This window comes from Delphinus delphis, chromosome 7 (genome assembly GCF_949987515.2).
Source record: "Delphinus delphis chromosome 7, mDelDel1.2, whole genome shotgun sequence".
NCBI classification, from domain to species: domain Eukaryota; kingdom Metazoa; phylum Chordata; class Mammalia; order Artiodactyla; family Delphinidae; genus Delphinus; species Delphinus delphis.
Genome location: NC_082689.1, coordinates 50,405,231 through 50,477,319, shown reverse-complemented (window position 1 = coordinate 50,477,319; position 72,089 = coordinate 50,405,231). Strand labels below are relative to the sequence as shown.

Genomic DNA, 72,089 nt, shown 5'->3' with positions numbered 1-72,089 from the left:
AATAAATGAAATTAAAAATACTCTAGATGGGATCAATAGCAGACTGACTGAGGCAGAAAAACAGATAAGTGACCTGGAAGATAAAATAGTGGAAATAACTACTGCAGAGCAGAACAAAGAAAAAAGAATGAAAAGAACTGAGGACTGTCTCAGAGACCTCTGGGACAACATTAAATGCACCAACATTCGAATTATAGGGGTCCCAGAAAAGAGAAAAAGAAAGGGACTGAGAAAATATTTGAAGAGATTATAGTTGAAAACTTCCCTAATATGGGAAAGGAAATAGTTAATCAAGTCCAGGAAGCACAGAGAGTCCCATACAGGATAAATCTAAGGAGAAACACACCAAGACACATATTAATCAAACTATCAAAAATTAAATACAAGGAAAAATATTAAAAGCAGCAAGGGAAAAACAACAAATAAAACACAGGGGAATCCCCATAAAGTTAACAGCTGATCTTTCAGCAGAAACTCTGCAAGCCAGAAGGGGGTAGCAGGACATATTTAAAGTGATGAAGGAGAAAAACCTACAACCAAGATTACTCTACCCAGCAAGGATCTCATTCAGATTTGATGGAGAAATTAAAACCTTTACAGACAAGCAAAAGCTAAGAGAATTTAGCACCACCAAAGCAGCTTTACAAAAACTGCTAAAGGAACTTCTCTAGGCAGGAAACACAAGAGGAGGAAAAGACCTACAATAACAAACCCAAAACAATTAAGAAAATGGGAATAGGAACATACATATCGATAATTACCTTAAATGTAAATGGATTAAATGCTCCAACCAAAAGACATAGACTGGCTGAATGGATACAAAGACAAGACCCGTATATATGCTGTCTACAAGAGACCCACTTCAGACCTAGGGACACATACAGATTGAAAGTGAGGGGATGGAAAAAGATATTCCATGCAAATGGAAATCAAAAGAAAGCTGGAGTAGCAATTCTCATATCAGACAAAATAGACTTTAAAATAAAGACTATTAGAAGAGACAAAGAAGGACACTACATAATGATCAAGGGAACAACCCAAGAAGAAGATATAACAATTGTAAATATTTATGCACCCAACATAGGAGCACCTCAATACATAAGGCAAATACTAACAGCCATAAAAGGGGAAATCGACAGTAACACAATCATCGTAGAGGACTTTAACACCCCACTTTCACCAATGGACAGATCATCCAAAATGAAAATAAATAAGGAAACACAAGCTTTAAATGATACATTAAACAAGATGGACTTAATTGATATTTATAGGACATTCCATCCAAAAACAACAGAATACACATTCTTCTCAAGTGCTCATGGAACATTCTCCAGGATAGATCATATCTTGAGTCACAAATCAAGCCTTGGTAAATTTAAGAAAATAGAAATCGTATCAAGTATCTTTTCCAACCACAATGCTATGAGACTAGATATCAATTACAGGAAAATAATCTGTAAAAACTACAAGCACATGGAGGCTAAACAATACACTACTTAATAACCAAGAGATCACTGAAGAAATCAAAGAGGAGATCAAAAAATACCTAGACACAAATGACAGTGGAGACACAATGACCCAAAACCTATGGGATGCAGCAAAAACAGTTCTAAGAGGGAAGTTTATAGCAATACAATCCTACCTTAAGAAACAAGAAACATCTCAAATAAACAAGCTACCCTTACACCTAAAGCAATTAGAGAAAGAAGAACAAAAAACCCTCAAAGGTAGCAGAATGAAAGAAAACATAAAGAAAAATGAAAAAAAAAACATAAAGATAAATGAAAAAGAAATGAAGGAAACGATAGCAAAGATCAATAAAACTAAAAGCTGGTTCTTTGAGAAGATAAAGAAAATTGCTAAACCATTAGCCAGACTCATCAAGAAAAAAAGGGAGAAAACTCAAATCAATAGAATTAGAAATGAAAAACAAGTAACAACTGACACTGCAGAAATACAAAGGATCATGAGAGATTACTACAAACAACTCTATGCCAATAAAATGGACAACCTGGAAGAAATGGACAAATTCTTAGAAATGCACAACCTTCCGAGACTGAACCAGGAAGATATAGAAAATATGAACAGACCAAACACAAGCACTGAAATTGAAACTGTGATTAAAAATCTTCCAACAAACAAAAGTACAGGACCAGATGGCTTCACAGGCGAATTCTATCAAACATTTAGAGAAGAGCTAACACGTATCCTTCTCAAACTCTTCCAAAATATAGCAGAGGGAGGAACACTCCCAAACTCATTCTATGAGGCCACCATCACCCCGATACCAAAACCAGACAAAGATGTCACAAAGAAAGAAAACTACAGGCCAATATCACTGATGAACATAAATGCAAAAATCCTCAACAAAATACTAGCAAACAGAATCCAACAGCACATTAAACGGATCATACACCATGATCAAGTGGGCTTTATCCCAGGAATGCAAGGATTATTCAATATACACAAATCAATCAATGTGATACACCATATTAACAAATTGAAGGAGAAAAACCATATGATCATCTCAATCGATGCAGGGAAAGCTTTTGACAAAATTCAACACCCATTTATGATAAAAACCCTGCAGAAAGTTAGGCATAGAGGGAACTTTCCTCAACATAATAAAGGCCATATATGACAAACCCACAGCCAACATCGTCCTCAGTGGTGAAAAACTGAAACCATTTCCACTAAGATCAGGAACAAGACAAGGTTGCCCACTCTCACCACTATTATTCAACATAGTTTTGGAAGTTATAGCCACAGCAATCAGAGAAGAAAAAGAAATAAAAGGAATCCAAATCAGAAAAGAAGTAAAGCTGTCACTGTTTGCAGATGACATGATACTATACATAGAGAATCCTAAAGATGGTACCAGAAAACTACTAGAGATAATCAGTGAATTTGGTAAAGTAGCAGGATACAAAATTAATGCACAGAAATCTCTAGCATTCCTATACACTAGTGATGAAAAATCTGAGAGTGAAATTAAGAAAACACTCCCATTTACCATTGCCACAAAAAGAATAAAATATCTAGGAATAAACCTACCTAAGGAGACAAAAGACATGTATGCAGAAAATTATATGACACTTATGAAAGAAATTAAAGATGATACACATAGATGGAGAGATATACCATGTTCTTGGATTGGAAGAATCAACATTGTGAAAATGACTACTACCCAAAGCAATCTACAGATTCAATGCAATCCCTATCAAACTACCAATGGCATTTTTCACAGAACTAGAACAAAAAATTTCACAATTTTTATGGAAACACAAAAGACCCTGAATAGCCAAAGCAATCTTGAGAAAGAAAAACGGAGCTGGAGGAATCAGGCTCCCTGACTTCAGACTGTACTACAAAGCTACAGTAATCAAGATAGTATGGTACTGGCACAAAAACAGAAATATAAATCAATAGAACAGGATAGAAAGCCCAGAGATAAACCCATGCACATATGGTCACCTTATCTTTGATAAAGAAGGCAAGAATATAGAGTGGAGAAAAGATAGCCTCTTCAATAAGTGGTGCTGGGAAAACTGGACAGCTACATGTAAAAGTATGAAATTAGGACACTCCCTAACACTATACACAAAAATAAACTCAAAATGGATTAAAGAACTAAATGTAAGGCCAGACACTATCAAATTCTTAGAGGAAACCATAGGCAGAACACCTTATGACATAAATCACAGCAAGATCCTTTTTGACCCACCTCCTAGAGAAATGGAAATAAAAACAAAAATAAACAAATGGGACCTAATGAAACTTCAAAGCTTTTGCACAGAAAAGGAAACCATAAACAAGACCAAAAGACAACTCTCAGAATAGGAGAAAATATTTACAAACAAAGCAACTGACAAAGGATTAATCTCCAAAATTTACAAGCAGCTCATGCAGCTCAATATCAAAAAAACAAACAGCCCAATCCATCAATGGGCAGAAGACCTAAATAGACATTTCCCCAAAGAAGATATACAGATTGCCAACAAACACATGAAAGAATGCTCAACATTATTAATCATTAGAGAAATGCAAATCAAAACTACAATGAGTATCATCTCACACCGGTCAGAATGGCCATCATCAAAAAATCTAGAAACAATAAATGCTGGAGAGGGTGTGGAGAAAAGGGAACCCTCTTGCACTGTTGGTGGGAATGTAAATTGATACAGCCACTATGGAGAACAGTATGGGGGTTCCTTAAAAAACTAAAAATAGAACTACCATACGACCCAGCAATCCCACTACTGGGCATATACCCTGAGAAAACCATAATTCAAAAAGAGTCATGTACCACAATGTTCATTGCAGCTCCTTTTACAATAGCCAGGACATGGAAGCAACCTAACTGTCCATTGACTGATGAATGGATAAAGATGATGTGGCACATATATACAATGGAATATTACTCAGCCATAAAAAGAAACGAAATTGAGTTATTTGTAGTGAGGGGGATGGACCTAGAGTCTGTCATACAGAGTAAAGTAAGTCAGAAAGAGAAAAACAAATACCGTATGCTAGCACATATCTATGGAATCTATGAAAAAAAAAAGTCATGAAGAATCTAGTGGCAAGACGGGAATAAAGACACAGACCTACTAGAGAATGGACTTGAGGATATGAGGAGGGGGAAGGGTAAGCTGTGACAAAGTGAGAGAGTGGCATGGACATATATACACCACCAAACGTAAAATAGATACCTAGTGGGAAGCAGGCGCGTAGCACAGGGAGATCAGCTCGGTGCTTTGTGACCACTTAGAGCAGTGAGATAGGGAGGGTGGGAGGGAGGGAGATGCAAGAGGGAAGGGATATGGGGACATATGTATATGTATAACTGATTCACTTTGTTATAAAGCAGAAACTAACACACCATTGTAAAGCAATTATACTCCAATAAAGATATTAAATTTTAAAAAATGATTGTAAATTACTTACTTTCCATTTTAAATGTAGTGGTTAAAACGTCTTTTAATGAGGAACAATTTTTAAACTGTTCTATTTATAGCAGCTTTCAAGGTTTTACTTTCAGTATTTTCAAAATCTTACCTTTGAGAAAATGTTGACTGGCATTTTAAAATATGCCTCCAGATCCTATGAGCCATTTTTTCATGGTCTCTCCTGGGTTATCCAGGTTAATAGGTAACCCTCGCTGTTACACACAGTACACCATCAGGGAACAACTTTAGGGGTAAAATAAGTCTCATAGGAATTTTTTTCCGGGATTATTTCAATAACATCTCAAACCGAGATGTTTTAGGAGTTTAGAACAGTTTATAAATAACTTTAAGTAATAAAATATATGCCAAATTGTAACCTATTAGTAACAAGAGAATGACTTCACACAATTTTAAAAACCGGTAACTTCAGTTTATGTTACCATGCCACATCTACTTGCCAGCAAATGCAAACTGTATTTTATTAATTTATTTTTTACCTCAGCCTATAAGCCTGCAGTTCCGGCTTCCACGGGTGTCAAATGGAGCTGTTGTGTTCGTACAGTGTCTTTTGTACCATCACGTGTGGGAATTTAGTAACCTTTTAGTAACCTTAGAAATAACAAAGACGTAAGTATTCATTCAGTATAAATTCTGAGCATTAGCAGCTGGCCCAGGACTGGTAAAGTTATTAGAGTGTTTCATATCTGGTTCACTGTGTTTCCCCCTTGGTGAACTATGCGTTGAGGTAGGGTTCTCATGCTTGAGGCTAGGCAGCAGTTTATAGGGCAAAAGACAACAGCACAATTTAACTTTTAGTTAAGTGTTTTTCCATAAATTGGGCCACACATTCTTACAAGCACCATTGCACACAGTTTGGTTCTGAGAAGATTTGCAAGCGTTTTGTGTGTCTTTTGTTAGTTCTGACATACAGTTTATCCTTGATTTAGCAGACTACAGTTACACAAGACTTTTCTTAATTGCTTTTCATGCACAGTTGGGAGAAACAGCAGGCAGCCTCTAAGTGAAGGTTTTGTGGCCCCGAAATGGTAGCTTGAAGGGCCTCCTTTCCTGTGTTTATTATTGACAATTCAATTAGCATGCCAAAGCAGCTGTGGGCTGCAGAAGGCGGGGTCAACGGAGTTGCACAACAACTAATTTTATTAATATGCAAAGCAGAGGGGCAAAATTGGCTGCGATGTATTTATGTCCTGTACTTACTGAAGAACACAACAGACAGGGGAAAGTCTAGCCAGTTTTCCGAGATTTAGATTAATCTTATGAAAAGGCACAAATTTAAGCTTATTTTCCCCCCCATTAGTGGCTGATGAAAGTTATCCATTGTCTCACTCTTCAAGCTTTAACAAAAACCATACTTGGCAACAATGAGATAAAAGACCTCATACTCATTCAGGGTGTTCTTTTAATAAAAAGTGATTTTTTTTTAACTAAAGGCAGGCCAACAAGATAAGTTTCATATAAGGGTATTTCATGGACAATGCATTCAACAATGATATTCAGGTAGCCATAAGCATACTGAATTGTTTAGTTGCTCATAGTAGTTGCAGTATAACTGGTGAGACAACCCAAACAGTGCCAACAGCTACATGTAGGTAGGTAAGCTGAGGGGACTCCAGGGGCAGAATGGGGGAAGCTCCTGAGGTGGAATCTGGCTCTGTAAGTGGATCTGGGGGCAGTTTCCAGACAGATGCTCCACGTTCTGCTGGTGCAGCCGCTCTCTGGAAGCCACGTGGCACTGGTTCCCCGGGGTGCCTGGTGAGCTCGGAGGTGACGGCTGCATCTCCAGGAATTTGGCATTGAGATTGGCTACAGCAGCAGGGTTGACCATCAGACCCTTGGCATGTCACAGCCAGAAGGAGGGAAGGGTCACTTTTCAGAGTTCACAATTGGTGGCATTGGCGTCCCAGATGCTAACACTTTTTTTTTTAATAAGCTGAAACTTTTTATCCTTTATTTTATTTTTTGGCCACAGTACGTAGCTTGCAGGATCTTAGTTCCCCGACCAAGGATCGAACCCATGCCCCCTGCGATGGAAGTGCGGAGTCCTAACCACTGGACTGCCACGGTATTCTCATTAACACTTACTTCTAATGCCTTAGTTTGACTTTGGACATCACTCTTGGCTGATGGCTACAGAGAGTCTGAGCTGGAGGCAGAGACCTCACAAGGAAACAGCTTAGGGTGACTGTTCTTCCTGCTGTTTGATTTATATACCAAAAATTCTGCAATGGGCAGAATTTGAAACTGCATTACTTTTCTTTCCGGCACTATCAGCAAGGTCTCCTGAATCATTCCATTCTAATCCTGTCATAGTTTAGCCTCTTTTCCTACCTTTCTCTAAAATGTTTTTATCATGCCATTTCTTTGTACTTCTTTAGGCTTAACACCCTAATGTAAGCAACCCCAAAAGTATTAATTTCACCCCAAATGTTCTTATGTTGGCTTTCCTGTGGTGTTAGTCATCTTCTGCTACATTCCCCATGCCTACCTTTTTTTCCCCTGAGATTAGACTTCTCATCAAATACTACTAGGCTTCAAAATAAGTATTTCTCAAATTGTGTGTGTGTGAGGGTAGTAGAGGGCAGAAGTCCCACAAAGATAAGATATAAAAACTCCTAGATCGCCAACTCTCATCAAAAAACAGAGAAGAATCTGAAGAAAGGGGTTCTGAAATAAGATGGAAACTCATTCATATAAAATCCACTCTTGGAAGATTTCGTATAGAGTTGAATGCTGAGTTGACTGACATTCTTCACATTGCACAATTAGAGATGTCAGTCCCTAAGAACCTTACTTTGCAGCCTAATGATCTCCTTCTTGCATTCCATGTTTATTTCAGTGCCTGTGTATTTTCTAAAAGCCTAATGAATGAATGTAATTGTTTAAGAATAATATAACTTTTATTGCTTTTGCAACTACTGATTATGTTTACTGGTCTATATTCCCTAAGGAAAAGGTAAGAATTTTTTGTAAGACCAGCATAGCAGTTACTTTCTCCTTCCAGTATCCTCACTTATAGTTCTTTGAAATTGTCTCTAATGCTACAGACACCATCACACACAAATATGGATTTGCCAGGACCCTAAACGCTCAGATTGTGTTTAATTATAGTTGACACTTTAGAACTTTCAGTTACACTTGGAAGAAATTAGAGAACCAGATTAGCCAATGCTTCTCTTCCCTGCTTATTTGCAAAAATGTGTCTTTAACTCTAGGAAAACATCTCCTAACTGAAACGTCCTAAAGTCAAGGTCTTAATTCACAGGCAAACACAATGTTGGCTACATTTCATGTATGCTTTCAAAGCCTGATCTGTTCATTGATTGGAATGATTCAGTGGCAGTCATATAATTGTTTCCCACAGGCTACTAAGAAATGTAAACTAACTCAGATAACAAGGTTAAAGTCTGATTTATGAAGATGGTACACATGCTTCACATACCTAATTCATTCCTGCACACTCAAGTGGGATTAAATAATGCAGAATCATGTCTAACTCCGTAATCCTGCTCTTACATCACCTTCAAAGAAATGTCAGCGTTGACATATTCACACATATAAAGCCCTATCCATTATATTAATAAATGCCTTCCTAGATATTCCTAATACAACTTGTTGTGATGATTGCAACCTTTTGGCAGTAATTCTTCCCACCTCCAATATCTTTTTTATTAGGTCATCTTTGACTTTTTTTTTTTTTTTTTTGGCTGCGTTGGTTCTTCGTTGCTGTGTGCAGGCTTTCTCTACTCGTGGCGAGCGGGGACTACTCTTCGCTGCGGTGCACAGGCTTCTCATTGTGGTGACTTCTCTTGTTGCGGAGCATGGGCTCTAGAGCACAGGCTCAGTAGTTGTGGCGCACGGGCTTATGGCTCCGCGGCATGTGGGATCTTCCCGGACCAGGGCTCGAACCCGTGTCCCCTGCATTGGCAGGCGGATTCTTAACCACTGCACCACCAGGGAAGCCCCATCTTTGACTCTTTTCTCTTCCCAGCTCCCTATATCCAACTCATCAGCTAAGATTTCAAAATCTAACATGTATCTTAAATCTGTCCAGTTCCCTCCATAACCACTACAACCACTGCTCTAATCCCAGCACCATCTCTCGCCTGGAATATTGCCACAGTCTCCTTTCTCTAATCATGCTCCCAACCTCATATCAATTCTTATCGTCTGAGCAATCTTAAAAAACATAAATCTGATCATGTCATTTGCCTGCTTAGAATACTCCAATGGTTTTCCATATCACTTTGACACAAACCAAACTCCTTCATATGGCCACCATGGCCCTCTATGTTTGCCCCTGCTACCTTCCGCAACGTTCCCTCCTATCCTCTCTCTCTATTCCCCATTCTACTCCCAAGTAGGCTGGGCAATTTCCAGCTTTGGGATTTTCAAATGGCCCTTCAACCCAACTGGACTCCTCCCCCCGCATCAAGCATGGCAGGCTCCTTCCTATCCTATTGGAATCAACTAAAATGTCTCTTCTTCAGAGAAACCTTCCCTAATCACTAAGAATGAATTCAGACTTTGTGAGCCCTGAAGCTTACACAATTTGGGAGAAACTTTTTTAATGGGAAAATTTTAAATCTTAAATTTGTAAATCTTATAAAAACACACCATCATGGGACCCCTGTGGCTGGGACAAGTGAAGGGCCCTAAAGCTTAGCATCATAACCTTCACAGAGACTCTCACTCCGTGACTACCATTGTCAAGCAGGTCCTTGCCATCCCCACCCCCACCTCCACCCCATGGCCTCTATCAGTGCATCCCCTTTACCCTTCTTAGCACTTCTCACAATTTGTCACTTGTCTCGTCTGCCCCCTGCATCAGACCATACCTTCCAGCAGGGCAGGTACCGTGCAAAAACACCCACCACCAAACATCACATCAAAGTGCCACTGAATGAGTGGGTGACAAAGTGTCCTTTGAGATGAACAATGCTAGATAAATGTAAACAACTATTTTACGATTTAAATTTGCATGTCATTAAAGCAGGCTGGTTTTCTGTCCCTCTGTCCCATGAGAAGAACCTGGCAGTCCAGCGGTTAGGACTCCGCACTTCCACTGCAGGGGGCACAGGTTTGATCCCTGGTTGGGGAACTAAGATCCCACATGCTGTATGGTGTAGCCAAAAAAAAAAGAACCTTACAGTATGACATAATGCCTGGTATGGAGGAAACACTTGCTATGTCCTCTCTATCTACTCCAAGCCTCGGGAATTTTTAAGCCCACCTAATTTCCAGAGACAAAAAATCAGTTGTCCAAGAGATTGGGCCTGGTTTGGGTCAGGATCACCATCCTCTGTGTTTTGGGGGTAGAGTTCTGCATCAACATGACTCTGGCTGTGGTGACACTAGTCAGGGGCCAGGTGCCAGCATCCTCTGGCATCCTCTTCCCAGGCTCAGGCCTTTCCTCTTTGGATATGTTTGTGTACCCGTTGCCTCGTTACATTCACATTTTTGTGTGTTGGCCTGTCCTCATCACCGCAAGACGTTTCCCCAGTCTCCAGGCTGTGGCTCTGAGAAGGGCATCATGGAAAGGGGCTGGAGTTTGTCTCCAAGGAGGGCTAACACCTGAACCCAGGTGTAGTTGGAGCTCACACACTCCTTCCTGAATTTGAGGGAGAAAAGTAGAACTTGAAATTTTTCTGACTTACTAAGATGATAGTCAACAAGTCTGAAATACTTTCCAATTTGGCTATTTAGTGTAAAGTATTAAACAAGTACTTGAAAAAAAAAAGCATAGTTTTTATAATTGTAGCTAAATATTTCAGGTATCTTGACATTTTCTTGCACTAAAACCTGCAATGTAACCTGCCAATAGCAGGAAAAATTATTAAACCTTAGAATTATCTACCAATAGAAATCATTAAATGACTTCCAGCATACTCTTTTTGAATATTAAACCTTAGAATTATCTACCAATAGAAATCATTAAATGACTTCCAGCATACTCTTTTTGAATGGGAGAGATATAAATAAATCAATTTCTTAAATGGTTTAAATTTGGTTTTACCTAGACTAGACAAGGGTGAGTAGGGTTGCTCTCAGGTTTAGAATGCTACAAAAATCTTGTCTGCCTTCCACTAAAAATCCCTCAAAGTCCTCAAAAAAGAATAAGCTGCACAAATCCAGAAATGACCTTGAGGTTCTTCTGTATTTATATGAACAACCTGCATTTCATTTGTTGAGTGACTCAGGATCTATGCTATTCATTTCTTTGTGGCAGGTTAAACAGTCAGCTGGAGTGTATATTTTATGGTTAAATTAACCTGAACTAGGTTAATTATGGTGGCAATTGAATCTCAGTCCTATACCTTGCAGACTGGACCTTGGTGAGACCATATTCCACTCTAAGCTACAGTGTATCAAACACAAACTTCTGACTGGAAGCAGTTTCAGAATCAATTTACATTCAAATAAAAAGGCACTCCAGTGAGAGGCACATCAAGATGTTTAAATTATGGGGCATGTGGGGTTCATCAAGCAAGGAGAGCCGCTGTAAATCAAGCTTATGGTGAATGGGTTAAACATACAAGGGGGTTTTAGTGCATGAGCAACACTTCCTAGTATCTTTTTCTAGTTTTAGCAACTTAAATGGAAATGTTAAGGAAATAGCAAGGAGTAAGTAAGGTTTTTACAAATGACAACTACCAACCATATTTATAGTTTTCCACTGGTCCTGTCATGCCAGCTTTAAAACTAAGGAATAACTAGCAGTAGGAACACATTTCAATATATACCAAACTAGAATGAATAGGAGGGAGGGCAAGAGAGAAATGAGGCCAGCAGTGTGAAGGGCTTTTAAAAAGAATTACCCTTTGTTCTTGCTTCTTTTGTAGATTCTACCATTTTGTATTATATGTGGATTTTCCCTGCTGGATTATCCTATTCCACGTCTTACCTTCATTTCCTAGCCCTGAGCCTTGCAACAAAATAGGTGTTTGTTGAATGGGTGTGCAGTAACCAAAGTGGCACTCTCTGTCTGGATATCTAAGCACTCATTCATGCAGGACATTATTCCTAAAGAATGTGCCTTTGCAGGAAAAACAACAACAAAAATATTATTTGGTGGTCAAATGGATCCTATGAATAATTGTTTAAAGCAGGGAGACAAAACACCTCCCTTTCATAGCTCTCCCCTTTCAATTCCCTTTTCTTTACTCTAGGCACTCTGTGCTCTCGTGCAGCTTCTAGGGCCTCTTTTGGTCCTAGCTACTTAATTAATACTAAAGAAATGCTGACTTGATATGTTTCCCAAGCACATGCATTTTAAGCAGATTCCTAAAGAGAACAATGTTCAACTCATAAATTGAATTTCTAATGGTAAAATTTTAGGCAAAGTCCCTTTTAAGCACAAATCTAACTTTTCTTAGTAGTTAATTTCTCTATGCTACCAAAACCACCTATTTCATTAAGTCCAACAAATGATAAAATAATTCAAACTAGTCTAGCATTTGACTAGATCCACAAAGATAGGCAAACTACAACCCAAAGGCTAAATCCAGCCTACCTCCTGTTTTTGTAAATACAGTTTTATTAGAACGCCACCATGCTCACTCATGTATGTATTGTCGAGTTTGCTTTTGAGCCTCAGTGGCAGAGCTTGCAACAGAGACTGTGTGACCCACAAAGCCTTAAGTATTTACTATGCAATCCCTGGGTTAGGTTGTTCCCTTCTTCAGCTGGCTCTTCGGTTATCTTCTATTTTTCCAGTATGTAGTAGTCCAAGCCCTTGTGAGTTATTCTTATTTCCAAGTTTCAGTAAAAGCTGCCTCTGTTTTGAGAACCCTCAGTGTGTAGCCTGGAATGCAGAGCCTGCACTTTTGAAACATAAACACTTTGTCTCGATATAATTTTAGTACTTCTGGAACTCCCTAGGAAATGAAAAACACCAAGAAGCTCCTCCGACAAAATTCAGCTCATACTGAGAACATGTATCTTTGCAAGAGGTCTCTTCTTGCTCACCTAAACCAGGAGCGAAAACCTTTTTTGGAGAGCCAAACTTTTTCCAATAACATTAAGAGAAAATTGTTTGACCTGCTTTGCTCCTTGATGTGAAATAATTTATTACTTATAACAGATAACAGTAAAGTATAAAAGTCCAATTCCACTTAAAAGTTGAAAGATTAAGTGAATTAATATGGAAGTTGACATCTCCATCGAGATCAACAGCATAAAGATATGAAGCTTTCTATGGTTTTATCATCCTCTATATTTAAAAGTGATTGGAGAAGTATTCTGGTTGATTTCCAAAATAAATCACATTTGAAATAACTTTTATCAGTGATGTAAGAATTTGTAGAATTGAGTACTATGCTGTTTTTACAAAATCTTATCTTTTTCAAAATTGAATAAGTATTCATCTAGTCTCCTGATCATGTTGCTTTCTCAGCACATCTGCCTGGCTGGAGGAGGTAAACGAAGATGATTTCAATCATCTTTAACTTGAGGATGAGTTGGGGGGACTTTTTTTGAGTCTGGCATCGTAAAGATGGAGGAGAGAGACCAGGACAGCGGGTAGGATCGCTTGGAAGCTGCTTTTCTTCTCTCGTTAAGCACTTGCGAGAGAACTGTTTGAGAGCTGAGTACCCATAAAGGTATTCAAGAGTAAAAGGTGGAATGATTCTGACACTTATTAAGCACCTCCCATGCTCTAGGCACTGCCCAACAGGCTCCACCCAGCTCAGCTCACCTGATCTTAAAACTTGGAGTGTAGACTAAACAGCCAGTAAGTTGCAAAGTGAGAATTTGAATCCAGGTGCCGTAACAAAGCTCTTTTCAAGATGTGATAAGGGGACCATTTTTTTTATTTTTTTATTTTTTTTATAAGGGGACCATTTTGAATGACTGAATGTCTCTAAGGAAAAAGGAGTGAGGGCAGCTGTAGTTCCAGGTTGATGGCACTGCTGAGTGTTTACGTCAGGAAGCACTTAACTTTTTATGAGTAATTTCAAAGGTGAAGAACAGATAACTTGGGGAATAAGATGGTCTGAGGCCCAGCTCTGCTACTTACATAACTCTGAAGTTCTAAATTCTTGATTTCTTCATCTGTAAAATGGAAATAACAATTCCTCCTTCACGGACTTTCAAGGATTACATGAGGTAATACACATGCCAAATGTTTTGCAGAGCACTCGAGCCACTGTTAGACATTATTATCCCTAAGAGGTAAATTATCAAAGGCATAACTATACTGTTTTTGGTAATATTAGTACAGCTGGCAACCATATTTTAAAATTCTATCGGTTGGATTTCAACAACAGTATTAGAAATCTCCGCTTTACCTCACTTTCACCCATGTTCTTGAAAGCTTGTATTATTAAAATATTAAAATTCAGTCTAAATAAACATCACTCTTGAAATATTTAATTTTTCATTTTACTTGTTGAAAGATAATAGCAAATAATTTCTTGCAGAAGACAATAAGTAGTGCTATTTACTTCACAGTGATTACAATTTTTGTATTTGCCTTCTTAATCTGTAACAGATGTGGAATGACATGGCTTTGTCTCACCCCACCTCCAATGCTCAGTGCAACATATGGCACTGAATCAGATTACACTCTGGACGTGACACAGTAAAATACTCACGTATCCATGAGGAGAATCCAAGTTTGCTGTTATTGTACTGTTTGCTAGTTTATTCAGCATGCGTCTAACATTTTTGGTGGTGTTATTTGGCTAGGAAAATTAAAATCCTGAAAGTGAACAAAATTTTCCAAAGAAATGTTACATTAATTTTGTAGATCTCAAGTTACTGACAAGGAGGCATATATATTAAATTTTTAGTGGCTTTGAAAGTTAATACTTGTCAGAAAAGCCTGTAGAGGGGCATTAATGAGATGTATTTGTATTACGGCAATTACAGAGTAGAAATAATTTTGCAGTCTGGTTAGAAACGTGACCATTAAGATAAAAAAAATCATGTCATCCTCCAAAATAGGCCTGTACATAATTTATTAATGGAGATATTGCAACTATCAAACTGAAAAAGCAAATGTACTTTATTCAGGGACCTTATACCATTAGAAACTGTAGCTGACAGAGGCTCATACTGATGAGCAAAATGGAAGGTGGAAGAAAACACAGCTGAATCTAAAACTCTGGTCCTCTTTTGCTTATAAATATCACAACTCTATATGTATTGAACATAAATTGTCTCAAACCTCTACACAAATGTTATTGCCCTCTCCCCAAAAAAAGACACCTGCAGGAGCTGCAAACAGCGGTGGCTTTCATTGTACCTCAAAAGATTTTGCTACTTAAAATTCCTCTTACTATGGTTTGGAAGAGTTGATGACATTTTGTGGATTTGAGAAACCAATTGCTTTAAATCTCCTGCAGTCGGTTCTTGCCCTTCTTTCCTCATTAACATGAAAAAGGCATGAGAGAAACAGGAAGAGGCAGAAGTGCTAGTTTCCAGTCCTCAGTCCTTGAAGCTCAGGTTGAGGTCAGGACGAGAGATACTGAGGTGAAGTTCATCCACTGTGGGACTTCACTACTACCCTGTGACACACAAACTCCCCTTTGTGGGCTACAACAGCAGCACCTGGAAAGAAATTACCCTGTCTTAGCCATCTGAGAGGCAGATGGTGAAAATACCTGAAAGCAACCATATGGCATCTCAAAGACTATGTGGTCCTGATGTAGGCAAAGGTGAGAACTCCTTCTTCTGGGATTGTGGAAATTGTTGGGGTTTGGGGGTCAGTCAGGAGGCAGGGATGTTCTCTTACTTCCAAAAGAGGGAATTTAGATCAATTGTTATTTACCATTTTAGGAAACTTTTGTTCAGGAATGAATTTCATTCTTGCATGTTTGTCCTTGTAGAAGGAAACAGCACCATTTGCTTCATAAGTGTTTTCTTTTCAGCATACCACAGCTTAGAAATTTGGTTCTATTAATACTAATATCAAATATGTAAATTTAAGAGAATGAGACTGTCAAGTGATGGGCACAGGCTCTAAAGAACCCCTGCTGGAGGAAGAAGTGAGAGCATCATTTGTTCCCCATGGTCCCTGGGGGACCCCACTGCAGCTTGGGTAATGAGAGTGAGCATTTGTTTCAAAAGTCAGAATCACCTCTCTCCTGACCACCATCATTCCTTTTATTAAGCATATTTTACTGAGCATTAAACAGCACAAATCCAAATGATAAAGTGCAGACCACTGCACAGGCCTGTAATTCAGTTCAGCTTGGGTGTGAGTGTACGGACACACACCCCACGCTAACACACACAGACACACCCACACCCAGAATCTTGCACATTTTACCATCCTGCAACTACAGCATTTTAGAGAGCCCCATATCTTTAAAAAAATAACACCCTGGTGCATATGCGTACACACTTTCTTTTCCTGGTCAAATGCAGCAAGTGAGATTTATTTTAAAAGAAGAAGAAGAAAAAGACTTACACCAATGGGGTTATCTAAAAGGAAGCAGATTAAACAGAGCCATGCTGATAACAGCTGATGTCTGGTTATAATTCACTTCCCTAATGCTGATTAATATATTCACAAACAAATCGAATGTGTTGCCAAAAGAGAAACACTGCTGTTAACACCCCAACAGCTACTGGTTTCAGTTGTGCTTCTCGATCAGGCAAAATGCTCTTTCCTCAGCTCCTAACACTGTTTATTTTGCTTCCTGCCAATCTTGCAAATAATTCGTCTTGCGTGTTGTTTCCTCATAAATGCTTCCTGGTGCTTGATCACTTTGCCTGTGTGGCATTTGATTTCAAACTGCCATTTTACCTTTATAAACATTTAGAACTTTCTAAGCGTGAGGAGAATGCCCAAAAGGCATGCAAAAATGAGGCTGTAATTAGATCAGCAAAGTATGCCTTACAGCCTATCTAGCTTTCTGTGTATACCAGAAATCTCTCTTTGCATCCAATATTGCATTCCCAATCTGGGTGCAGAACAGTAAATTAACATTTACTCCAGCAAAGAGGCCCTGGTATCAATATGTTTAATTTATTATTATTGCAAAGGACAGTTTTCCCATGATTAGTGAAACAGAATACATATAATATATTTAAGGATCTGCACCCAGACCACAAAAAAGGGGGGTAGGGATGGAGGGTAGGAGAAAAGCAGAAAATAAAAGAAAAAATAGAAGTAATATCAGTTACCACCTGATTTTTGTGGTTAAAAAATAGAATATGACGTGCAATAGTGCAATTTTCCTTTGCTAGTCCAGCAACGCAAGTCTTAATAGGAAGTCCACTGAGGATTTTCTGCATTTCAGGATTTAGTTGCGTGCTTGCCGGGAGTTAGAGTTCCTACCAGACTTCTGACTCTGAGTGGAATCACTATGGCTAGAATCACTTTTATTCAGTCCAAGATGACGGAGCTTCATATCCCAGCGCTGTGAAATTTAAAACAGAAAACGGTCACAAGCACATATTACCAGGGTCATCACTTCTATTATTCTAACAACTGAGTAAGACTGCAAAATCAGACCTCAAAAGCATTTTACTACTTTTCCAAAAGTATAAAAATCTATATCCCAGGGTAACAATGAGATGGATGCTATGTAAACATAATTCTTTTATTTGAAAAAGCACAAAATTGGCCACTTGTATCAGTAATGCTTTCATATCAAATCTTTAACTTAAAATATCCAATAAATGGTGACACAAATATACATTGATATCTGTGGGTATTTCCTGAGGTAACATACACAAGTCTAGTACTTCATGGGTGACCAACAAATGGAAGATTTAAATAGAGAATTTGAAGAAAGGGCTACTTTTTATTTTCCTCTCTTATGACTTGTAAAAACACAACCTTTTAAACCTGTGTGATTTGAGCGGTGAAAAAAATGAAAATGGGGGGAGGGGGTAGAGTCCCTTAAAAATATTTCCTAAATAATATCTACCAAGTGCAACAAAACAGAACACAGTTCTGCCCTCATTCTACGTTTTACAAAGCAGACATCACCAATGTTTCTAATAACTACAATCAAGCTTATTAATATTTCATATTAACAATTTCAATAATGTTTACATTATTGAATATAATAATTTAAAAGGAAGTTATATTATGGTATTACAGGTAGTAAATAAGAATAAGGGCTATAGCAGTACTTCTTAAACTTCAATGAATATAGAAATAACTTGGAGATCTTGTTAAAATTGCAGATCCTCATTCAGTGGGTCTGGGATGGGGCCCAAGATTTTCATACCTAACAGGCTCCCAGGTGATGCCAGTGTTGCTGGTCCAGGGATCACACTTTGAGCAGCAAGGAGCTAATGTCAGATGGCCCAAGTTCAAATTCTAACTCCATCAGTTACCATTCGAAGATTCTTGGACTTACTAGACCTTATCATTTACATATTAGAATTAATTCTAGCATCTGCTTAGTGTTCTGAAGATTCACAGATGAAAAATGTATAAAATTCTTAGTAGAAAACAAATTCTCCATTTTCAATTACTGAAATTACTGAAAGTAATTCTTCATTTTAGCACACTTAACTCCACAATCTTATTGGATTTTCATATTAAAAAAAAAAAAGTCTGAATTTCAGCTCCCCAAGGCAGGCTAAATATCTTGATTTGAACAACCTGCTATTACAGAGACTTAGGTTTAAAAAAAAAATTGCATTGCAAAGCCATAAAAAAAGTCTTTATTTAATTCTTGATCTATCCCTGAGCGCAAAAAAAAATCAGCTGAAAAGGACAACTCTTATTTAAAAAAAAAACAGTATCCTCCATAAAACTCTTTTACATCTTCAGAACGGACTGGAAAACTACAGTAAGGATCTCAGTAATTCTAGCCAAAAGAGGTTTCCCATTCATGGTCTTTAACCCTGAGTTCTGTGTATGAATTAAAAATTGTTCAAGTTATTTCTTCCCTTCAGCATGTTTAAATCCAGACTGAAAATATAAATGAGTTCACAATAATAACTGTGAGTTCCCTGTAGAAAGCAATGGAAAATATCTTTGCCTTACTAAGAAAAAGGACAAACACGCCATGTGTCCTGGGTCTTTACACGATGATAATTGTTTTGGTACCAAAAGAGAAGCAGCAAGCCGTGTTATATGCTTTGCAGCAATGATGTTGAAAGCTCTTCCAACTGGTACAGGAATTTAGGACAAATTCCTGTTCTGCATTAGCAAGCAGAAAACGGAATTAAAAGGACAGTAAGAGATTCCAATACACTGAAGAAGAGCTACTTTTTAACAGACAGCAAACAAATTGAAAAGAGATACAAATAGAGAATTCTCATGAGTCTGAACTTGAAATACATCTCACTTTTGACAAAATACTGGAGCGGAGGTGGGGGGGGGTGGGGGGGGCGGGGGGGGGGGGAGGGATAGCTTTCTGGAGGGTATTTTCTCCCTGCAAAATAATGCCCTGTACGTTTCCCGTAGGTCACTTAAACTGAAATGTATCTGCTGTGTTAAGTGCCTGGTGTATAAGATAAACTGCCTGGGGGTGTTTAACTTACACTTGTAAATGTTTCCCAAGCCTTCAGACTCAGAGGGAAGAGGATATATTATGTTTGGTACAATTCCCACTCTCCCCTCCCCCCCCTTTTTGCCCACTACACACACACACACACACGCACACACACACACACACACACATGCACACACCGTTTTTGATTCTTTGCCCTTCTGTGCATACTACCCACATTCCTTCTGTTGAAACAGATTTGCTTAGTAAGAGGAAATGGAACCTTCTATAATAAGGTGATTTACTGTGATTTTTTAAAAAATGCATCACTTACAGAATCTAAGAGTCATTGGCTTAAAAATAAAGCTATGGGGCTTCCCTGGTGGTGCAGTGGTTGAGAGTCCGCCTGCCCATGCAGGGGATGCGGGTTCGTGCCCCGGTCCGGGAAGATCCCACACGCCGCAGAGCGGCTGGGCCTGTGAGCCATGGCCACTGAGCCTGCGCGTCCGGAGCCTGTGCTCCGCAACGGGAAAGGCCACAACAGTGAGAGGCCCGCGTACCGCAAAAAAAAAAAAAAAGAAAACAATAAAGCTATGTTTCTGCTCTAAGGACCTAATTTGGTCAGATCTCTTATATACAGATGAATGTGGCTGCACCTTGTACATAGGAACTGGTGCCTATGCATTGGGACAATATTGGCAGTTTTGTACCCAAACTTTATTCTCCCCTTCTTCTCTGACTCACAGAACTGCAATTGTTCAAGGAACCAACATATTCAGCTAAAAAAACTACACTTTCCAGCTTCTCTTGCAGCTAGGGATGGACAGGAGACCCAGTCCTAAGTAAAATTGCTAGGTAGGATGCTTGGAATCTATTTTTACCTCCCTTTTCTTTCTCCCTGAAATGTAGGTGTGATGTGGAGGTAGGGCAGCCATCCTGTGACGTCCAGCTAACCTTGAATATGGAAGCAATATCTTTGAAAATGACCGATCCGTAAGCTAGAGGGAGCCTGGAGCCCTAATGAGAATGTGGAGCCACCAGAGCTCACTGAACAGTGAGCTAAGATGAGGAAGGTGGCCAGCTGGCCTAACTACAGCTAGACTTCCCATGGTGGGAAGTTAGACAGCTGTAGTTAGGTCTCTGATACACACACAGAGAATTTGCTCCTTAAACGAAACAGACATTACAGACAAACTCAGTTCTTGGAATATTAAATATATATGTATCAGGTTTTAATATTTCTCATGAAGTTGAGGGCAGCTATTTTGTTTAAATGACTGTCTTTCTACTTTTATTTTCTGTTTATCATTTTGAACATAAAATTTAGGCTTACCTTAACTTTTTTACCAAGTCGATCCTTCCATTTCTCAGCAATAGAACCTTCCACCAACAGTAATCTATATTTTTAAAGAAGCAACCATTTTTGAAACATTAAAATATATTACTGAAAAGTACAAGGGATCATTGTCAGAAAGACTTACTGTTTATACTAGACTAGGACAGCCAAGTTTTAGAACAGTAATTCTAACTAATTGGGAGTCATGGACCCCTCTAAGAACAAATGAAGCTATGATCCCTCTCCCCAGAAAAATGCACACCCACAAATTTCCCACATATACTTTTGTATCCAATACATGAAATTGAAGGATCCAACTAAAACTGATCTTTAATCCCTCAGAAGGTAGACAGATCCCAAAGTAAGAACCCAGGAGTCATTATTCTGAATCCTTAAGGAGTGAATTACCTGGAGCGTTCCTCATCTTCATAGCCCATGATGAGATACTCTTCATTGACGTTAAGTGGAGGACACAGGCAACCAGAGCTGGTGTAAAGGTTAACAGTGTCCCTTGGAATGTTTACCAGAGAAGCCTTTAAAATCTCCTTCACCTCCACTACTGCAGTCACATCATGGCACTTGATCTTCACTTCTTTAACTTTAGCCCGAATGACTGGATAAAAGACAATAAAGCTGATGTGGTAATATGATACACAATAGGCACCCCATTCAAAAAAGACACATAGGCTTCTTTCTAGTCAATTCATATCCACTTAATGCTCAAAGAATAGAGAGGAAAAGTCAACCATATATTTTCACCTTAGACAGTAGTGAGTGACACACTACACAACACACCTGCCCCCTTAATGTTCAGCCCTGATCCCCTTTGCATGTAAGTTTATATTTGTGTGTATATAAGCATACATGTGTGCATGTATTTCATGGTGAGAAACCATTTAGATAATCAAAGATTGAATCTGGATGTAATTTTCCTTCAAAATTTCATTTTGGATGTGTGTATATGTATATGTGCAGTTTCAACGGTGCCAAGAAGAATTTAAACTATATTAATTTCACTATATGTAAAGACCTAGTACTTAAATATTCTTTGTTGCTTTGTCAGCATTCTTCTATAGGGTCTATTAACAGATTTTCTAAAGAGTTGGGGTTTTCTTTAGCGTCATAAAGCTGTTCTGTTCTACGGTGTCCCCAAGCTTGTTCTTCGATCTTTCCACCTTCCTCATCTTAGCTCACTGTTCAGACATCTGCTCCTTTCTTCCTTTGTTTCAGTATAGATTATCTTTCATACCCTCCTTTAGGTATACTGCATTTTCTTTTTGAATAAAAACTGTCGCCACTCATGTGCTATGGAATGTGGCCTAATATGTCAATTGCATTAATTTACCTCTTTCAAGGGATATTCTAGCATCCAACTTACAAGACTCGGCTTGACTTCTCAATATAAAGACAAACTGACTTAAAACTAATTCAGTTGCAAAGTCAAAGTATTTGACTCAGAATCTAGAAAGTACAGTTCTCCTTCTTTTCTGTATTTCCCTCCTTTGGAAGAGCCAAATTCTTTAGATTCCTACTTCTGGTAAATGAGCTTTTTACTTTTTTTTTTCCTAAAGGGGGAGTTTGAAAAAGCCTAAGAAGAAGCAAAAATGTCAATTAGTAAGAAGCCAGTGGCTTTTGACCAGGCAGCCTCATTGCTCTAGTTCAATATCCATGGATATTATACACAGGAAAACACAACATATCCAAATGAATGTACTTTTTGAAAGCCTCTTAGGCATATATCTGTAAACTACCTTCATCTGAGTCCCTTCCCACATATTTTAGGGGTTTTGAACTACAAAGAAAAAAGTAATCCGTGAAAATATAAAGCCAGCTAATAAGCCATTGCCTCCCATCAATGCCCCAATTCCATACAGAAACTTATTCAATAACATTCCACCAGTACAAGACACATACAATAAAAATTAAGCTACTAATTCTAAAAACTTTAGGACAAAACCTCATTTTTGCTTCACAGGTATTTCAATCTTCAGAGAACTAGTTGTCTCAAGTATGAGAGCTTATACTAAGCAAAATGTAACTGCCCAGCTGTCCCTGCTTGGTGTGATTTGTGAGTGAAGGAGTCCCTTTTTATTAGTGTTCTACTCTTATTTTAACAAAAGATAAGATTGCCCTTTTTGAAATGTCATTTGGGAGAATCAGATGATAGATTCACAACCCCAGCTAGCAGACATTTTTGTGCGTCCTGGCTTATGTGAATGTGCTTCATAGCATTCATCAACTATCACAGATTAGTGAACTGTGCAAACCTTCTCAAACTAATGATTTATTTACCCGGTGTGTCTACTATTTTCATTAGAAATTTTTAGCACATGTACCCACTCCAAAATAAATCTCTCTCTACAAGACTTACTTTATTATTCAAGCAATTTTGTTAAAGCTCAAGAGCTTTAAACTGAATTAATCTGAATGAAGCAGAGGTTTTATCTGAATTATCAAATGCTCCCACCCCCACTTTGTTTTCTCAGTAGACACATGTAGATATTTAAGAAAGACAAAAATCAACATATTTTGGAATTTAAAATGTATTTTCTTTGCAGGGTTTTTCCTTCTATTTAATCATTTCAGTGCCTGCCTTCCCCAGAGAATCTCTGAGTAAGCCTCAGACAAGTGAAAATCCTTTAACTATGGGCAATCTAGTTATTGTTTGGCTATGAGAAAGAAATTATCTTTTTTCCATTAACTGTGCTCTGTATCCCATTTTCGGTTGTAATTTTCACTCAGCTACCTCGTTGCTGATTTTCTCTTCCCCTGACTTGTACCCAGTAGTATTTTATCTTTTAATAAAAATAGCAGCACTAACCACTGCAGCACTAAGAAGGTTGGGTATAGTAAAAATTAATAAGTAAAATAAATATAAATTCAACTAAAATTCCCCAATATAAAATTTCTATCATGCTTTTGTTTTTAATATAACCGTACTTAAAAGTTCATATAGCATTTTTCAGTCTTACAAAGTTAATCTCCTAAAAATTAAGACTTCCTTTTGCTTGTGATATCTCATATCACTTTGTAGAGGAGAGGGTCCTCAGATGAGCAGCCAGGTAAACATTTCAACCTTGGAAAGTGTGTCTACCATTGACTAAGAGAAACTATAGATTCCTCTAAAGATGTTAGTAAACAAAAAATAAAAATTGATTCCGTTGAAGAAAAACTTGAGAAACTAGGTATATTTATTTTAAAGAGATTTAACTACACTGAATCTTTTACTTGATACCTTTCAATACACAGTATTCTCAAAGATATCAAAGATTACTCTTACAGAGATTTACCCATTTCTCTCCATCCAATTCCCAAAATTATAAAAGCAGGATAAGTGTGCCGTGTATGTCCTATATTCTCTAAAGTAGGGCATGTAAACTCAATAATAAAGCCCTCATTTTAATCATGTAGGTGCATTTAAAAATCTATTTAATTGCCATGTTTATTCATTTACTCAGCATCGACAGAGACAGTAACATGAACTTTATTAATCTCATAAATGCCACAGGGGGAAAATCATAATAAAATGCCTATGGAATACAGCAAATACTGATTTGTTCCTTATTTTATCAACTGGAAAACTCTATTAATTGACCCTTTGAAATATAGCGGTAATTGATATTTGTGACTCTGAAGCATCCCAGTACCCAAAAGTAATTCTGAATAATCAAAGGAAAGACAACTTAGGTTCAATAATCATTGATAAAATAAGGATAATAGAACGTCTCATGGCGCAGTTGAGAAAATCACATAAGATAGTGTATAGAAACCGCCTAACACAGTACTTGGCACAGAGGCAGCAGGCTTTTTCCTCCTCCAGTTAAATTTGTCAGCTACATTTAGATTGGTAGCTCTTCAATTAATATTTTGTTTATCAGAATACCACATGTCTAGGTCAGTCTAGATAACAAAACATTTCCTTAATTGAATACTAACAACTTCTGTGTTACTTTCCAACTCTGTCAATGTTTTTCATGAGTTAGACTGAAGAAACCCAGTTTGATTCTTTTAACCACTCATAACACATTGAAGTGCTCCTCTGTTTACCCCACTTACTGTTCACCCCCGTAAATCACAACTGATGACCCATTGCAGTTCCAGATCCTCCCTGGCCCGTCAGAAAGGGAAGAGCCCCTCCCACCTGTTTTGAAATGTATCTCTGTGTACTTAACTGCATGGTTCTAAGATGCCAGCAATGCTGCCTGATATGCTTCAAAAAAATCAAGCATTTGTTGAGAATGGTCCCCTTATGAGACCGTTTAGTTGTTTGGAGCAGGGAGAGTTTGCTCTTAAAAGTTGTCCTTGTTGGGGCTACCCTGGTGGTGCAGTGGTTAAGAACCCACCTGCCAATGCAGGGGACACGGGTTTGAGCCCTGGTCTGGGAAGATTCCACATGCCACGGAGCAACTAAGCCGGTGCACCACAATTACTGAGCCTGCGCTCTAGAGCCCGTGAACCACAGCTACTGAGCCCGTGTGCCACAACTACTGAAGCCCGCGCGCCTAGAGCTTGTGCTCCACAAGAGAAGCCACGGCAACGAGAAGCCTGCGCACCCCACGGAGCCCCCACTCGGGGCAACCAGAGAAAGCCCACACACAGCAATGAAGACCCAATGCAGCCAAAAAAAAAAAAAAATCAATTAAATAAATCAATTTAAAAAAAAGTTGTCCTTGTTTGTTTTTAAGCCTCATTCTTATTTACACACACATACACATCCTTTCTTAACTCAGCAGTTTATAAATCAATCGTGAAGTTATCCTTACCATAGTTGTAATTGTTTCGGAAATAGGTCTTCTGTGTAGCTCTGATAGGTTTACATTTGCAGCGTTCTAAAAAATATAACATTTTATCTATTATAAGCAAAACTTCAACATCAGCTTTCTTTTGTTTATGCACATTTTTTGGTAATATTAGATCCAAGTTCGGTAGCAAGGAGGCTCTTAGTAATTCTACGTGTCTGGTCTCTTTCTCCTGGAACTACATTCACGTTTATTCTAGATACATAGCCTCTTATTCAGTGTCAAATGCTCATAAGTTCCCATTCTCCAACAAACCACCCAGATCCTGAGGAAACACTTCATCACCATGCAGGAGGAGAGCATGACTCCAGAGTCCTGAAAGAGACATGCTTAGTGCTTGTGGCAGAAGAATCAATGCCAACTGAGAGGCAATTTATGCTTATGCTCAGGTAACTGGTTTACCCCTGTGCAAGATCACTTGCATTCATGGACATTTTACAGGTTACACAGCACCCCTCCAAATATTAGTTTCCGGATCTAAAAGCAACTCAGTGAGATAAGCAGGTATTGTTATAACCCAGTGAACTTATTGAAGAGGCATGAGTTTCTTCTTTTTTATTTAATTTTTACTTTTTAAATTTTTAACTGAAGTATGAGTTACAATATTATACTTGTTTCAGGTGTACACCATAGTGATTATCATGACTACCTTCTACAGGCAGAATAACTGCTATTAAACTCAATGGTATTTTTATGTTTATTGGCGGAAATTACTAGATACATATTTCAAAATGAGAAGTTCTGTGCTTTTTAAATATCTGGTGAGTGGTGACCAGAACACATATTCTATGTGACATAATACAGGTGTATGTAATAAATGTAATTATCTCAAAATGTTTCATGTATTGGATAAATCATTTAACATCTTGGAGAGTGGATTACTATATTGTTTATAGATTACTTAGCTAAGAAATATACAATATATATACATCATACATCATAATATATATACATCATAGTAAATTCTTAGTCATTAAAGTCAATATAAAAATAGGAAATAATACACAATTACCTTAGAAAGCATTTTAGTTTATGTAAAGATTTCTTTAAAATAGTACCCCTGAGAAAGCTTCATTGAAGATGAAATGGTATGTGTTTCTTCTATTTTCACACAGAAAAAGGAAAAATGAACACATTAACCACAGAAAAGAAGCCAACAAAAAATTTTTGTTTAAAAAGTGTTTTATGTTAGCACAGAGACTAATAAAAGGCAGAAGTTTTCCTTGACCATTTGACATTGTGTTTTCTAATCAAAATAAATGTTATTTCCAGTTGAACTCACAGATAACATGCTTTGAAGTAGTAGTCCCAAGGGATGTAACACTTCACTACCCGATTTTCAATTCTAGAAATAAGCGTCTCTACTGGGGACAGGTGCTGGTCTCCAAAGCAGAAGCAGCAGCACTGTTGTTCTCACCCAGGAGAGAAGTGAGGATGTCCTCAGGGCTACACACAGCAATTCTCTTGTTCTGCAGATAATTTTTAACACTGTTTTTGTGGAAGAACAATCTCAGCCCAATAAACCATATGCAACATCAGTGCTGGTTGCTATTTTGAAGAAGACTCTTCAAAAAATAACTTTCTTATTAGCAAAACATTTGTATTCCCATTTAAAACAGAATAGAAAATTATCTAGTTCTATTGTTTTATTTTGTACCAAAATATTACACATTTTTAAAAGAGATATTCTTGAGATTGACATTATTTCTGAAGAAATATATGTTATGGTCTTTGACTTACAAATTATCCTCACCCATATATAGATATGGATTTATGCTTTTCTACCTCTTTATATTTTTTTAATTAAAAATTTTTTTTTATTGGGGTATAGTTGTTTTACAATGTTGTGTTAATTTCTACTATACAGTGAAGTGGAGTTCCCTGTGCTATACAGCAGGTTCTTATTAGTTATCTATTTTATACATATTAGTGTATATATATTCAATCCCAATCTCCCAATTCACTTATGCTTTTCTATCTCTTTAAAAATAGACATTTATTTATTTATTAATGAATAGATATTTATTCATTAAAAATAATGAATGTAGATAAATTATCTACATATTTGTAATTCTTCAGAAAATTGCACATGTTCTAATAAAAAATTCTTGGCAAAAATACACCAGCTGTTACTGGATTGCATCTAATATGTTGTTGTTACCATATAGCTTTGCTTGAAGCATAAAAAATGGATTCTAAAACACTTTCCAGGCAGAGATTTTTCAAAAAAATTATATCATAAAACAATTTAGGAAGATTTTAAGTAGGTGTTTCCACAACCATATGTACAACTACAGGGCTTCCCTGGTGGCGCAGTAGTTGAGAGTCCACCTGCTGATGCAGGGGACATGGGTTCGTGCCCTGGTCTGGGAAGATCCCACATGCCGCGGAGCGGCTGGGCCCGTGAGCCATGGCCACTGAGCCTGCGCGTCTGGAGCCTGTGCTCCGCAATGGGAGAGGCCACAGCAGTGAGAGGCCTGAGTACAGAAAAAAAAAAAAAAAAAAAAAGCTTGAAACTCATATGTACAACTACATGTATTAGCTAGTCTCTTTCCTAATAGCTAATGACCTAAGTAATTATTTTCTTGGGACTAAATTTTGTTCCTCCTCAATGCACTTGTTTCTCCTGCTGGCCTCAGAGGTGGCAATGCCGTACTATACGTTTGAAAACTTTCTTATGCTCCAAACCTTAGCTCTTGCTATCAGCAAATATCTGTCTGGTTGAAGTAACTAGTAGCTCAAAAAATAACAGAGTAATAAGGAGGAGTGGAATTTTATATCTACAAGGCTCAAATACAGAAGAACTTTCACTTACTTATGCTAACTCAACTCAAACATTCATATCTGAAGGTTTTCATGAAAAGTGTATCTTAGATCAACATATCTGGAAGATTATCCCTTTTCTAAAGTATTTCTACCCACATCTACATATATGTCTCCAAAAGCCCAAGAACTGGGAAATGACCAAAAAAAAAAAAATCATAGAGGAATACACTGCATGCATTATTTACTACATTTTTTTGTACCAGCCACCCTCAATCAGACTGCAACAGCTTCTTTTTATTTTGCTACCAATAGTTGATTTCTCAGACTTTTTATTGGGCCAGTAGCATTATCATCATACCTACTTTAATTCACCAATAATTTTGCCACTAGTGTCCCTCCTCCAGCTTGCCAATGGCACAGGTCTATTATTTTACTGAGCTTTGCACAAAAGACCACTAGATATTGATTTGCTTGCATCCCACTGTTAAGAAGAAAAACATGTAAAGGAACTGCCTTGGTGCTCTTATCTAAGGAAAAAATACGGCAAAATTTAAAGGAGTTGGCTGTGACACAGTAAAGAAGTGACAAGGAGTTCTTCTAGCGTGGGGAAAGTTTTAATATTAGCAATTCATTCACCTCGAAGTCTAGAATTAAATATAACCTGAATCACAGGACAACATGCAATCCTATATCTCACAAGCATCTGTGGAGCACAACCAGGAAACTGTCTTGGGCAGCTTTCCCTCATATTCTCTAGTTAGATTCTCTCAGCTACTCTTCTAGAATCCAAGGTCTCCTACTCCTCTGCTAATGAAACTGAAAACTGTTTATTATCCTAGTATGAACATGAGTTTACCACCCTAGAACACATAGGAGTTTGTGAAATTAACATGCCCAGTGCTGCACAGAACCTGGTCTGCAATTCAGGGGAGCTGCCCTATGGTGCACCGCAGTGCCTGAGCCAGGAACAGCTTCCCTGTCTCAACACTGGGGCTTCTGAGAAACAGTTCTGAGTGGGAAGTCATCACATCCTTCTTCATTCATTTTTTTACACATAAAAAAAGAATCAGCTCATTTATTGAAAATACATAAAGACAATAGTCTTTTTTAAAGGGTTCCATGATTTTACAAGTCTAAAAATTATAAGTACCTGACAATTATGAAATTTGATACTCACCGGACCTTAACTATTTAAGGCAACCTTGTTTGAGTTCAAGCTTAAGTGTGATATGACTTTCTAACTAACCCTGACCTTTGTTTGAAATTGACTTCTGTTGGGTCTTCTCCAGAGCTGTAAGACTATAATTAACTTTGGCAGATTCCAAAACCCCTATAACCTTTCATGTACCATGACTTTGGAATACTACCATCTGTTAGTGAGTACTTTTCTGCTTTTTTTAAGGAAAAGGCCTTAGATCTGTGCTCAAGATTTATTTTCAAAAAGAAAATACAATTCTATTTGCATTACAATTTCTATTATAACTCTTTCAAGACGGACTCTAATCAGATCAGAGTTTAAATAATTTTAATTTGCACCAAATGAACTATGTTTTATATTTGACCCTGAAAGCCCACTTGTCCACCTTCGCTCCATTTTAAGACACATAGGAGCAGACCACAACAATTTTTAAAACAGATGTAAAAAATAAAATGTTATGATCCTTAACTATGACTTCTTTACTGAGATCCAGATCTATATTTTCAATTGCCTATAAATGGTGTCCATGAACCAGGTTTGAGTAATTTTAAACATATGTCAATGTCCATCACACCATAAAATTGTCTTTCTTCTATAGAAATAGCGTTTTCTGACTCTACAACCCTGGGATAGCTATGCTTCTCTAAATATAAGATGGAAAAGGAAAAGAGAACTAACATTTGTTGAAGCCTTTGAGTCACTTACATATTAATTCATTCATTCTACAAATATTTATTGGGTGTCTATTACACGCCAAACTCTGTGCCAGGCATGTAGGACACCTGATGAGCAATACAGACAATTCAGAATAGGATACAGACATTGAACAAATAATTACACATGAAATAATTTATTTTCATATGTAATACATCCTATGAAAGAAAAGTACAATGTGCAGTGAGAACATACAATTTGATGACCTAAACTAGTCTGGTCTTCAAAGTCCTCTGAGGAAATGACATTAAAGCTTGAAACCTGAAAGATCAGCTGTAGCTATCCAGGCAGGAACTACATCTTTATACATAAGATAGTGAAGAAGAAGACCATAAAGGAGACTGAGAAGGCACATCCAAAGATGGGGAAGAAATACAGGAGAGTATAGAGTCAAAAAGCTGAAAGAAGATGGTGTTTCAAGAGAAAAGGAGAGCTCTCTTTGAGGAGAGCTCCCTCAAAGCTCAGATGACTTAAGAGAGAAAGGGGTCCATTAAATTCAGTTGGCAAGGGGACTTCCCTGGCAGCCCAGTGGTTAAGACTCTGCGCTTCCACTGCAGGGGGCGTGGGTTTGATCTTGGGGAACTAAGATTGCGCATGCCGGGGGGCCAAAAAAAATTTTTAGTTGGCAAGGAAAACATGGGTGTAAGCCAGAGGGACACTCTATCCACTGCACAAGAAGAGAAAGGAGAGAGGGGTACTGATGTTGACAGCTTCTAAATCTGTTGCTGGGATGATGAGAGTTCCCTCTGTTGGCGTTTACTTTCTCACTGAAGGATGAAGTCATCAGCTGCAGGGAATGAGAGGCTAAGAGAAGCAGGGTATGGAAGAGTAAGGAGAGAAGAGAAAGTATAAAAGAGTTATTTTGGGCTTCCCGGGTGGTGCAGTGGTTGAGAGTCCGCCTGCCGATGCAGGGGACACGGGTTCATGCCCCGGTGCGGGAGGATCCCACATACCGCGGAGCGGCTGGGCCCCTGAGCTCAAGGCCACTGAGCCTGAGCATCCGGATCCTGTGCTCCGCAACGGGAGAGGCCACAGCAGTGAGAGGCCCGCGTACCACAAAAAAACAAACAAAAAACCCAGTTATTTTATTGAGTGGAAAGGCAAACTTTCCAGAGAAACAAGGTAGGGTTGCTAAGCAATGTTAATCATGTATTTGAATTTTGTCTTGAACTTAAAGTAAAACCAGTCACCCTAGCCAAGTAATCTTCTCCAGCATCAGGAGTTGAGAATTTGCCAGGTGACTAAGGCAGAAGAAAAGATACGCAAGGGAATTGAGGGTATTTTCAAGGGAATGATTATTACAATAGACTGTGAAATCTCAGGTAAACAAGGAGGTTAGGGTTGAACAATAATAGTAAGCAGTATATGATGAATAGGTAGTCCCAGTGGAGTAACATTTTAGCAGTGATGATACTAAAGCAAATCTGCTGGAATGAAAAGAGATGGTAGGCAAAGAAGTGGATACTTGAAAGTAAGATTACAGAGCTGGCATCACTGCTAGATGGCAAGGTACAGAATGTGCCCATGGAAGTGGATGGCTGGGGTAGAACAAACAGGTTAGTGAAGTGAAGGAGTCAATGCACTAGACGGATGATCTACTTTATCATCAAAGTCATCAAAATGGCAACAGGGATGGGTGCCATGATGGAACATGTACAGATAGAGCTTAGTGCAGGGTGGGCAATGTATCATTTGGCCTTCTGGAAGTCAGCTTCACTACCCTTCTAGAAAAAAAGAGATGGTGATACATCCCTAGATTCCACCCCTAGGACCACCTTCCCTCTTCCCAAAATTACAAGTCATGAAATGGACACTGTATTGAAAATCTAGAGGATATTATTATTCCTGGTGCAGTAAGAAAAAAAAACTAAAACAAACAAAAAAACAGAACCCTAATGTCCTGATCTCAATAATGAAGGAAAAATTTTAAAAAGAACAACAATGCATCTCTTACAGAATCAGGAACCATGTTGATCTGTACCACTAAGAAGATCTATACCACTGAGGCAGAGTCCAGGAAACACCATGGTTATAAAAGGATGGACTTTTATTGTGAGACACAGCTGCGTTTGAATGTAGGCTCCATCTCTTACTATTTTTGTAACTTTTAATATCTAAAAGGTGGTATCTTGCAGAATAACTGAGAGAATTAAATGAGATAATACACATAAAATACCTTTCACAGTACCTAGCACACCACAGACCATAAATGTCAGACTTATTTTTGTGCAAGATTCACTGGGAATCTTAATCCCTCATTTGTAAAGACCATTTAATGATTAAGATAAGCAATATTTTCCCAAGGCTCCTTGTCACCTACAGAACTGCGGTGCCTACCAAAAGTAAGCAAAGCGATCAGAATTTTTTCAGTAGTGCCTGACTCTGCTATTTTGATTCAGGTACACCAAGCTAATTTCTTTCCTGATGTAGGAAGTCCATTTGAACTATTATGTACACATCCAAAATTTGAAGGATCAAACTTAGCGAGCCAAAATGATCATGTATGTGGCCATTCTAATAAACGTTAGTGCTAAAGAGTATGGCAAAATTAAGGGCACATGAGTTTAAATCCCATCTCTGTCCCTTCCTATGTATGTGGCCTTGGGCAAGTTACAAAACCCATTTCTACACTAATGCTGGCTACCTCAGAGGGTTATTGTAAGAATTTAAAGAGTAATTCACATAAAGAATTTGGCACAGAGCCTGGTACTTAATCACTCATTGGATGTTAGCTAGTAGTAGTAGTAATATATAAGCAAACCAAAAAGATTGGAAGGAAGATACTTATGCAAATTCAAGAGCAGTTTATGAAACAGAAGAGATAATTTTCTAACAAAAAAATGATCTATAAGTTTGAGGATAAAAATTTGCTAAATTTTCTCCTAGAGATAGAAACTTAATTTAGATGATTACATTTAGTTTGGGAGGAACTGTATAAAAAGAATAGAATTTAGAAATCATATTGGTATTATGCTCACACACAGGCATACTATTTCACAATAAAATGATACACAGAACTAAATGGGTAAATCTCAAAAGCATTATACAAAAAGAAAAGCAGCCAGTCACAAAAGAGTATGTACTGTATGATTCCACTTCCATGAAGCTGAAGAACAAACATTAATTTATGGTAATAAAAATCAGACCTATGCTCACCCCATGCTGGGGTAGGTGATTGACTCGGCACAAGGGAATTCTCAGGGGTGATGGATATGTTCTTTATCTGGATCTGGGTGATAGCTACATGGGTATATACATTTGTCAAAAGTCAATGTGCCATAGACTTAAGAATTGTGCATTTTACTGTAAGTACCATTGACATAAAAATTCATACTTATATGAATTCCTTTCATTTTTCCATACAAAGTGTCATGACTTAGCAGCTGTTCATTACATGTTTAAAATAATATTTATTTCCTAAACGTATACATTGGGCAAAAATATCATATTAGATTCTATTTTGGATTAGAGCAGTATGTGGAAAAGGCAGTGAAGTTGATTGGTGAACTCAGGTAATATAATCAGGCTTTAAAAAGCAAAACTAACATTCGCTTAATTTAGCTCAAAAAACAAACCTCGAACATTGTAATAAAGATCTCAATTCATAGTAATTTGTACTTTGTAAAAGGGACTTGCTTAAGATTGAGGGAACTAACACTATATTAATATGAAAAGGAAATTTAGTTTTATTCCTTTAGGATTTATGTCACAGGAAATTTTTAAATAAACTGTCTTTCAGAAGGTTTCTGGATCCACAAGTCATTCAGGATATACAAAATGTAGAGAACCAATGTGATATGCCTGTTTTCTCCTGTGAGATCTGAAGTGTTAGTTTTGTGATATATAAAAGAGGTCAATTAAGAGGGAATTCCCTGGCAGTCCAGTGGTTAGCACACTGCCGAGGGCCCTGGTTCAATCCCTAGTCGGGGAAGTAAGAACCCCTCAAGCCACTCAGTATGGCTAAAAAAATAAAAAGGTAAATTAAGAGAAAAGCAAAGTGGGTCTTTCAGAACATCATGCATCCACTCAATGTCAACCACACAGAAAAGAGGTGGGAGAAAAGGATAGTGCAGTCAACTGTTCACTCCTTCACTCCCTCCCTGTTCTTGGCATCAAGTATGCCTGGTACAAGGGGTGGTCATTAACTTTTTGATGAAAGGTGGGTGGATGGACTAATAAGTTTATTGGTAGATGGACTATGAAGTTTCAGTACTGGGGATCTGGGAAAACAATGGTGCCACATACTAAAACAAAAGTTGCAAGGAGTAAATTTTTAATGAAAAGAAAATTATTAAATAATGTAGTATTTGAAGTACAAATAGGCTGCCCAGGTGGAAGTGTTTACTGGAGGAGAAATGTGGAACTCTACCCGCGAGAGTGATCAGAACTGTCACAAGAGTGATAATTAGGCCTATGTGGCTGAATGACTTCCAACAGGAAGAACTCATTGTAAGAAGCAGAGGTCAAGCACAGAAACTTGGGGAATGCCCATGGCTGGCGGACAGGAGGAAAAGAACTAGGACAATTTGGGTAATAACTCAGGGAGAAGAATACTTAGGAATATGTATTAATCAAAAGTGTCCAGGGACTTCCTTGGTGGTGCCGTGGTTGAGAATCTGCCTGCCAATGCATGGGACACGGGTTCGATTCCTGGTCTGGGAAGATCCCACATGCCATGGAGCAACTAAGCCCATACGCCACAACTACTGAGCCTGCGCTCTAGAGCCCGTGAGCCACAACTACTGAAGCCTGCGTGCCCTAGATCCTATGCACGGCAACTACTGAGCCCACACACCGCAACTGCTGAAGCCCACACCCTCTAGGGCCCGTGTGCCACAACTACTGAGCCCACGTACTGCAACTACTGAAGCCCTTGTTACCTAGAGCCCGTGTTCTGCAACAAGAGAAGCCACCGCAATGAGAAGCCTGTGCACCACAATGAAGAGTAGCCCCAGCGCAACTAGAGAAAGCCTACTTGCAGCAACAAAGACCCAACACAGCCAAAAAAGAAAAGTGTCCAATACTGGAAAGCAGTGAAAAAAGCATATATTTGTAAGCTACTATATAATTACAAAATACGATTTTTATCTATCCTAATTTTATTTTCAAATAAAGGGTAGAAGTTGCCACAAGTGAAGTCAGCCTCTATAGTCAGTATACATTTGCACCAAAGGAAAAAAAAAATTGGACTCCTTCCCAAAATTAGTAGGAAGCCAAAGGGGAGGAAATAAATTTGGAGAAGGAAAGAGAGAAAATGGGTCTATACTACCCAAGCTAGGCATTGGTCATCCCGATAAAAGGGGTGGGGGGGCGTTGCCACGGCAGGCCTGGCAGGTGCAGGCAATCAAGAATCACGTTACTCAGCTGCTCAGAGGAATTTCTCAGAAGCACCTTGGAAAAAGGGTCAGGAAGGTGTTAGTGAAAACTGGGAGAGTACCCAACTTAACATCAGCAGATATTACTCATGTTTCCCTAATTTGAAAATATATCAGATATGGGACTTCCCTGGCTGTCCAGTGGTTAAGACTTCGCCTTCCAATGCAGGCTGTGCAGGTTCGATCCCTGGTCGGGGAGCTGGGATCCTATGTACCTCCTGGCCAGAAAACCAAAACGTAAAACAGAAGCAATATTGTAACAAACTCAATAAAGACTTTAAAAATGGTCCACACCAAAAAAAAAAATCTTAAAAAAAATTTTTTTTTAAAGAAAATATATCAGAATTCAGCAGTCAATATGATCTGATTTTATATTTAAAAAACAGACCCAGAATAACAGGTTAAGTAATTTGGTCATGCTTACACAGTTAATTAGTGTCAGAATTTACTAACTATATCACCTCTTTGGGGAAATTTGTGTTTTTCAAATACAAAAGCTCATAAATTGGTCACCATCACCAAGTAGAAAACTGAGGCGGGGGGGCGGGATTCTTCTTCAGAATTGTTTTAATAAACAACATATCTTTTCATTGCACCATTTGAATACCTGCCTTAATTTTCTGTGTTGATTTGACAGATGAAGTGACTCAGCAGAATAGAACTAAAATTGTTTTTCTCCATATTCCATGTTATGGAAACTAGAGAGAATGTACACCTTATTATGATAGTGGATTTACAATAGCAAAACACACTCACAAACTGGAAGCTGCTCAGATAGTCACTATCTCCCAAAAAAGAAGACTGTTAGCCTTTGAGGCAAAGGATAAATTAACTGGAGAGAAAGAATTTCATTTCCAGATTCCAGACAGAAACAGCTTGACACTTTTGAAAGAGGGGGTTATGAAGGTTACAATGTTTTTGTGTCTTCCTCATTTCCTGCTTTATCATAATCAACCTCAGCTGTTACATTACTCCAAAGCACACAATTTTGAGTGTGAACAAATTTTCTTTTCTTTTGGAACATGTGACTATGTCAGTGTGTTCCTTCACAAGCAAATGAGCTTGGTTTTGCCTCCCTGTTAATTTGTTTTCATCACTCCCATTATACCAGGGGACAGGAAAACATTTATAAAAGAGAAACAGTAAACACTGAACCCTGGAACACTGTATTCATTCTAGGTAGTTTTACACATTGAACTATCTTTGTGTATGAATGTATAGTGTCATTAATGTCTTCTCTCTTTCACACACTGAAGTGCTATATTATTCTAACCATAAGTTCTAGACAAATTGATAGCACATGCATGCGCTTGGCCTGAAATTTTGACTCACTAATTGTACTATATACTAATGAGGTTTTCTGTTTGTTTTCAGCAAACGTGAATAGCAGGAGTGATCCTTAAAACAGCACCACTACTGGACACCAGTGATTTCCAGCTAATTTCATGACACTATAAGAACACTCAATTACATTAAAAAGGTAACAACGTAATTCTAAATAAATCATTTTAATTCACTTGTGTTTTTTAAGAGATAAATGTTTGTTTGGTGCACACTGCCTCATGTCAAATACTTGTCACTCTGATAAGATTCAGTGGAAATCAACAGTGAAAACTCTTCCAATCTAATGAAAATTGATGTTTCAAATTTATTTACAACTTACTAAAGATTCCACTTCCACCTATAAAACACCTTACAAGGCAGTACCTACAGACCCAAACCAGTGCACATTACTATTTCCAGAAAGTAAAAAAGACTTCATACAGTAACTAATTGTAGTTGTTCCTGCAGAAACAAATGCAGCATTAGTCATAGTAAAAAAACAAAACAAAACTAGAAACAATGTAAACGTCCAGGAACATTAGAATGAATAAATGAAGTGTGGTATACTCACATGATAGAAAACTATATAGCAATGAAAATTTAGAAGTTCTGCTATACACAGCATAATGAAGAACAAAGGAAGCCCCACACACGCACGCACACATGCACACACACTATATATATATTAGGATTCCATTCATAAAAATTGAAAATCAGGCAAAATTAATCTATGCTGTTAGAATTTCTGCTAGTGGTTACCTCTGGGAAAAAAGGTGGAAGTAGTGGTTTGGAAGAGGCACAAGGAAGTGTTTCTGGAGTGCTGGTAATGGTATACATCTTGATCTGTGCAGTGGTTACATACGAGTGTTTATTTTGTGAAAAGGCACTGGGCTGCATGCTTATGATTTGTGCCTTTTCTGCACGTATGCCATACTTCACTTAAAGGTTTATTTTATGGAAAGATGGAGTAAGTAGACTCCATCATGTCTCTCCCACTGAACACAGTTATCAAACAGAACGCAAGATGTTGCTACTTAAGGACTCTGAAAAGTAAACAGTAGCAGGAAGTCTGAGGAGAAGCTCAGTACCATCAGACTGATAGTGGGTTCATCATTCTTTCCACCTCTGGTACCTCCCAGCCTGGTTTCAACACAGCCAGCAAGTAGGTATCATGCAGAGTCCTCCAGGAAAAGCCCCCTGGTTCTGACTCAGGAAGTCAGAAATGGTCTCCTAACACTCCATTCTCTTCTATCCCCATCTCTGAAGCAATCATGGGACAGTGGTGGCAGCAACAGCTGCTGCAAGGGAGGTCCTTGGAAGCCTAAAATGCGGATGGAGGGGAACCTTCCTTTCTGATTGGATGACATGTGGTGTCAAGAGACTGGGACAAACCCCCATTGCTTTGTCCTCCACCACTTGGCCCCTGATACAGAAGAAGTCACAGGAAGTATATCACAGTGGGATAAATAAAGCTCCAGCTTTCTGGCCAAAGGACAAAAAGGGGGAGCCCCCAGGGAACAGAAAAGTACTAAGGCAATCACAGAGAAGGAGGAGCTTGGGAAATGATCCCATAAAAATGCTTATGAACTGCTGGGCTCACCCCTGGGTATATGTGACTCTGACACTAAACAGTACACTATAGACTTTGAAAACTCGACTATGGTATAAATCACAGCCCTGATCTCACACTGGCCACTGAGTAGTGTACACATGGGATAGATCTGAAAGGCACTGCAAATGCCTTTGGAAGTGGAACTGATATTGAAATCACAACCCACAGAAGACTAGTCAGAATTTGCAGCCTAACCCAGTTAGGTAGACTGCTGCTAGAACAAAAACATCACCATTCCCCATATGATTTTAAGGACCCAAAGTCTTAGAACATAATATTCAAAATGTCCAGAATCTAATAAAAAATTACTCTGCCCATGAAGAACCAGGAAAATCTCAATCTGTATGGGACAATCAGATGACACAAATGTTGAAATTATCCACCCATGATTTTAAGGCAGTTTTATAAAAATTCCCCAAAAAGTAAGGTGAACACCCTTGAAATGAAGGGAAAGATAGAAAGTCTCAACAAAGAAATTCAGGATATAATAAAGAACCAAGAGGAAATCTTAATTTTGAAAATTACAATAATGGAAATTTAAAAGTTCACTGGATGGGCTCAACAGCAGAATGGAGAGGACTAAGGCAGGAGTCAGTAAACTTGAAGACAGGCTGATAGAAACTATCCAATGTAAAGAACAGAGGAAGGCTGGGAGGGAATGAACAGAGCCTCTGGGACCTGTGGGAAATACCAAAAGGTCTAAAATTCATATCATCATCAACTCACAAGTAGAAGAGAATGTGGTATAAAATATTTTTTGAAGAAATAATTGCTGAAAGCTTCCCAAATTTGAGAAAAGGTATAAACTTATAGATACAAGAAGCTCAATTAACCCTAAACAGGATAAACCCAAAGAAATCAATGTCCAGACATACTGTAATCAAACTGCTAAAAAGTAAAGACAAAGAAAACATTATTGAAAGCAACCAGAGAAATCTGATGCATTACTTACAGGAGAACAACGATCTGAATGACAACCAATTTCCCATGAGAAACACTGAGGACAGAAGTAAATGAACTAACATTTCTTAAGGACTGAATGAACTGCCAACCCAGAATTCTATATCCAATGAAAATATCCTTCAGGAATGAATATGAGATGAAGACATTTTTAGATGAAGGAAAACTGATAGAATCTGCTGCCACCAGAACTGCTCTAAAAGAAGTATAAAGGAAGTTCTTCAGACACAAGGGAAATGATACTAGAACATCAGGGAAGAAGGAAGAACAACAGAAATTATAAACATCTGTATAAATACAGTAGGCTATTTTTCTCCTCTTGAGCTGTTTAAAACATATTTAATGTTTGAAAGAAACATGAATGGTTCAAAGAGAGAATATTACATTGTCTCATGGAAAGATATATATATATATATATATCAGACAGACACATACATGGGTGTGTCTGTGTGTGTGTGTACACATGTGCACATGAGAGAGAGACAGAGAGACAGAGAGAATGAGAGAGAGATACATTCAAATAACCCAAGAGAAAGCTAGGAAATTGGAAACAGGAATGAAAAAGAGAGGGAACAAACATAAAACAAATAAAATAGTGGCTCTGAATACAAAGATATTAATAATTACAGCAGATGTAAATGATCTAAATATACTAATCAAAAGACAAAGGTTGACAGAATGGATAGAAACCAGCACCAACAAAAAAAACAACTATATGATGTCTAGAAGAAATTTAAAACATAATGATGTAGGTAAGTTAAAAGATAGAAAAAGATACACCTTGCAAACACTAATCAAAAGAAAACTGGAGGAAAAAAAAAAAAAAGAAAACTGGCGTAGCTATATTATCATAAAACAAAATAGACTTTAGAAAAAAGAAAATTACCAGAGATAAAGAGGAACATTGCATCATGAAAAGGGTCAATTCACCAATAGGACATAAAAATATTAAATGTGTACACACCAAATAATATCACCTTTGACTTCATGGAACAAAACTGACAGAACTGAAAAAAGAAACAGAAAAATCCACAATATTTGGAGACTTAAACATTTCTCTCACAGTGATTGATAGATGTAGTAGATAGAAAACCAGCAAGAATATAAAAGAACTAAAAAAAAGTATCAATCAATGAATCTAATTGACATTTAAAGAACATTCCACCCAATAACACCAGAATATATATTTCCAAAGTGCACATGAAACATTCACCAGGATAGATCATATCCTGGGTCATGTAATAAATCTTAACAAATTTAAAAGATTAAAATCATACAAATTATATTCTTTGACCATAATGGAATTAGAATAAAAAATTAATAGCATAAAAAGAAAAGAAAAACCTCCAAACAGCACCAAATTTAACAACACAATCCTAAGTAAGGCATGAATCACAAAGGTAATCTCAAGGGAAATTATAAAACATTCTGAACTGAAGAAAAATCAAAGTAAAACCTACCAAAATTTGCAGGATGCAACTAAAGCCATTCATAGATGCAGAGCACCTAGAACTCTTAAGTATTGCTAGTGCAAAATTGAACAGTCATTTTGGAAACAGTTTGGCAGTTTTTTATGAAGTTAGACATATCTTTATCATTTAGCCCAGTAATCATATTCCTAGGTATTTACCCTAGAGAAATGAAAACTTACTTTACACAAAAACCTATACACAAATGTTTATAACAGCTCGGTCGATGATAGCCAAAAAGTGGAAACACCCTAAATATCCTTCAAGACATAAATGGATAAACAAATGGTAATACATCCAAGTAATAAAATATTCAGCAGCAAAATGGAATGGACTATTGATACATGCAAAAACTTAGATGAGGGCTTCCCTGGTGGCACAGTGGTTAAGAATCTGCCTGCCAATGCAGGGGACACGGGTTCGATCCCTGGTCTGGGAAGATCCCACATGTCGCAGAGCAACTAAGCCCTCAAGCCACAACTACTGAGCCTGTGCTCTAGAGCCCGCGACCCACAACTACTGATCCCACGTGCTACAACTACTGAAGGCTATGTGCCTAGAGCCCATGCTCCACAACAAGAGAAGCCACCGCAATGAGAAGCCCGCGCACCACAATGAAGAGTTAGCCCCACTTGCCGCAACTAGAGAAAGCCCACGCGCAGCAACAAGGACCCAATGCAGCCAAAAATAAATAAATTAAATAAATAAAAATTAAAAAAAAAAACTTAGATGAATCTCAAAGGCATTTTGTGTGTGAAAGAAGCCAATGTCCAAAGGTTACATACTCTATCATCCCACATATGGCAATCTCAAAAAGACAAAAGTATGGCAATGAAGAACAGATCAGGGATTGCCAGTGGTTAAGGGTGGGAGAAGCTCAAGGAAACTGGGGTTTTCTTGTTTGTTTTGAGGTTATGGAACTGTTACGTATACTGATTGTGGTGGTAGTTACACAAATCTAAACATGCATTAAAATTCATAGACCTATACACCAAAACAAAAGATCAAATTTTACCATGTTAATTTAAAAAATAAAATTAATACAAATAAATATTTTTATTTGTTTACTTTGCAAATATAAGACACAAACTTCCCCAAATAAGATTTGAATATCTAGGTAACATCAAGACTAATCTGACCACAAAAGAAAACCAGGAAGATAGTGATATACTCACCACTGCTTGCCCCTCTACAGTTTCCATTACTAGAATCCATAGGAAAATCTGAAAGGAGGTGATAGAATAAAGTAAGAATCATAACATGTTCATTATTATTTCAAGAATTCCCATATTAAAATCTAATTCAGTCACAAGTTGATTTGGGTAAGAACCCAGGTGTCTCAAGGAAATTGATTCTTGTTAGTGTTGTGAGGTTGACACTCTATCATTTGTAGGTCAAATAAGGACACAATGTATTCTTTCATGTGATTGACAGTTGATATACTCTTTTGAATCTTCATCAACTGTGCATACTATTTCAGTATTTAATAAACAAAGTTTCTGAGTTTCACAAAAACTTCCTGTAGCTTTAAAGCCCATGAATATATTAGGTATTCACCCAACACATTTCTTGATGGCTAAAAGAACTAAATACACCTCTTCAATAAACAGATGTATCACACTTCACTGGCATACATTTTAATTCTTAGTACTTAAGGAAAGCATGCAGAAAGCATTCTTGTGCTCTGGGTTAACTGCACACTAAACAGTTCATTTGCATAAAGGAAACCTACCATCCAGGGGACTACTCAAGCCAGTGCAATTAATAGACACAGTAATAATTGGAATGTGCTATCAACTCCTTTCATGATCCCCAAATCCCAGAAAATGATAAAATGATAAATGGTAATGAAAATGGTAATTATGTAAAGTTCTTCTTTGTTCTAGTTTAGAAATCAGCCTCTAATGAATAACACTGAGTGCCCCAGCAAAGCACTATGCTGCCTAATTATATGTTCTTACTGACACTTCAACTCAGTACACTTACACGAGCATTTTACATTTGTATTAACACTTTATGTTAAATGAGTTTAATGCCTTTGTTTATCCTAATAGAAAATAATGTTCTTCCTCGGTCCTTTTTCTTCACAGGTCATATCATGAATAAATTAAACAAGGAGGGGTAATACCATTTTAGAACAATAACACCCAAAATTACAACTAATGAATTACTTTCCCAGGCTTAGTAATCATTAGCTGGTATTTTAAAAGGTATATCCTACGGAGTTTCCTGGTGGCCTAGTTGTTAGGATTCTGGGCTTTCACTGCTGTGGCTAGGGTTCAATCCCTGGTTGGGGAACTGAGATCCCGCAAGCCTGCAGTGTGGCCAAAAAAATTAATAAAAAATAAGAAAAAAAGCTATATCCTAGGAAAGATGGCAGTCACCAAATAAAAATATAGATAATTAGGCAACAAAGACTTGATTCTAAAATGTTTGGTTCCACTCAGGTCAGATACTATGAATTCTATTCTTGAATAAGTCTAATATTCATGTGATAATATGCATATGATTTATACAAAGATGATCTCTCCGTAAATTAAAAAAGTATATTGATCCACATTTAAAATAATTGCTTAATGTCAAAAGGTTGAAATAAAACTGAAAGATAAAATTCTTCTCTTGGAAAAAGAAAACCCCTTTGAAGCAGCTGAAACTGGGAGCTTGGTTTTCTTCTTTTACTCTTATTCATAGGAAAATGTTTCTACACTTTTTAAAGTGCTTAGACAACAGTTGTTAGAATTATAAGAGAGAAAACCAAAGTTTTCTGATCATAAATAATCCAAAACAATGTTTTCAGAAAGTTAAACTTAGGGATTCTAACAAAATTATCCTAAATTAAAATAGTGGGTATTAGTAGTAGGTTTTAATGCCCCAAGGATTTCAGGTAGGGGTCATATAGGTTTCCAGGAGAAGAGTTCTAAAAAAGAGCTGGAGAAGGAAAGGAGGGTTTTCCAAATAGAGAATAGCACATGCAAAGGTCTGGGGTGAGAAACCACAGGACTCATCAAAGGACCTGCAAGTCTTCCAGTGGGGCTAATAGAGTGGTGTAAGCAGAGAGAAAGGAAACTAGAGAGGTAAGAAGGCATGAAATCATGAAGACTAGAGGCAGATATCAAAGGATTTTAAACAACAGATTTGTACTTCAGAAAGATCACCCTGTTGGAATAGGGAGGCATCATACTGGAGGTCAGCAAGCCAATTATCATTCTAGCTCCATAATGCATGGAAGAAATGGTGAGGCCAAAACAAAGAAAGTACCATTAGGGAAGAAGGGGAGGGAACTGGATTCAGAGTAGATCTAATAGCACTTGATACCTATTGAATGTGGGGGATAAAGAAAAGAGTGGAAGCAAAGCTGACTCCCAGGCCTGGAGTATGGGTGTGGCGGTGCCTCTTAACAATATAGAAAATACTAGAAGAGAATAGTCATATGAAGGTAAGGAGATAATGAGTTCACTCTGGGGCCTGCAGAGACTGAGGGGCTCAGGGTTAGACAGGAGAGTCTGGAATGTATGTCTTCTGCTGTCTCAGAAGTGCAGAGAAGTACTTGTCTCTTATCTCTTGGAATCCATTGTCCAGGACTGTCTTCTATTCTCTTAGGCCATATATAAATGGGCTTTTGAAATGCAATGAAGAAAACTTGTTCCTTTAACTGAAATCTGATGGTTGAAAGACACAGATTCTCTGTACAGTTAGTATCACCTATTTCTTCATAAGAGAGGAAATATAGCTTAAAATAGGTCCTGGTTTGAATCTTCTTTCTATTAATAGCTTTATGGACTTGGTGCACTTAACTTCTCTAGATGCTTCAGCTTCCCTCTGTGCAGATAAGAGTAATAGTATTATACCTACCGTGCAGTTATTACGAGAATTAAATAAATTACTATGCACTGCCCACTTAGAACAGCACCTGGAACATACTAGGTGTTGTTAGTTCTTATTCCGTGGCCGCTAATGATTCCTGTTCTGAGAATGACACGTCCTCTTCCCAATCACATTAATGTTGATTTACCATTTATCATTCACTTCACATGAATATTTCTTTTTGTTCTTCACAATCTCAATGTTAAAGTCAAATGACTTGCTCAAGGTACAACATTAATGGCAAATCTGGGATTCCAACTAAGGGCCCATAACTTTAAAACTGGTGTTCTTTAAACTGAGGATATATAGCCAATTCTTAATCATTTAAAACTCTGTATGGTGGTTCTTGGTCTCCTCTTTTGATACACCTAGTAGGAGGAGAAAGGACAAATATAACTTAGTCATTTTTTCTATTTATAGCAAACAACTATTTAGAATTTTGTGGGAACGAGATAAAAGTGAATTATTGAAATACAATTTGGAAACTACATGAGATTCCATTACCACTGATAATTGTGTTAGCTATAAATAGAATTTAATATCATCGCATTCTAAAATTCTCTTCTCTACCCCATCCAGAGTGCCTTTCGATATTTTACATTATGAAGAAGCTTTAGAATCATGTTTTCTCTCTAGTCTTGATCTAAAATGTCCATTTCTCCTTTCCATTCCATTTTCCTCCTCATATCACACTAAATAATTCTCCCTTCTTGGTATTTGGCCCCTCAAATATTTGTAGAACAGGGCTAAAGAAAAGGCTGCCTGTTCCCCAGAAAGTGGAGAAATGATTAAACAGCAGTGCATGCATGTGAAAGTTGGCACAGCTCTGCCAGGCGAGAGAGGGCTGGGAGAAATGTGCTGGGCAAGAGCTGGGGTGACAACAAAAAGCAGCAATGACTGAGGAGCGATTATAAAGCCCTTGGCATGGCAAACCAGGAGGCTGTATAAACACCAGTTAACTATCATACCATAAATTTTCTTAAACACTCAACGTCTACATTTCTGAGATAAACTATTTGTAACTAACAGACATCCATCAGACTCATTCTTTACACCTATTGCTCCCAAAGGGATTTGTTCTTGAGCCTGAGGTCCAGGTCCATTTCTGTACAATGAAATACCAAGTTTATATTCAGGAGAAATAAGATCTGCTTTCCCAGTTAGTTCTCAGTGTGAAGCTTGTTTCCCAGAGTTGAACTGATAAAGATCTAGGCCGTATCTGCATTTACCAACAGACCATGTTTGTCCAAAAAAACAAACAAAAAATCAATTTGAATAACAATGATAATAATGGTAAAATAGCAATAGCAACAGCAGCAATTTGTTGAAGACCTACTATGTACCAGATGTCCATGGGATGTAGGCAGTACGTCCCCATGTTACAGATTAGAAAACTTTGAATTGGAGAGGTTATATCATTTCCCTATAGTAACAGTTGGTATGGGGCCAGAGTCAAGATGCAATACCTACCTAGTCTGCCCCATTCCAAGCACATACCCTTTACTCACTATACAATATTAAAGATTTGACTAATGTCTTAATTAACTGGCTGAATGACTAAATTGAACCGAATTCTCAGATAAAGCAGGTGTACATGCAGTCTCAACTCTCTAGTAAATATAAAATGTGGAAAAAGAATAAACTTCATGTGAATTTCTTAGTAATAATCAGGAAGATACGATCTTTTCTTTATAAAATTATGTTTGCCCCTAATATTTCAAAACAAAAAGTAGTTTGAAGCAATATTTCATTTCAATAAGATTTTGCTTTGTAAAATGTCCTTAAACTTGTTGGTGGAGTCATAATGTACTACAAGGGAACAGATCTGAGTGAATGGTATGATTTGAAAATCCTCTTGACATTGAAGGAAAGTAAAAGGTGGTTCCATTTTATTCAGGGAGACCTCATTTTTATATTCTGCTAGATTCTAAGCATAAGACATAGGAACTGTGTTTATACCTAGAGGAAGGAAAAAAAAAAAACCCTGCTTTGTGAACTACCATATCCCACTGAACCAAGGAGTATATTGCATCGTAAATTAAACTGGCCACATGTGGTAGTTCCTAAGTAATTCCAGGTGCCTGACAGTTTGACCCAGGATAGGGAGTGTAATTTTCAGCAAGCTGGCCTTGGAATCCACCATTCCATTCCCCTTCCCCACCTCCCCTTCAGCTCCCTCCTGCCACAGTCTCTGATTCACACTGAGGGTTATGGTAAAGGGAAAGGGAAGGGAGAACATCACTAAAATACAGTTCCAACTGCCACCTACCCCTACTTCTTTTTCTAGCAAGGATGCTGTCAGCAAAGCACATTATGGCATTTGAAAGCAGCTTAGCAATCAGGTTCCATGGACTGACAAATTGTTTCCATGCATGTCCTATTTGAGGGCTTCAATGAGGCAATTGTTCTACATTTGGTCTGATGATAGGTAACTTAAGGGACACTTAAGGAAACTGCTTTCCATTCATATTGACCATGGCTTTTGAGAGCCATTAACCTTGCCAAACCTCTCTCATTTGAGGTGCATCTCTAAGAGAGGTTTCAGAGCAAGAGGAGGAATGCATTTCAGTGTGAACCACGGCCACCTCATTCCTAGCCCTTGGCCTGAGAAGAGCATCAGCATTTAACTAATCTAAGCGTCTGGCAGACCAGGGCAGCAACTGAGCTCTCCCAGTGTCTGCACAGCCTGTAACGTTAATGAGTACAAAAGCTCAAGAGTGCTCTTTTAGACCAAAGATTAATAAGAAATACATTTCTTTTTGATTATTTTAAACAACCAGTTGTTGGTTCGTCATTAAAATCAAGACGACTATAAGGGTAGTCAAAGGTGATAAACTGAGGTGACCATCAAAAAGCTCTTGAAATCTTTCTGTTCAGTTTGGTTTTGTACAAGTACTTTTCCCCTCCCCACTCACTGTATGTTAAGTGGGTCAGTGTGCACAGAATGCAATTTTTCCAAATCAATTCCCAGACCACCAAGAACTATTTTACCTAGAAACGGACTAAGGACATGAGCTTAGGCTGAGCAAGTTGAGAGGCAGAAGAAAAAGTTGATGCCCCAGAAATGAACAGAGAAGGAGGTATAAAGACATCACATCTAAGGGCAGAGTTGATCTGGGGAGGGTGTGAAAGAGGACCAATCATAAAAGATTGGGTTTATATTTAAAGTATATGAAGGGTGAAATTTTCGCGTTTGGGGTAATTGGTAGGAATGATTTTGAGTTAGAATTAAACAGACTATAATGAACTAGATTTAGCTGGAGTCTTAAGAGTTATGACTTCCCTAATTAGACCAAACACTAGTGAGAAAACAACTTGTGATCGATTCCATTTACTGTAGAACTGTAATAAAGTTTTACAGTAGGGAAAGAAATGAAATGAAATGAACCGGTGGTTGATGCACACAGAGAAAGGGCATAAAATAAAGTATCAAAGACAAATTAGTTGCAGAGCTTAAGAGTGGGATAAGGGGTCAGATTAAAAATAACATTACATGAGTGTATGATGATAACACGCCTTAAATATAACTCCTTTCATCCATATGTCATTTACAAAATGACTTGAAGGCATGTGGGAATGTGAAAGGAGCCCAGCAATTTCACTCCGCCAGCTCTGTGGCTGCAGGAAGTCTCAGGAGCTAATTAGCAGTGGATGGCAATGTTTCCCAGCTATTTCAGTCTGGAATGGAAGGACAATTTATCTCATTGAAAGGAGGGGGAAATTTAAGGTGAAGGTAATTGCTCAAACTGGATGTTGAGCAAACACATACCACTAACATCTGTGGGTTGGAGTAAGGTTATTGGAACTATCTTGGCATTTTTAACGATTAGAAGAAAACAGTTTTTCAGTTCTCTGTTTTCACCATACAATCTTGACAAGTAGCTAAACACGAGGAATATAGAAAACTGATGACTGAGAATGCAAGAGAATCAGGCAAGAAAGTTAAGTGATTCTAAACAAATTAAGAAAGTAAGAAAAAAGCATCACTATAGGAGATGTGGTTACTTGGACACGTAAAGAAGAAGCGAAGGGGCAGTGTTGAGAAGTGTAATGGAAGTGGAGGGAACTGAGTGTTTTAGAAATACAGATCGCCTATTGAAATAGAGTGCATCCGTTGGAAGGGTGATGAGGTGAGAGAAAAAAAGGCATGGTGCTCGACAGAGCAGCAATTAAGAGAGACATTAAGAGAGGTGATCCAAAGAGAAAAGACAGAAATCAGAGAGTAAAGGCGAGTAACAAGGACTCCAAGAAGTAAGCGGCTGGAGGACGCGCTTGGGCGGGGGGGAGGGGGTGCGCCGCAGGTTATGCAGTGTCAGGACTCACCGGCTCCGTCTGCAGTGACGATGGCCTCGGGAGAGATGCACACGCCGCGGTCATAAACCGGCAGCTCCTCACAGGCCAGGCTTTCCGGCCACGAGTGGCGGTATTTGATGAGGATGGGCTCACAGCCCTGCCGGGCCCGCTCGCACACAGACTTGCAGGGCTTGATGGGCTCGTGCTGGAAGTCAATGGTGCAGATGGGCGCGTACATGGCGCAGAGGAAGAAGAGCAGATCCGGGCTGCAGTGGGTGCCCAGCAGACCTTCGAACTGCTCGATGGCCAGGATGGCGTTGGCCTGGGTGCTGTGGTGCAGGTGGTTGGGCATCTTGGTCATGTTCCAGGGCAGGGACTTGCACAGGGGGATGCGGACGGGCTCACAGGCTGCCGCCCGCGCTCCGGGCACGCGGAGCAGGCAGAGGGCAGCCAGGGCGAGCAGCCCGGCCCGCAGCAGCAGCATCCCTCCCGGGCTGCCGCAGACCATGATCCCGGCGGGACGGGGCAGGGTGCAGCAGTGCCGAGGACGCCAAGAGGCCCGCTCCGCCGTCTCCTCCTCCCCCCTGGAAGTGGACACAATGATCTGGGAGCTTCTCCTCCCCCGGCAATCTCACAGCTTCCTTGGATCAAATTCCCCCAATGGGGTACCACGAGCTTCGCCGAGCTCCAGCCGCCGCCGCCCCTGCCGCTCCTGCAGCTCTGGCTGCTCTTTCCCGACGTCTAAGCCTTCTGGGGCCGCAGCATCTATTTATTCCTCGCTCCCTCTGGCAGAAGCATCGGACTTCGCAGATGAATCAGATGAGAGGAAACAAGAGGAAGCGAGGAAGAAATAAAAACAAAAGTAGAATTCAGCTGAGGTAGTTGGAGCTCTGGGGTGTCAACTCCCCTGGATTACAAAAAGGTGCTAAAAGAAGCATGAAATTCTCCCACGTGAGGAGGAGGACCGGAGGGGGGTTGGAGAAGGGGGGAACCTGAGGGCAAAGACTCCTAATGCGGGAGGGCGGTGCAGGAAGAGTTTGCAAGTCTTGTAGGCTGAGCAGAAGGTCCAATTTTTGGTGTGAACTGCGACCAGCCAGCCGCAGGCAGGAGGGCACCAGCAGGAGGAGCCTCGACAGGAGGTCTGTGGCTCCGACCCTCTGCTCTTCACTTTCCTACCTACTGACCCGACAGGCAGCTCCGCCCCGGTGCAGTCCCAGCCCTCCAGCGCTCGCTCCCCTTCCCGGGAAGGGAGTGAGGGGTCCAGAGAGAGGTCTGTGGGTTGGAGGCGGAGGAAAGGGAAGCCTGGAGAAGCAGTGAGGATGCGAGAACCCAAGACAGAGCAGACTTGAGACGACCACCTCTTCCCCACCCACACACGGGGGAGCACCCCGTCAGCCCCCCACCCCCGGCTCCAAAGGAGAGCCCCCGGCCTCTCACTGAAGAGCCCACCCCAAATCCCCACGAAGGAGTGCCCCCAGTTCCCCACTTGGGAACCCACCCGAGCCCCACGCTCCCTGGAGATATTTCCTTTAAGCAAACTATAGCCTCACCTCTGTGATCACCGGCTCTGCAGAAAGTCAGACCTGAGGGGGGAAGACTTAAGCAACGTCACTCAATGTCCAAGTCGCAGGAAACAGGGACGCCTGCAGCGGTGTTGGAGCCTTATCAACCCAGAGCTCCTGACTACAGAGGTCTGCATTTTGAGTAACTAGGTGGAGGGAAATCGCCTTTCATACAAGGAGAAGAAATGCTATATAATTACAAATAGGCCACCAGAAGCAAGGTATGGGTGGGTTTTTTGTTGTTGTTGATATTTTGTTTTTCCTTTGCCCTGCAGAATTAAAACTTTTGAGTTTTGCTTTTTAAGCTTCGAATTGAAAATTGCTTTAAAGTACCTGGGCATTTTTTTTTTTCCAATTTTACTCACTAAAATAAAATGGCATTTATTAACTCTTCTCACCAATAATTTCACCTAACACTTGAGAGATGTGTAGGAAAATTACACTACACTGGTAATGATAATGATGATAATGACAACAATAAAACCCTTTTCATCCAAATAAGCTCAATCTAGAAAAGAAAATGGAAAACAGATCCCCTCCTGGTCTGCTCCTTCCACTAATGAGCCGCCTCTTTTCCTCCCTCTCCCCCTTCCTCCCTTTTCAGAGCAAATTGTAAATGAATGACCTACAGAGGCACTCCTACTCTGCCCTTTCAATGGGAAATTACTGAGCAAAAGGATTGCAGAATGTCAGAAAACACAGCCTTCATTGAGAAGAGAAGGAAACAAACCCTAAAACAAAACAGGAAGTCACCTTTGCTCTGCATCAGTGAAACATTTCGCTGCTTTAATCCAGCCATTTATCACAGTCAATAATAAGCAGACAAAAGATGCTTCCACTTTAGAGCGCCAAGTGAGATGGTTTCCATCCCCCAGCATTGACTTGACAGCACTTATAAAATGTCAGTGCTAACCTGAGTTTATGGAATTTTATCTCTAAAATGACCATAAACAGCCATTTGGGACTGCAGTAAATTATTTCAGAAGGAAGTTTGTTCCACTTAGGAGAAAAGAAAAAAACAACAGATGGCAGGTAGGGAGTCATTTAAGTGAGTATACCAACTTTGCCTGGCCTACAATTATTTAGTGTCATTTAACAAAAGAAAGCCAAAAATTATATAACTGAATTAGATGAAAAATGATTTAGTAAGTAAAATTTAGGGAAAAAAAACAAATATAAAAACAGTTAATAATAGAGCCTTTGGAGGGGCTCTGTAAAGAAAATGTAGGTGGAATTTTCAATAAACTAGAAGGAAGAAGTGAGGAGTACATATAATAGATTGTTTGATAAATATATTTTCCTGTTCATCTTAAGTCTTAACAGCATGAGGGAAAAAAAATGAGCCAGTTGTTTTAATGGTTCTACAATTATCTGAAATAAAGTGTGTTTGCCTTCCCCTGCACATAAGTCAAATATCCCCTTTGTCTAACATGTATCCTCACAACTTTTCTCTAATCCAAATTTCTCTTTATCAAAACCTAAAATAAATTTCAGAAGCCTTTTTGGGTTTTGGTTTTTTTTAAATTTATTTCTTTATTGAACTATAGTTGATTTACAATGTTGTGTTAGTTTCTGGTATACAGCAAAGTGATACCATCATATATATATATATATTATTTTTCATATTCTTTTCCATTATGATTTATTACAGGATATTGAATATAGTTCCCAGTGCTATACAGTAGGACCTTGTTATTTATCCATGCTATATATAATAGTTTCCATCTGCTAATCCCAAACTCCCAATCCATCCCTCCCACAAGCCCCCTCCCCTTGGCAACCACAAGTCTGTTCACTATGTCTGTGAGTCTGTTTCTGTTTTGTAAATAAGTTCATTTGGGTCATATTTTAGATTCCACATATAAGTGATATCATACAGTATTTGTCTTTCTCTTTCTGACTTACTTCACTTAGTATGATAATACCTAGGTCTATCCATGTTGCTGCAAATGGTATTATTTCATTATTTTTTATGGCTGAGTAGTATTCCATTGTATATATGTACCACGTCTTCTTTATTCATTCATCTGTTGATGAACATTTAGGTTGCTTCCATGTCTTGGCTATTGTAAATAGTGCTGCTATAAACATAGGGGTTTGTGTATCTTTTCAAATTATAGGTTTTTTTCCATACATATATATATATGACCAGGAGTGGGATTGCTGGATCATATGGTAACTCTATTTTTAGTTTTTTAAGTAAACTCCATACTGTTTTCCTAGTGGCTGCACCAGTTTACATTCCCACCAACAGTGTAGGAGGGTTCCCTTTTCTCCACACCCTCTCCAGCATTTGTTATTTGTAGACTTTTTAATAATGGCCATTCTGACCTGTGTGAGGTGGTACCTCATTGTAGTTTTTTTTTTTTGCGGTACACGGGCCTCTCACTGTTGTGGCCTCTCCCTTTGCGGAGCACAGGCTCCGGGGCACAGGCTCCGGAGGGAAGGCCCTCATTGTAGTTTTGATTTGTGTTTCTCTAATAGCTAGTGATGTTGAGCATCTTTTCATGTGCCTATTGGCTACCAGAAGCCTTTTTGAGTACCCTGCCTGGTTCTGATCATTTTTCCAGTTAGTTCCCCTTGAACAGCATTCATTTTTGCAAATTATTCTTTAGCACTTGCCAATTTACTGCTTCAAAAAAAATTCTTCATTATTTCATCTGGGTGGGCTGTGCCTTCCTAAATAGCATGTATGATTTTTCTTTTTTAAAGAAGAGACTTCATCTTCTATTTCTTTTGAAATAGTCATTTGAGAAATGTTGGCTGATGGAACTTGGAATGCAATATTTTAAATATTAAAATATACATATATTAAAGAGAAGTAAAATACAAACAGTAAATTATGATAGCCAAGTTTGAAAAGTAGGCTATATAATCATGAAGGAAACACAAATGAGATATGGCATTGTTTCCACTAGTAGATGAGCTGTACCCTCAAAACTGAGTGCCTGGGCTTCCCTGGTGGCACAGTGGTTGAGAGTCCGCCTGCCAATGCAGGGGACGCGGGTTCGTGCCCCGGTCCGGAAAGATCCCACATGCCGCGGAGCGGCTGGGCCTGTGAGCCATGGCCGCTGAGCCTGCGCGTCCGGAGCCTGTGCTCCGCAACGGGAGAGGCCACAACAGTGACAGGCCCGTGTACCGCAAAAAAACAAAACAAAACAAAACAAAAACTGAGTGCCTTCAAACAGGCCCACACTAGAGAAAATTAAGGGAAGGCTGAAACCGGGTGCCCCAGAGGAAATAGGTCATTGGTAATTTGTTTCTCTTATGTTCTATTCTACACCACTTTATTTAACCAGCGTTTAACTGACAGAACACTGATCTTCTTGTAAAACTGCACCTGGGCTACATGAAAGACAGATGATTGCTTTAGACATTTCTCCCTATCTGGTGAAGAAATTTCGAAGTAGATAATCTGTAGGCCACACAGAAGGGGCTGGAGAATTGGAGCTTTTAAATGATATTTTGATGGGCATAGCTACAGTGATCTTTTAGAACTCACCTAGTTGGGACTGTGGGTCAATTCTGGGCTCGACAGCTGCTTAGGAACTACACCCAGACCCAGTCATGGCCAATCAGTCTTCTTATAATGCCTCATGGCACCATGGTAAGTACCATTCCATTTAAGTTCCTGATAAGGGTTCCTGTGGAGACATCAAAAAAAGATCTTGCTAGAGGTTATCACTGTGAAATAGCCATATTTCCAAAATTTAAGTTTGAACAATTAAAAAAAAATTTGCAATGTCTTGTTTTGTCAATAATTTAAACATTAACATAATTTTCATCTGTTAAATACACTTTAAACTTACCCCAGCTGTGGTTTGTGAGACGGTCCACCTCTGTCCTATAAGGAAATGTGCAGGGCTGACCTGTGAAGTAACTAACAACTAGGGCGGCTCAGACACTGACCAGTCAGAGCGACTGCAGCCAATCTCATTCTGCAACAAGTGAGCATCAGCCCTAAGTACCCGGGGAGCAGGGGGACTAGTGTTTATTGAATACCTACTATGTGTGAGGCACATAAACCACACCACGCTTTGCCAGAGGTATTGGTTACAAAGATGAAGAAACTGGGCTTCCCTGGTGGCGCAGTGGTTGAGAGTCCGCCTGCCGATGCATGGAACACGGGTTCGTGCCCCAGTCTGGGAAGATCCCACATGCCACGAAGCGGTTGGGCCTGTGAGCCATGGCCGCTGAGCCTGCGCATACGGAGCCTGTGCTCCGCAACGGGAGAGGCCGCAACAGTGAGAGGCCCGCGTACCGCAAAAAAAAAAAAAGAAAAAAAAAAGATGGAAAGATGAAGAAACTGAGGCTCAGAGAAATGAAGTCATTTCCCAAAGCTCTCACAGCTGGCTAAGGGCCTGTCAGAAGTGGGACTTGAATCCATGCTCTTTTCACAATTACAACAATCATACTTCTTCCTGGGCAGAAAGGAGCTGGGAAATGGGAGAAACAGGGCTCTCTGTGATTCTGGGTCTCTGAACACGGCTACACTGGCGGTCAGCCTCTGGCTCTGCTACCCAGGAATAGAATGCAAAGCTTTGGCCTCCTTCCTGCTTCATGGCCTCTACCCAAGCTATTCTGCAGACCTAGTAATTCCTCTTTAGGAAGATCTCACGTTTCCAGTCTCCAAGCAATCCAACAAAAGCTTCCCACCTGTTAGCTACATCAGCATTAGGGCAGTGACTCTCAAATGGTAATGTGCAGCAGAATCCCCTGCAGGGCTTCTGAAAACAAAGATTACTGGGCCTCATCCAGAGTTTCTAATGTAGTGGGTCTGGGGTAGGGCGTGAGAATTTGCATTTCTAATGAGTTCCCAAGTGACGCTGATACTGCTGTCCAGGGACATTTGGAGTATCACCGTTTTGAACTAGATATTAAGCTCTGGTTTACCTTTAGTAAACTCTTTACATGCTATAAAGATTTCATGATTTTATCTCCTAGTTATCTTCTCTTACTTGAAACAAAATTTCAGTAGAGCAGCCTAAAAGCTAAAAGGGGTAGGAAAGAAGAGAGGACTAGATGCCTCTGTTAGTTATTCAAATGTCGTCCTCAGAGCCCCAGTGAGGCCTGACAATAAAATCAGCTGGCTCTCTGACCCTAATGTACTTTTCTAAAGGAAAACAGCACCACTCCACCCCCATTGTAACAAAAGAACAATAGATCCAGCTTCAAAGAAGTTCCAGAAAGAACCATAGTATCTTAGTAAAGACATGAACCTCAGCAATATAGCCCACCCACCTGTTCCCCCTCCCTCACCTCTCAGCCTTCCATATCTTAATTTGAAGAGAAAACTCAGAGTTAAAATCATTTATGTAGGGCTTCTCTGGTGGCGCAGTGGTTGACAGTCCGCCTGCCGATGCAGGGGACGCGGGTTCGTGCCCGGTCTGGGAAGATCCCACATGCCGTGGAGCGGCTGGGCCCGTGAGCCATGGCCGCTGGGCCTGCGCGTCCGGAGCCTGTGCTCTGCAATGGGAGAGGCCACAACAGTGAGAAGCCCGCGTACCGCAAAAAAAAAAAAAAAAAAAAAAAAAAAAAATCACTTATGTAAAGTCATGAAGTCAGTTAATGGTAGTTAAAGGTTCCCGGTTCAATATTCTTTCTATTTACACCATACTTCTCTGTTGAAGGTGTGTGTTTTTCATCCATTTGGAAACACCAATGTCTATATAAAGTTTATATGATAATTAAACATAATGGTATTCAGTTTACACAATCCCTTAAAATCTTGCAAACCTTCCAAACAGCTTAAAAGGATTTGGGAATCCAGAAGAGAAGGTATGGGACACATCCAAGGAAACCTCGCCCTGTGGCACTTCCTGTGTCTAATGTCAATTGAAACCTAGATGATCCTGGATTTCTTTCTAATCTCCCTTTGACAAGATTTAACTACAGATGATTTCTAGAATACCCTTTCTATCATCTTACCCTAGAATAGACCTCCATGTTTTGCTGCATCTTTCATCTTATCATATGTGGGGAAGTCTTGATTTACTCCTCAGTTCCCCCTCTTATGGTGGCAGAGGAGAAGTCAAGTAACACACAGGTCATCCCAACCTGAGTTATGATGTAAACAACTGAGCAACTGACGGTCACCATCAAGGCCACATTAGAAAATGGCATTAAAATGATCCCCACAAGATTAGAAATCCTGCAAAAAAAAAAATCAATAAGAAGCTATAACCTGGGAATTCCCTGGCAGTCCAGTGGTTAGGACTCCTTGCTTTCACTGCCAAGGGCGTGGGTTCATTTCATGGTCAGATAACCCAGCTAGTCTTCTGTCATCTGTGATTTGTTAAATGTGAGTTATACATATCATATTTAACCTGGAAGACGATTCGGTCTCTTCCATGGTTATATAAATAATGAGAACATGAATCTGCCAACTTGGCAACTATATCAATTACTAAAGCCAATGAATTTTTAAAATTTTTTTTCAGTTTTGAAGAGTAATAATGCTCATCAGAATATCAGAAGTAGGTATTGAAAGATTTCTACATTCAAAGTGAGAGACTTCAGGGACCTCCCTGGCGGTCCTGTGGTTAAGATTCTGTGCTCCCAGTGCAGGGAACATGGGCTCAGTCCTTGGTTGGGGAACTAGGATCTTGCATGCCACACAGCACAGCCAAATAAATGAATAAATAAATACTCATCTGCTTTATCCCACAGCATACATACAACGCTCTTAGAATAAAAATAACAGCACAACCAGCAATATGATTACTGTAAACACTTAAGAAAAAAAAGTGAGAGACTTCAAAATAAATTACCCAGTGTAAATATCCTAAATGTTAACATGGATCCTCCTGGTGCTAACAGGACCTTTCCCGGGACTAGGCTTATTACCCTTATATCACTAATCAACTAATTTGCCCCGTGTGAGAATCCTGACCTGTTGAACTTCTTGCTAATCCAAGACCATTAATTACCCTGTGCCATTTTCCTCCATGATCCTTGCTAATTGAGGCCCTTGACCCTCAGGTTGGCCCTCAGCTATCTTACTCTTCCCATCACCTGTTAATAACTCCACCTTTGACTAATACTCTTTCAATCTTTCTCTCCATTCTTCCATCATAAATAACTGGATCTTTATAGTGCAGCTCAGGCCAGAATCGTGGGAACCACCCAATGCTAACAACTTTAGTAACTCAGTAGTTGACTTAGTAGTTAGAGAATTTCCTAATTGAAGCTCTCAAAAGGAAAATGCAGATATTTTGCCTCTTTCTTGAGATATATTTAATCATATTTCACAGAAACAAGTTATTATTTCTTAGAATGTAACAACATGAGGAGGCAAATGCCAATGTTGTTTTCCTTTTCCTGCGTTTTTGTTGTTGTTATTATCTGTCTGAAATCTGTCCCTTAGAAATCCGTTTTTCCTTATTCCAACTTTGGCTCCTTTTTTCATACATTTACTCACTAAGTTGGAAGCAGAAAGAGTTGGAATCCAGTCAGCACCAAAAAGTTATGTTTTGAATTTTGCGGACTATATATAATAATAATAAATATTTATATAGCATTTACTATGATTTACTATGTGCCAGGCACCATAAAAACATCGAATTCATTCAGTCATCACAACGACTTCATAACATGGTAGCATTATTCTCACTTAGGAATGAGGAAGCTGAGCCACAGAGTAAATAAATAATTTCCCAAGACCCCACAACTTAATAAGAGGTCATGTCAGGATTCAAATCCAGCAATCCAGCTGTAAGACCCGTGCTCTTCCTCTTGGCCCTGCATTGCTTCCACATGAAAACTTACACTGTGCCTAATGGCACAGTGCTCATTAGGACAGTGGGGTGTGCTTTAATATAAGTACCTTACCTACTAAGTATCATGCCAATCCCCCAGATTTTTTTTATAACATCTGTAATAAGATATAATTTGCATAAATTATATAAACTTCGTTCTTCTAAAGTATACAATCCAGTGGGTCTTAGATTATTCAGAGTTGAGCAACCACCATCACAACAGATTTTAGAACATTTTCATCATCCCCAAAAAGAAACCCATTCCAATTAGCAGTCACTCCCCATTTCCCCCAAGCCTTCTAGCCCTAGACAACCACTAATCTATCTTCTGTCTCTATAGTTTGCCTATTCTGGACTTACATATACCTTTTCATATAAATGCAATCATACAATATATGGTCATTGTGACTGGCTTTTTTCACCTTTCATAATGTTTTTGGGTTCATCTATGTTGTAGTATACGTCAGTACTTCACTTTTTCTTGCTGAATAATATTCCGTTTTATGGACATACCACATTTTGCTTATCCATTTACCAGTTGATGAACATTTCAGAAGTTTCCACTCTTTGGCTATTATAAATAATGCTGCTATGACGTTTCTGTACAAGTTTTTATGTGAACATATGTTTTCATTTCTCTTGGTTACATACCTAGGAGTGCACTTGCTGGATCACATGGTAACTCTATGTTTAACCTTTGGGGAACTGCCAAACTGTGTTCAAAGTGGCTGCACCATCTTGCATTCTTACCAGCAACATATAAGGGTTTCCAGTTTCTCTACATCCTTCCCAACACTTAATATCATCTGTCTTTTTTATTACAGCCATCCTAGTGGCTGTGAAGTGGCATCTCATTGTGGTTTTGATGTGTATTTTCTTAATGACCAATGATGTTGAGCATATCTTCAAGTGCTTATTGGCTGTGTATTTGTATATCTTCTGTGGAGAAATCTCTCTTTGGATCCTTTGCACTTTTTTTTTTTTTTTTTTTTTTGCGGTACGCAGGCCTCTCACTGTTGTGGCCTCTCCTGTTGCGGAGCACAGGCTCCGGGTGCGCAGGCTCAGCGGCCATGGCTCACGGGCCCAGCCGCTCCGCGGCATGTGGGATCTTCCCGGACCGGGGCGCGAACCCATGTCCCCTGCATCGGCAGGCGGACTGTCAACCACTGCGCCACCAGGGAAGCCCCTTTGCACTTTTTAATTGGGCTGTTTGTCATTGTTGGTTTGGTTTGTTTGCTTTGTTTTAGGTTGTTTTGATTTGTAAGAGTTTTTAATACAGTCTAGGTACAAGTTCCTTATCAGATATATAATTTGCAAATACCTTTTCTCCTTCTATGGTTTGTCTTCTTATTTTCTTTTTTTTTTTTTTTTGCAGTAAGCAGGCCTCTCTCACTGTTGTGGCCTCTCCCGTTGCGGAGCACAGGCTCCGGACGCGCAGGCTCAGCAGCCATGGCTCACGGGCCCAGCCGCTCCGCGGCATGTGGGATCTTCCCGGACCGGGGCACGAACCCATGTCCCCTGCATCGGCAGGCGGACTCTCAACCACTGCGCCACCAGGGAAGCCCTGTCTTCTTATTTTCTTAATTGTGTTCTTTGAAGCAGAAAAGTTTATAATGTTGAAGTTCAATATTTCTTTTGTCTTTTGTGTTTTAGCATCAAATCTAAGAAGGATTGGAGTAACCCAAGGTCACAAAGATTTACTCCTGTTTTCTTCTAAGAACTTTTAGCTCTTGCATTTTGGTCTATGGTCTATTTTGAGTTAGTTTTTATGCATGGTGTAAGGAAGAGGTCCAACTTCATTCTTTTGCATGTGGCTATCTAGTTGTCTCAGCACTATTTATTGAAAAGATTATTCTTGCCCCATTTAATTGTCTTGGCATTCTTGTCAAATATCAGTTAAACATAAATGTAAAGGTTTATTCTGGACTCTCAATTCTATTCCATTGATTCTCTTGATATCTTGATTCATTCTGATGATAATTAGTGAAGATCTTAACACCAAGATTGGTTTTATCTTAGGAAATTTGTCTTGTAAAACCTGTCTCCTTTGAGGAATCTCTCAGAAATGATAAAGAAAGACAGGAAGATTATAATTTCCAAATCCTACCCTGAATGTATGACTGATCGATACAATATTATTAACTGAACACAAGAGTAAATAATTTATTTTTATTCAAACAGAGAGTCACAAAAATTATAATCATCCTCATCAGTTCACTCAGTCCCATGTAATTATTTTTTTTCATCTTTATCTTTTGTTAGCACTTTTATGAATTCATCGGTTTTCCATTAGAGTTCTGAAAATACTTATTCATTCAGCTCAGCAGTATAGTCAGTTATCAGAAACCTGTACTTGTCAGAGTCTTTTCCATGAATTCCTTGAAGATGAAACCCTTTTATAGGAACGTTTTTGCAAAAGCATCAGAGTACAGCCAGAACTGTCTGTAAATGACAAAAGACTTAAAAATGACCACGGTTAAAGATTTGATGAAAGTTCATAATAATGCAATTGACAAGGAAATTTACTTATTTCTGAGATATACATTTTAAAGTAATAACTAGAATTACGACTTATAACATTATATCAGAACATATAAGATTTTTAGAAATTTCATGTAATGTCTGAAACATTTATGTTAACATATTTCCATACAAATAACCCAAAGAAAGTTTAGTGTTAGTTGGTTTTTTTTTGCTTGTTTGTTTTCTTATACTGCAGGTTCTTATTTGTCATCAATTTTATACACATCAGTGTATACATGTCAATCCCAATCGCCCAATTCAGCACACCACCATCCCTACCCCACCACGGTTTTTCCCACTTGGTGTCCATACGTTTGTTCTCTACATCTGTGTCTCAACTTCTGCCCTGCAAACCGGTTCATCTGTACCATTTTTCTAGGTTCCACATACATGCATTAAATATGATATTTGTATTTCTCTTTCTGACTTACTTCACTCTGTATGACAGTCTCTAGATCCATCCATGTCTCAACAAATGACCCAATTTCGTTCCTTTTTATGGCTGAGCAATATTCCATTGTATATATGTACCATATCTTCTTTATCCATTTGTCTGTCAATGGGCATTTAGGTTGCTTCCATGACCTGGCTATTGTACATAGTGCTGCAATGAACATTGGGGTGCATGTGTCTTTTTGAATTATGGTTTTCTCTGGGTATATGCCCAGCAGTGGGATTGCTGGGGCATATGGTAGTTCTATTTTTAGTTTTTTAAGGAACCTCCATACTGTTCTCCATAGTGACTGTATCAATTTACATTCCCACCAACAGTGCAAGAGGGTTCCCTTTTCTTCACACCCTCTCCAGCATTTGTTGTTTGTAGATTTTCCGATGATGCCCATTCTATCTGGAATGAGGTGATACCTCATTGTAGTTTTGATTTGCATTTCTCTAATAATTAGTGATGTTGAGCAGCTTTTCATGTGCTTCCTGGCCATCTGTATGTCTTCTTTGGAGAAATGTCTATTTAGGTCTTCTGTCCATTTTTGGATTGGGCTGTTTGTTTCTTTAATATTGAGCTGCATGAGCTGTTTATATATTTTGGAGATTAATCCTTTGTCCATTGATTCGTTTGCAAATATTTTCTCGCATTCTGAGGGTTGTCTTTTCATCTTGTTTATGGTTTCCTTTGCTGTGCAAAAGCTTTGAAGTTTCATTAGGTCCCATTTGTTTATTTTTGTTTTTATTTCCATTACTCTAGGAGGTGGATCAAAAAAGATCTTGCTGTGATTTATGTCAGAGTGTTCTCCCTATGCTTTCCTCTAAGAGTTTGATAGTGTCTGGTCTTACATTTAGGTCTCGAATCCATTTTGAGTTTATTTTTGTGTATGGTGTTAGGGAGTGTTCTGATTTCATGTTTTTACATGTACCTGTCCAGTTTTCCCAGTACCACTTATTGAAGAGACTGTCTTTTCTCCACTGTATATCCTTGCCTCCTTTGTCACAGATTAGTTGACCATAGGTGTGTGGGTTTACCTCTGAGCTTTCTATCTTGTTCCATTGATCTATGTTTCTGTTTTTGTGCCAGTACCATATTGTCTTGATTACTGTAGCTTTGTAGTATAGTCTGAAGTCAGGGAGTCTGATTCCGCCAGCTCTATTTTTTTCCCTCAAGACTCCTCTGGCTATTCGGGGTCTTTTGTGTCTCCATACAAATTTTAAGATGATCTGTTCTAGTTCGATAAAAAATGCCATTGGTAATTTGATAGGGATTGTATTGAATCTGTAGATTGCTTTGGGTAGTATAGTCATTTTCACAGTATTGATTCTTTCAATCCAAGAGCATGGTATATCTCTCCATCTGTTGGTATAATCTTTTTCATTTTATTTTTTTGTTGTTGTTGGTATAATCTTTAATTTCTTTCATCAGTGTCTTATAGTTTTCTGCATACAGGTCTTTTGTCTCCCTAGGTAGGTTTATTCCTAGGCATTTTATTCCTTTTGTTGCAATGGTAAATGGGAGTGTTTCCATAATATCTCTTTCAGATTTTTCATCATTAGTGTATAGGAATGCAAGAGATTTCTGTGCATTAATTTTGTATCCTGCAACTTTACCCAAGTCATTGATTAGCTCTAGTAGTTTTCTGATGACATTTTTAGGATTCTCTATGTATAGTATCATGTCATCTGCAAACAGTGACAGTGTTACTTCTTCTTTTCCAATTTGTATTCATTTTATTTCTTTTTCTTCTCTGATTGCTGTGGCTAGGACTTCCAAAACTATGTTGAATAATAGTGGTGAGAGTGGACATCCTTGTCTCATTCCTGATCTTAGAGGAAATGCTTTCAGTTTTTCACCATTGAGAATGATGTTTGCTGTGGGTTTGTCACATATGGCCTTGATTATGTTGAGGTAGGTTCCCTCTATGCTCATTTTCTGGAGAGTTTTTACCGTAAATGGGTGTTGAATTTTGTCAAAAGCTTTTTCTGCGTCTATTGAGATGATCATATGGTTTTTATACTTAAATTTGTTAATATGGTGTATCACATTGATTGATTTGCATATATTGAAGAATCTTTGCATCTCTGGGATAAACACCACTTGATCATGGTGTATGATCCTTTTAATGTGTTGTTGGATTATGTTTGCTAGTATTTTGTTGAGGATTTTTGCATCTATATTCATCAGTGATATTGGTCTGTAATTTTCTTTTTTTGTAGTATCTTTCTCTGGTTTTGGTATCAGGGTCATGTTGGCCTCATAGAATGAGTTTGGGAGTCTTCCTTCTGCTGCAATTTCTTGGAAGAGTTTGAGAAGGATGGGTGTTAGCTCTTCTCTAAATGTTTGATTGAAGTCACCTGTGAAGCCATCTGGTCCTGGACTTTTGTTTGTTGGAAGATTTTTAATCACAGTTTCAATTTCATTACTTGTGATTGATCTGTTCATATTTTCTGTTTCTTCCTGGTTCAGTCTTGGAAGGTTATACCTTTCTAAGGATTTGTCCATTTCTTCCAGGTTGTCCATTTTATTGGCATAGAGTTGTTTGCAATAGTCTCTTAGTATGCGTTGTATTTCTGCGGTGTCTGTTGTAACTTTTTTTTCATTTCTAATTTTATTGATTTGAGTCCTCTCCCTCTTTTTCTTGATGAGTTTGGATAATGGTTTATCAATTTTGTTTATCTTCTCAAAGAACCAGCTTTTAGTTTTATTGATCTTTGCTATTGTTTTCTTTGTTTCTATTTCATTTATTTCTGCTCTGATCTTCATGATTTCTTTCCTTCTGCTAACTTCGGGTTTTGTTTGTTCTTCTTTCTCTACTTCCTTTAGGTGTAAGGTTAGATTGTTTATTTGTGATTTTTCTTGTTTCTTGAGGTAGGCTTTTATAGCTATAAACTTCCCTCTTAGAACTGCTTCTGCTGCATCCCATAGGTTTTGGATTGTCGTGTTTTCATTGTCATTTGTCTCTATGTATTTTTTGATTTCCTCTTTGATTTCTTCAGTGATCTCTTGGTTATTTAGTAATGTATTGTTTAGCCTCCATGTGTTTGTGTTTTTTACGGTTTTTTCCCAGTAATTAATTTCTAACCTCATAGCATTGTGGTCAGAAAAGATGCTTGATATGAATTCAATTTTTCTTAAATATACTGAGGCTTGATTTGTGACCCAAGATGTGATCTATCCTGGAGAATGTTCCATGCGCAGTTGAGAAGAAAGTGTAATCTGCTGTTTTTGGATGGAATGTCCTATAAATATCAATTCAATCTATCTGGTCTATTGTGTCATTTAAAGCTTCTGTTTCTTTATTTATTTTCATTTTGGATGATCTGTCCATTGGTGTAATTGAAGTGTTAAAGTCCCCCAGTATTATTGTGTTACTGTTGATTTCCTGTTTTAGAGCTGTTAGCCATTGCCTTATGTACTGAGGTGTTCCTATGTTGGGTGCATATATATTTATAATTGTTATACCTTCTTCTTGGATTGATCCCTTGATCATTATATAGTGTCCTTCCTTGTCTTTTTTTTTTTTTTTTTTTTTGCGTTATGTGGGCCTCTCACTGTCGTGGCCTCTCTCGTTGCGGAGCACAGGCTCCGGACATGCTGGCTCAGCGGCCATGGCTTATGGGCCTAGCCGCTCTGCGGCATGTGGGATCTTCCTGGACCAGGGCACGAACCCGTGTCCCCTGCATCGGCAGGTGGACTCTCAACCACTGCGCCACCAGGGAAGCCCCTTCCTTGTCTCTTGTAACATTCTTTATGTTAAAGTCTATTTTATCTGATATGAGTATAGCTACTCCAACTTTCTTTTGATTTCTGTTTGCATGGAATACCTTTTTCCATACCCTCACTTTCAGTCTGTATGTGTCCCTACGTCTGAACTGGGTCTCTTGTAGACAGCATATATATGGGTCTTGTTTTTGTATCCATTCAGCAAGCCTGTGTCTTTTGGTTGGAGCATTTAATCCATTCATGTTTAAGGTAATTATCAATATGTATGTTCCTATGACCATTTTCTTAATTGTTTTGGGTTTGTTTTTGTAAGTCCTTTTCTTCTCTTGTGTTTCTCACTTAGAGAAGTTCCTTTAGCGTTTGTTGTAGAGCTGGTTTGGTGGTGCTGAATTCTCTTAGCTTTTGCTTGTCTGTAAAGCTTTTGATTTCTCCATCGAATCTGAATGAGATCCTTGCCAGGTAGAGTAATCTTGGTTGTAGGTTCTTCCCTTTCATCACTTTAAGTATATCATGCCACTCCCTTCTGGCTTGTAGAGTTTCTGCTGAGAAATCAGCTGTTAACCTTATGGGAGTTCCCTTTTATGTTATTTGTTGTTTTCCCCTTGCCGCTTTCAATAATTTTTCTTTGTCTTTAATTTTTGCCAGTTGGATTACTATGTGTTTCGGCGTGTTTCTCCTTGGGTTTATCCTGTATGGGACTCGCTGCACTTCCTGGACTTGAGTGGCTATTTCCTTTCTCGTGTTAGGGAAGTTTTTGACTATAATCTCTTCAAATATTTTCTCTGGTTCTTTCTCTCTCTCTTCTCCTTCTGGGACCCCTATAATGTGAATGTTGTTGCATTTAATGTTGTCCCAGAAGTCTCTTTGGCTGTCCTCATTTCTTTCCGTTCTTTTTCCTTTAGTCTGTTCCACAGCAGTGAATTCCACCATTCTGTCTTCCAGGTCACTTATCTGTTCTTCTGCCTCAGTTATTCTGCTATTGATTCCTTCTAGTGTAGATTTCATTTCAGTTATTGTATTGTTCATCTCTGTTTGTTTGTTCTTTAATTCTTCTAGGTCTTTGTTTCACTATCATTATTGTGAATTCTTTTTCTGGAAGGTTGCTTATCTCCACTTCACTTAGTTGTTTTTCTGGGGTTTTATCTTGTTCCTTCAACTGGTATATAGCCCTCTGCCTTTTCATCTTGTCTATCTTTCTGTGAATGTGGTTTTTGTTCCACTTGCTGCAGGATTGTAGTTCTTCTTGCTTCTGCTGTCTGCCCTCTGCTGGATGAGGCTATCTAAGAGGCTTGAAGGGAGGGACTGGTGCTGGGTAGAGCTGACTGTTGCTCTGGTGGGCAGAGCTCAGTTAAACTTTAATCCACTTGACTGTTGATGGGTGGGGTGGGTTCCCTCCCTGTTCGTTGTCTGGCCTGAGGCAACCCAACAGTGTAGCTTACCTGGGCTCTTTGGTGGGGCTAATGACAGACTTTGGGAGGGCTCACGCCAAGGAGTACTTCCCAGAACTTCTGCTGCCAGTGTCCTTGTCCCCAAGGTGAAACAGAGCCACCCCCCGCCTCTGCAGGAGACCCTCCAACACTAGCAGGTAGGTCTGGTTCAGTCTCCCCTGGGGTCACTGCTCCTTCCCCTGGGTCCTGATGCACACACTACTTTGTGTGTGCCCTCCAAGTGTGGAGTCTCTGTTTCTCCCAGTCCTGTGAAGTCCTGCAATGAAATCCTAGTACCTTCAAAGTCTGATTCTCTAGGAATTCCTCCTCCTGTTGCCGGACCCCCTGACTTGGGGCTCAGAACCTTCACTCCAGTGGGTGGACTTCTGTGGTATAAGTGTTCTCCAGTCTGTGAGTCACCCACCCACCAGTTATGGGATTTGATTTTACTGTGATTGCACCCCTCCTACCGTCTCATTGTGGCTTCTCCTTTGTCTTTGGATGTGGGGTATCTTTTTGGTGAGTTCCAGTGTCTTCCTGTCGATGATTGTCCAGCAGCTAGTTGTGATTCTGATGTTCTCGCAAGAGGGAGTGAGAGCATGTCCTTCTACTCTGCCATCTTGGTTCCTCTTCAAGAGTAAATAATTTCTTGAACCCAAAGGAAAAACATCTGGTCAAACCTGTTAATTACAATGACATTATGATACATGACAGTCTCTGGAATAATTCTAGTGGAGAATTTTGTCTTGTATCTCCAAATAAAACCTTGTTTTTATTTATTTTTTTCATAAGAAATAAATTCCAAGACTATTCAGAAATGATTATAATTTATAAAAAATAATACTTGTTTTGATTCTATTTATTACCTGCCAGTCTGATCATTATTAAAGGATTATTATTAAAGTATATTATTAAAAGGAAAAAGAAATGAGTCTCTCCAATTCCTTGATTGACCTAATGTGGTTCAAAATTTGATAGGACTTTGAACATAAATCATCTGGGAAAACCACGCCTTCCCCCCTAGTTACACGTCATGTCAAAGGTAACACATTGCATGGGAAGGAGTCCCAGAGAGAGAATTAGGGAATGATGTTATATAGAGTGACATCACTGAATTATTCCATCCGAAGTGGAAAGAGAGACAGGAACAGAAAATCAGCTATTCTTTTCCTTTGCCGATAAAGATAAAAACCTGACAAAGTTATGAAAACGACACCCATGAAGATCAGATCAGGCCATTCAGATACTTTTAAGCATAGACTTTTTATAAATCCTTCATCTCCTCTCTTGATAGACATTCAGATTTTGACTTCTTACTAGTAATTGCCAAACAAAAACAATTTAAATTCTTTAAATATTTTGCAAGAGTGAGAAATAGCATCCCTTTTCTTAGATTTCCTTTCTTCCCAATTTTGAAACAAAAACCATTTAAATTTGTAAGATTGGAATGAAAACAAGGAAGTCTTTAAGAGGACCTTTTAGTAGAGTGCCCATTGGAGTCCATTTATACTGTTTTATAAACAAATATTAATGTTTTTGATTATGATGATAGTGATGGTGATTAACACAATGACAACATAGCTATCAAGGTCTAGAATATTGTGTCTAATAGGACCAAAGTGAAGAGGATACAGAGGAAACAATGAAACTTCTCTTTGGCGGAGTTGAGGTGGTGGAATATAATCTCTGAAGAGAGTTTAAAAGAATATTGTTATCCTGGAAAAGATCATTCATCCATTCATTCATTGAACACATACTGCTACCTTCTAAGTGCCAGTTTTAGGTTGTGGAGATGACACAACAAACAAAGTCTGAGCCATCATAAAATTTACATTGTTATAAGTTTTCTCTACAAGATGGAAAGAACTGTATAATGGTTGGTCCTATATCTTAACTGAGAAAAGACTAAGTTACAACATTATGTTACAGCAAAGAAGATTTACACTAGATCTGAAGGATGTTCTCCATTGAGGTTGATAAATTCCTGAAATTGGTCCCTTAAAAACTAAATTAGTGTAGAAAGAGAGAACACCTTTTTCTTCCAAGGGTTTAGATGATACCACCCTACAAGCACGGTCACAAACATCACTGTTTTCTTCAGATAGGCCCCAAACTTAAAGTGGAAGGAGGAGGCCCTGGGAGGGGAGGCTTTGAAAGAATTGGCAGGTGGAAAATGGTTAAGTTGGCATTTTTGATAGTACCTCTAAACTGCTCTTGAAAAACTGCTTACATTTCCCTAACATATTTTCAGCTCAGTATATATTTATTTAGTCACTTATCATATAATAAGAGCCTAAGTGTGTACATCTGAAATGATTCTTTTCATGCAGGTGACATGTTTCATTTCACCAAATTATAGGTCCATATTTTCCTTTTATTTTTGCTTCTTCTCCACATCACCCATGGACATGCTTTTTGCAGAAGATTGCATTTCCTTTTCTAGGCATAAAAAATTTTAACTAGAAGTATCTGTAAGACCACAATAGCCAGAGTGGTGCAGCCCTCAAGGAACCCTGTCACACTGCACCACATCAGCCACTCAGTGGGTGCTGCCTAGTGTTAAAAATATCATTTATGGTGAAGGTTAGTTGGGGAACTTTGCAGTGCTTTACATCTGCTATGCATTTTGTTTCAGAGCTCACTTTTCTCTGAAGAATGTGGTCAAGCCAACAACATGCTAAGATTTTCCCTAAAGTATTTAAGAACAACCAAATAGAAAACCATAAAGTTGTAACACTTGATTCATAGTAAGACTTTGACTAAGGCAATCAAGAAACTACTTTACTAGAAAAGAATTCAATCACATTTAGAAAAGAAAAAAGTATCCAAATAGATAGCCAGTCCATTGTTTCTATCTAGCTATTGCTGCCTCCAGGGAAACACAAATTTGTAGGTTCTCCTATGAATGAACTTATTCTATATTTTAACAAATGTAAGGTATTCACACATTCCATGTTTTCAACCTCTGTAAAAATTTACATTTTCTTTCCTCACTATAGAGAATTAATATTTGCATCATTTCATATATAGATCTCAAAATATACAAAGTATATGTTTCCATTGTTGCATTTCTAAATAGGTATAAATAGTATATATCCCTAAGGCCATGATATATGATTGAAATAAATTATTAGGACAAAAAAAGTTTGATGGCTGCCCAGGAAGTCCCCCTCCCCCACCCCAGGCAGGGAAGGAGAACAAAGGAGAGAACAAAGGAAACGAAAAGAGGTGCAGCAAAAACAGGCTGGAAGGATGCTAGGGATGAACTTAATGCTAGTGGGGAAACAAGAAGATAATTCCACAGGGAGGAGGAGATGTCCACTCCTCCCCAGGACTAAATACATGGGAGGAATCTGACTGGAAGAGCCACTTTTCCGGCCTGTGAACTTGAGCACAGAAAGCTACTGGGCTTTTCCCTCTCTTTTGGAGATCTCTTGGAGATCTTCAAGCCCTCTTTGGTGCCCACTGTGGTCACTTCTAGAGGTAGTGCAGCCACTGCAAGGAAGGCCTACGATGGCCCAGCACTCCTATGACTGGGTACTTAATTCTCAGTCCTGGGGTCAAAAGTTAGCAAGTCCTGTTAGCCATATATCTAAAGCCACTTTCTCCAATCAACTTTGTTAGTAATCGTATCCATCAGTTGGTCTGCTATAACTTTTTTTCTAACTGGAATCCTAATTTGGATTGGTAAGAAAGGTCTTTGTTTACTAAACCCTTCAAGGTTTACCAGGAGTCTAATTTCATCCCATTGGCCTCGGGGATGACTATGTCCCTGGGGTCTAGTTCCCTTATAATAGGGATAGTAATGAGACCTCTGTGCAGTGCCTCAGCACTACATCACCACAAAGGATACAATTTCAAAAAGATGATTTGATGCCAAAGTACTACTCTTTTTAATAACATTGTTTATTTTTATAAAAACAATTACAAAGAACAAATAGGTCGCAGATGATAAGTATAAAGTAATATTTACCAGGACTTCAACTCTCGCCATTTTAATTTTTCTCATGTGTGCCACGACCCCCAACCAATTTTCCTCTCATATTGCCTGTTCTTTGCCTATCTATAAACAAAAATGCCCTGGAGATTAAGTGCTACAGAAATATAAGATGGAACAGATGTTGTGCTGAATAACCCTTTCCCTGCCCCTTTGAGAATAACCAGGACTAAAGGTGCTTTTGACATACTGTATGTTTTTATAAGGCCAAAACTGTGTTACATCTTTTTACGATAAGAGTAGTGTTCGGGAATCTGATCTGTACTGTGGCTAAAGCCATAAAATATTATAAGATTCTGGGGTAAGATCCATGAAAACTGCTGAGCTTCTGTGTAAATCTGCTTGTAATTCAACATATATCCCACCAAGTTTATCATTTACTGTCACCAAGACTCCCCTGCTCCTTTTATTTGCAACTCCCCACTGATAAAAGTAATGAATTCCAAGCATATTCACATGGGTCCGTGAACTAAGACTCAACTCAAGACATAATGGTTACAAAATATTTATGCCTGAGAGGTAACAGTTCCTATACAGTTTCACTATTAATTAGTTTATAAAAAATGCACATCTGTTGAATCCTTAACTAATCTCCCCCAATTTCTTTCTTTTTTTAAAGAATGTCCACCCATAGATACTTATTTACTAGATAACAATAGCATGTAATTCCAAAGGGAGTGGTAAGTAGTGCTAAGATATTCCAAAATCTTTTATCATTTGGAAGGATACTTTGATTGTCTAATTATTAATATTAGACTGTGTTAGGTTAAATGTATCCTTTAAAGCATCTCAGGTAACCACTACAAAAATAGCAATAGGGCATATAACTTTCAAACTAATGAAGGGGAAAACACAAGAGAAGCAGAGATGAAAATGAAATTAAAAACCTCAAAATGGATCGCTGTACCTGAGACCAGACATGGTCTGAAATTGTTTACATTTGCAAATATTCCAGCGGATACATAACTCCTCCACCTTGCAACCTTCAAACCCCACTTTCTCACCAAACCCAAGATTCTTCTCTCTTCTCTCCCTCCCCTTCCCTTTCTTTCTCTCATTGTACATACACATACTTATATTTATATACTTAATTCTTATGTTCTCTATTTATTTATAGATCAATCTTATGTCTACTCCTTAAGCCCTTAGATTGAACTTACATATTAATAAAGAAATTTGACTAATTAAGAACAAAGAGCCAGGTTGAATATAACTGAATTTTGACTTATCTGGTTGTTTGGTGGTGGTGTTAGGGCTTTTTGAACCTATTTTTCAATGATAAACCAGCTCTCAATTAAATTTATATAGCTTAAATTGTTCCATTATCTCCAAAGTATACGTTAATTGTTTCAATGATAATGATAATTTAGGGGAGAAGGAGGAAGGGGAAAAAAACAGGTCATTGAGACACGCAGAGAAACCATCCAGGGTTGGGAATCAGTTGCACTAGCAGATAGAGGGTAGGAAACTTCCCGGCCAATTTCATCAGCCATTTATCAATACCATCTCTTTCCCTCTTTCCAGCTCTGATGAGATGGCTCTGATTTGACAAGTGAAGCACCATAAGGTTAGAATTA

At 38.7% G+C, this 72,089-nt stretch overlaps 1 protein-coding gene across 1 annotated transcript; it reads right to left on the bottom strand.

Moving 5' to 3' along the window:
• Positions 1 to 16,058: 16,058 nt before the first annotated feature.
• On the bottom strand, positions 16,059 to 49,903 carry FRZB (frizzled related protein). Its single transcript, XM_060015622.1, has 6 exons — positions 49,109 to 49,903; positions 42,097 to 42,144; positions 25,469 to 25,534; positions 21,114 to 21,318; positions 20,703 to 20,766; positions 16,059 to 17,335 (listed from the first exon to the last, which is right to left on the bottom strand). The coding sequence occupies exons 1-6, from the start codon at positions 49,584 to 49,586 to the stop codon at positions 17,219 to 17,221; spliced, it is 978 nt and encodes a 325-aa protein (XP_059871605.1). The 5' UTR covers positions 49,587 to 49,903; the 3' UTR covers positions 16,059 to 17,218.
• Positions 49,904 to 72,089: the final 22,186 nt, after the last annotated feature.

Excerpts from the sequence above, each read along its gene's own strand:
- FRZB (XM_060015622.1), bottom strand. The coding sequence starts at position 49,586 with ATGGTCTGCGGCAGCCCGGGAGGGATGCTGCTGCTGCGGGCCGGGCTG. Across the intron at positions 42,145-49,108 it reads CGTCACTGCAGACGGAGCCG|ATTTTCCTATGGATTCTAGT; the intron begins GTGAGTCCTGAC and ends ACCTCCTTTCAG. Across the intron at positions 17,336-20,702 it reads GACTTGGTAAAAAAGTTAAG|CGCTGGGATATGAAGCTCCG; the intron begins GTAAGCCTAAAT and ends TAAATTTCACAG.